Source organism: Macrotis lagotis, chromosome 6 (genome assembly GCF_037893015.1).
Source record: "Macrotis lagotis isolate mMagLag1 chromosome 6, bilby.v1.9.chrom.fasta, whole genome shotgun sequence".
In the NCBI taxonomy this organism is placed as follows: domain Eukaryota; kingdom Metazoa; phylum Chordata; class Mammalia; order Peramelemorphia; family Peramelidae; genus Macrotis; species Macrotis lagotis.
In genome coordinates this window covers 82,292,112-82,364,200 of record NC_133663.1, presented here as the reverse complement: position 1 = coordinate 82,364,200, position 72,089 = coordinate 82,292,112, and positions in this window count along the sequence as shown.

The following is a 72,089-nucleotide window of genomic DNA, read 5'->3' as shown; positions in this document are numbered from 1 at the left end:
GCTAGTTCTGAAAACATGAAAGCATTTTGCCAAAGTTAAAAGTGCCCTCAGAATTGGCGCTATCATCGGTGTTTGAGATGGAAGGAAACTGAAAAAAAATCTTAAAACAAAAGCTCCATCCATTCATGTTAAATGTTAGGAAATGGAAGTCTAAGAAGTTAATTTCAATCATCATGCATTTATTAAAAACAGCTAATAAGCAAGGCAAAAATAAGCACTCACTGTGGCAGACTTAGATTTATGGGAGAGACTCAGTTTTGGAATTGGTTGTTGAGTTCCCCTGTCCATCAGGGGACTCATTCAGCTCAGGAGAGAAAAAGAAACATGCATGCACTTGGGTGGGGGTGTTAGCAGGACAACTAGCAGTCATTTATTCGAAGTATCAAACAGTTCTTATAGCAGAAAGCCAAAAACTTAGCATACAGAATAAAAACAATGATGTAACTCTAATTTGGGCAGATTGTATCCTGGCAGTATGTAACCCAAGTCAAGAAGTTTGGAAACAGGGCTATCAACAAATGAGGCCACAAATGACACAGTTGTGTTATCAAATCAGAGTTCCATGGAAAGCCTTCAGCTCGAGGGTCACCAGAGCTTAGGTTTTTTAGTCATAACTGACCTTCTAACCCAAACTCGCTTGAGCAGCCATAAACAATTGGTAAGATTCAATCCTGCCTCTGACACTTACAGTCTATATGATCTTAGGTTACTTAAGTTCTCCTGGGTCATTCCCTAATAGTATAAGTTTCATTTACACTGATAGAGGGAGTTCTCTACTCTGCCTCCAAAAGGAATGAAGCACACCTAACGTGCATCATTTATTCATTCAGAACAACTCTAAATGTATCAGGTTATAGGAGAGAGAGAGGGAAAGAAGAGGTGAGGGATGAGAAATTGCTTAAGCTTTTTTTCCTTACCAATGTTTCTGAAGATTAAACCTGGAAAATAACCTTGCTGCTGTATCAAGTTCAGTTGCCACAATGATGGTAGATTCTTCAACTTGAAAAGGCTATAAGCCAAGACCCAAGTGAAGGGAGTATTGGTGCAAGATCTTCTGTTTGCAGATGAATGTGCACTCAATGCAGCCTTTGAAGCTGAGATGCAGCAAAATATGGATCAATTCTCTTCTTCTTGTGCTCATTTTAGTCTAACAATTGACATCAAGAAAACCCAAATGGGGGCGGCTAGGTGGTGTAGTGGATAAAACATTGGCCCTGGAGTCAGGAGTACCTGGGTTCAAATCCAGTCTCAGACACTTAATAATTACCTAGCTGTGTGGCCTTGGGCAAGCCACTTAACCCCGTTTGCCTTGCAAAAAAAAAAACTAAAAAACAAAACAAAAAAACCCCAAATGCTCCATCAGCCAGCACCACACTATCCATATGTGGAACCATTGGTTACAGCAAATGGAGAAGTTTTTTAATACTGTGGACAAGTTTACTTACCTTGGCAGTATCCTTTTCAGGGAGGGACATATTGATAATGAGGTTGACACTTGCATTGTCAGAGTTAGTTCAGTATTCAGCATTTCAGGCTTCTAAAGAAAGTGTGAAAGAGGAGAGGTATTAGACCGACTATCAAACTGAAGGTCTACACAGTTATTGTGCTGACCTTCTTACTGTATCTGTGAAACCTGAACAGTCTACCAGTGCCATGACAGAAAACTGAATCACTTCCATGTAAATTGTCTTAGGAAGATTCTGAAGATCACATGGCAGGAGAAGATACAAGACAATGAGGTCCTTTCTCAAGTTAAACTGCCTGGCATTCCAACATTACTACAGAGAGTGCAATTGCAATGGGCTAGGCACGTTGTTAGAATACCAGAGCTAAGCTTGCCAAAATGACTATTCTATGGAGAACTCACACAGGACAAGCACTCATAAAGAGGTCAGAAGCAATACCAGGACACCTTAAAGCTCTCTCTTGATTGATTACACAGCATGGAAGACATTGACACAGGACTGCCTAGCATAGTGTGCCCTCATTAGAGAGGGTGCTGCCCTCTATGAGGAAGGCAGAATGGAAACAGCTCAAAGGATACACGAGACATGTAAGTTTAGAGTAACCACCCCAGTGTTCACATGGACTATTTGTGTCTGATCTATGGTAGAACATTCTGAGCTCATATTCCATCCCTATTTTACAGAAGACAAAATTCAGCTTCTGAGAGATTGTGACATCATGTTGCCTCTCTGTTGCCTTGCTTCTTTCTAGTTTCCTTTCTATTGGTATTTCTTGGGACTTTGAAATGTGTGTGTGTGTGTATCAGACCCAGAGTCAAGAAAACTTATTTTCCTGAGTTTAAACTCAGCCTCGGACACTTACTGTTTGACCCTGAACAAACTTCTTTACCTCAATTCCTCATCTGAAAAATGAACTGGAGAACAAAATGGAAAAATCACTCCAATATTTTGACCAAGAAAACCCCAAATTGGGTCATAAAGAGTAGGACAAAAATAAGGGTATATCCATGTATACAAACACACATAAATTATTTAGCTATATATGCACATATTCATATTTTTCTCTGAGTTCATAGGGGAAAATTTTATATATATATATATATATATATATATGAGCTACTTCTAATATTGTCAGTGATGGGAAAGTATAGCAGCTTCATGAGTCCCATCTGTATGTGGATTTCAAGGGCGAGCATTATAACCTCTTTTTTACTTACTGTTTGCCTCTAGAAACCCAGGCTTCTCTCCTTTGAGCAGCATCTTTCCAAATACACATCTTTTAAAAATACTCCTTTGTCCCTTTTTTATAGCTTAGCTTTTCAGGGTCATCTAGCTTAGGAATTCTTTGGAGTTCAATAACACAGGAACTCAAGTAACAACTATGGTTCCAAATCACGTGAACTCTTTAGTTTAGTGTGGAAGAGATGGTTAAGGGAAGCAAAATGGGCTATAATGTCAAATAAGTATTCTCTTAGCAAATAAGGTTGTATTGTGTCCATCTTGTAAGCTAACCCATTTATTTCAGTTTATTGTTTGATTTTGGGGTTTCTGAGACTGACCTGCATGCTTTGGATTATTGCACTTCCTGGGAACAGATGGACTTTAAAAAAAATTATAATCTTACTACATCACAAATAATTATTTGAAAAGATCTTCCTATACTTTCCTTGGCATTTCTCTTCAGACCTTCAGACCCCTAAGGTCCCTAACTTCTAAGGAATAAAAATAGTGTGTGCCACCATCCCCCTAGACACCACACACACACACACACACACACACACACACACACACACACACACACACAGCCCTCCACCTTTCATCTCCTTGTCAGATTTAGTTTTCTGAATAAAAGGTCTTTATTATTACTGTACTGGTCCCCTCCCCCTTCTCTCCAGCCCCAGTCCCCTCATCTGACCTTTACCAGCTCAGAAAACATTTCATTGAATTGGAGAATAGATCAGTATGTCGTTTTCCTAAAGCATTTTTAAGACCATTTTTCTGATTTAAATGTCTTTACTGCAAAGCAAAATGAAGCCACGGGCACAGGGTAGGGCAACCAGCCTGGAATAGCAGGATCCTTTCACTCTCTGACTTGAGGGCTTAGAGGGAGGGAAGAGAAGGGAGATATCTTATTGTGAGCTTTCTTGTTTTGTTTTATTTTGTTTTATTAAGATAAGGAGAACTCTTGCTAGTCTGGACTTTTAACTTTCTGATTTTTAATTGAAGATATTTCTCCAGGGTAAATGCTTTTACATGACTGCTCTCTCAAAAGAAAAATACACACAGCTGAGCTGGCATAGGGAATTCTTCCCTAAAAGAAATGCTTCTTAGGAGAATGAAAAAACTTTTATGAACTGATGCTGAGTGAAATGATCAGAACCGGGAGAACATTGTACATGTTAATAACAGCATTGTGAACTCCTCTCATCAATCAGAAATCAAGGGCAACCCTAAGAGAACTGCTATGGACAATGCCATCTATATCCAGAGGGAAAAAACTAGGAGTCTGAATGCAGAGCAAAGCATATTATATGTTCATTGTTTTTAAAGCTTCTGTTATGTTTTCCCTTCTGTTCTCATAGTTATTTTCTTTCCCCTTAGTTCTAATTTCTTTTTCACAACATGACCAATATATAAATATGTTAGTTATGAATGTACATGTACAAGTTTTATCAGTCTGTTGGCCACCATGGGGAAGGGGGGGTGAGAAGGAAGAGTGATAGAAAAATGTGAAACTCATAAATTTGCAAATGGATGAATGTTGAAAAACTACCAGTGCATGTAATTGGAAAAATAAAATAAAATTTCAAATAAAAGAAAAAGAAACTGCTTCTACCAAAGAAGACTGGCACCTTCTCTGAAACTATATAACCCTAGAGAATTGCCTAGGCTTCAGAGAGGGTAAAGATGCCACACCTAATATTTATCAATGGCAAAACTTGAACCAGTCTTCCTGGACTTAAGTCCTGATCCCTATTTGTTTATTTGTTTGTCTGTCTACCTATCTCTCTCTCTCTATCCATCCATCCACCTCTTATCTATCATCAATCTATCTTATCTATCTATACATGCATCTATCTTTTTATATATATATTGGTATAAATGGATATGTACATATCTATATGTATGAGTATGCATGCACATATACATGTATACATTCATACATATTACATATAGCACATGTGTAGACATGTCTTTATACATACATGGATCATTGTGTATGGACATATGCAAATAAACACATGCAGGGGTGTGCTAGAATTTTCTGGGTGAATATTTATGCCTCAGAAATCAGCAAATGCTACAACTCAGAGCTGGATCTATTGTTTTGTTGATTCTCTAGACTTAAGAAAGTGATGAAGAATAATTTTAAAATGCAGATTAACTGAAAATGTGTCATACATACAATTTTTTGGGAGACCCAACTGTTAAACATTTATCAACACACCTCTGCATATACTATGTATTCATAAAATATGAAACCTATTCTTGTGGGCGTGTGTGTGTGTGTGTGTGTGTGTGTGTGTGTGTGTGTTTGTATGTGTATGCTTAGAGATATGAGCAGCTAGATGGTGCAGTAGATAAATGGACTGGGCCTGAACTCAGGAAGTTTTGAGTTCAAATTCTAGCCTCAGACACTTTCTAGTTCTGTCTTTGGGCAAGACACTCCCTGTAAGTTTGTCTTAGTTTCTTCATCTATAAAATGGGAACACTAACACCTACTTCCCAGGGTTGTTATGACGATCAAATAAGATAATAATTGTAAGATAATTACCCAGTGCCTGGATATAATAAGCCCTATATAAATTTTTTCTATTATATTAAAACCTGAGGGGAAAATATGATCAAATCAATAGGGAGAATATGAAAGCAAATGTAATCATTTCGAGACAGCCAGATAGAGTGGTGAATATAACCCCAGGCTTGGAATCAGAAAGATCTGGGTTTAAATCCTGTCTCAAATATTGATTAGCTGTTTAATCCTGAATGAGTTGATTAACTTCTAGGGGCCTCAGTATCTTCATCTGAAAAATGAAGAGATTGGACCTGATATCCTTTAAGGTGCTTTCCAAGTCTAAATTTTTGACCCTATTATCATGTGTATTTTTTATTTGGGTTAGTAACCAAAAAAAGCTATCAGACTTCCTGGATTGTTACAGACTTTGTGGCACAGTAGATGGAATATTGGACCTGGAGTCACAAAAACCTGAGTTCAAAGCTAGCACTTCCTAGTTGTGTGATCCTGGAAAAATCATTTAACCTTACATACCCTGGTCTCTTCATCTGTAAAAAAGAAGAGAGGAGGAAATGGCAAACCACTCCATTATTTTTGCCAAGAAAACCTCAAATGGGTTTTTTGAACAAAGAGTCAGTCCATCATGATCAACAACAACAAATTACAACCAGAAAGGATTTTAAAAGTCACTTGGTCAAGTTCCCTCATTTTCCATGTAGTATAAGGACACTGAGATCTAGAGTACTGAGGTGACTCAGGCAGACATTTATAACTAGGAAATAACAAAATTTAGATCAGAATTCAAGCCCTCTGGCTTTTAGTCTATGAACCCTTCCACTATATGGTTCCTCTTTTGAAAACATCCACTGAAAAATAAATGGAATAAAAATATCCTGCTGTGCCTCTGAAAACATGACTGTGTGTGTGATTATATGGATTTTTCATTATTAAACATTATTAAACACAAAAGATATTAGGACTAACAATCAAACTAAAGATTCTTTCTTTAGTTGAGACAAAAGACTGGTTTTAGGTAGCATGGTATAATTGATCAAAAAGCATTTATTAAGCTCTTACTGTCCTAGGCAGTGGGTCAAATACCAGGGTGACAAAGACAAGAATGGCATCCTACCCTTACTTAGGCTGAAATGTAGGATTTGGAATGGGGTGGGACAGGGAGGTGGACCAAGGGAGAGTAGTGTTTACCATTCTAGACAAAATGAATAATCTGTACAAAGATATAGAGATGGGAGAGTTTGACTGGATCATAGTGTATGTAAATGAGATTAATGTTAAAGGTGGGTAATGAAGAACTTTAAATGACAAAGGGATTGGTTTGTATTTGAGGCCAGAGGCAATATGGAGTCACCAAATATTGGGCAGGGAAGTGATATAGTCAAATCTGTGCTTCAGGAATATCTTTGGCAGCTGTCAAAGATACAATGGAACAGGACAAGACTAGAGGCAAGGAGAGAAATTAGAATATTGCAATAGGTCAGGTAAGAGGTATTGAAAACTTGGATCAAGAGGGTGGGTGTGTGAGTTGTTCTTTGGTGTTCAAAGACAATCAAAATGACTTCAAGATGTTACAGTCAAGAAATTGTATCCATCTATGACTGACCAGTTCAATATAAACTCCAAAAGCTCTACCACAGCTTGGGCACAAAAAGTCCATTTGAATATTTAGGATGAATCTCAAGATATATGCATCTCAAATGTCCTCTGTGCTACTGTGATTCTGCTTTGCTCATGGAGCATAGTGCCCTTTTTGATGTGCCTACCCATGGTGTTCTGCCTTAACTAGATTCCCATGTTTCACAAATGATACTAAAATTCCTCCAAGAGATATTGAGAGTGTCCTTATACCACATCTTCTGATCTCTGTGTGAATGTTTACCTTTTGTGAGTTCTCAATAAAATATTCCTTTATGTAAATGGAATTTGACCTGCATGGTCAGCCATCAGAAAAGTCCTCTCTATTGTAAAGTTTGAATACTTAGCAATTCAACTCAAGAAAGAACTCCAGTGTCATTACCTTATCTCTAGTGCATCTCAAATTCTCAGTGCTGATGGAACCCCATCAGTTCTAAGGACATGATCCTGGAAAGTTGGGCTCAACACTTCCAGAGTGTACTCAATAGACCATCATGAAACAATGCTGAAGTCTTTTTCTAAAAGTTCAGATTAAAGCCAATCCCTCCCTAGTCATACTTCCAACTGAAGTGGTATGATTCCACTCCAGCAGAGATTTTAGGGCAATGAATAGAGCATGGTTCTGGAGTTCAAATCTGTCCACAAGCATGTTATAACAGTATGAGCCTGGGCAAGTTACTTAACCCTGTTTGCCTCTGTTTTCTCATATATAAAATGAGATGGAGAAGGAAATGACAAATCACTCTAGTATCTTTGTCAAGAAAAGCTCAAATGAGGTCATAGGAAATTGGACATGTCTGAAATGACTCAACAATCACAAAAGAGATATACAAGTCTGGGAAGCCTCTGCATACCCAGAAGCAGATGGAAATCTGGGTTATATGGCAGAGGAGGCTATTCCCCCACCCAGGAAATCAAGTATGCCTCCATTATACAAAACAGGCTGTCTATAACAGTCACAGTAGGGTTCTCCTAGTCATTTTAGGCAAGATTCTTGCCAGAGTCCTTCTTAATCAAACTTGTGAGTAGAGAAAAGGAACAAATACATCTCTATGTTGGAAGAACTCTGGATTTTGAGTCAGAGGGAATGATTTGGGTCTGTTACCTGGAATAATCATTACTTCTCTGGACCTCAATATCCTCATCTGTGAGATGAGGGAGTTTGACTAGATGATTTTCAAGGTCCCTTCCAGATCTTAATCTATATTCTTATAGTTCACCACATATGTGTGAAAGAATGATGTGAAAATGAATTTCCAAAAATAGGTAAATTCACCCTAATTTCAGGTTTTGCTTTTGAACATCACCCTTTACCTAGCCCTAGAATAATTCATCCAAAAAAGCAAAAGCTCTATGAAGCAAAAATTCTTAATAGTTTTCCAGCAACAAACAAGAAACCAATAAGAGTACAGAAGGGAAGGATAATTTGCAAATGCCTCCACTCACCTTTTCTTCATTTGCATATTCCAACCCAAATTAGAAATCCCTCCCTTGCCCTAGGCTTCTCCTGTTCTTAGACTTATTACTTGGACTTCCATTATCAGTACTGATGATAAAGATGATACATTGGTTTATTTAACACCATTTCCCCCTCCTTACTCAATGTACTTTCACATACTCTATCTGTTTGTCTTCATTATATCCCTATAAATAGTAACACTTATTATTTCAGTTGTATAACTGTGGAAACCAGGACCCAAAAAGGCAAGGTGATTTTACCCAAGATCAACCAGTCCCTAGCAAAACTGGGCTATAGCTCTGTGACTCTAATAACCTAACAATCTTTGAAGTCAATGAAAAGATATTTAAGACTTAGTAAGACATCGAACAAGTTCTTGGCTGTGAGAGCATTTCTCTTCTAGAATAAGCTTCTGAAAGAGGCATCTCTATCTCGTTTCTTTTTTTAAAAAAAAAAGATTTTATTTATTTTGAGTTTTATAATTTTTTCCCCATTCTTGCTCCCCCCCACACAGAAGGCATTCTGTTGGTCTTTACATTGTTTCCATGGTATACATTGATCACAGTTGAATGTGATGAGAGAGAAATCGTATCCTTAAGGAAGAATAATAAAGTATAAGAGATAGTAAAATTACATAATAAGATAATGGGTTTTTTTCTAAATTGAAGGTAATTGGGGCAACTAGGTAGTGCAGTGGATAGAGCACTGGCCCTGGAGTCAGTTCAAATCCAGCCTCAGACTTAATAATTACCTAGCTGTGTGGCCTTGGGCAAGCTGCTTAACCCCATTGCCTTGCAAAAAAAACCTAAAAAAACTAAATTGAAGGTAATAGTCTTTGGTCTTTGTTCAAACTCCACAATTCTTTCTCTGGATACAGATAGTATTCTCCATTGCAGATAGCCCAAAATTGTCCCTGGTTGTTGCACTTTGTCAGATGGAATGAACAAGTCCATCAAGTTTGATCATCACTCCCATGTTGCTCTTAGGGTGTACAATGTTTTTCTGGTTCTGCTCATCTCACTCAGCATCAGTTCATGCAAATCCTTCTAGGCTTCCCTGAATTCCCATCCCTCCTTGTTTCTAATAGAACAATAGTGTTCCATGCCATACATATACCACAGTTTGTTAAGTCATTCCCCGAAGGAAGGACATTCACTTAATTTCCAATTCTTTGCCACCACAAATAGGAATGCTATGAATATTTTTGTACAAGTGGTATTTTCACCCTTTTTCATCATCTCTTCAGGGTATAAACCCAGTAATGGTATTGCTGGATCAAAGGGGATGCACATTTTTGTTGCCCTTTGGTCATAATTCCAAATTGCTCTCCAGAAAGGTTGGATGAGTTCATAGCTCCACCAAAAATGTATTAGTGTCCTAGATTTCCCACATTCCTTCCAACATTGATCATTGTCCTTTCTGGACATATTGGTCAGTCTGAAAGGTTGTGAGGTAATATCTCAGAGATGATTTAATTTGCATTTCTCTAATAAGTAATGAGTTAGAGCTATTTTTCATATGACTATGGAGTGCTTTGATTTCCTCATCTGTAAATTGCCTTTGCATATCCTTTGACCCATTGTCAATTGGAGAATAGCTTTTTTTCTTTGAAAATTTGATTCATTTCGCTGTATATTTTAGAAATGAGCCTTTGTCAGAAATACTAGCTGTAAAAATTCTTTCCCAATTTACTACATTTCTTTTGATCTTGGTTACAGTGGTTTTGTTTGTGCAAAAGCTTTTTAATTTAATGCAATCAAAATTATCTAGTTTGTTTTTAATGATGTTCTCCATCTCTTTCTTGGTGATAAACTACTTCCCTTTTCATAGATCTGACAGGTAAACTACTCCTTGATCTTCTAGTTTGCTTATAATATTGGTTTTTTATGTCTAAATCCTATATCCATTTGGATCTTATCTTGGTAAAGGCTGTGAGGTGTTGATCTAATCTAAGTTTCTTCCATATTACCTTCAATTTTTTTCCAACAGTTTTATTGAAGAGAGTTTTTTTCCCCAATAGCTGGACTCTTTGTGTTTATCAAACAGCAAATTACTATAATCATTTCTTGCTATTGCACCTAGTCTATTCCACTGATCCACAACTCTAATTCTTAGCCAATACCAGAGAGTTTTGATGACTGATGCTTTATAATATAATTTTAGATCTGGTAAGGCTAAGCCACCTTTGTTTGCAATTTTTTTTTCATTGAATCCTTGGAAATTCTTGACTTTTTATTTCTCCATAGAAATTTACTTATGTTTTCTAACTCATTAAAGCAATTTTTTGGAATTTTGATTAGTAGGGTACTAAACAAGTAGTTTTGGTAGAATTGTCATTTTTATTATATTATTTTGACCTTTCTATGAGCAGTTGATGTTTGCCCAGTTATCTAAATCTGATTTTATTTGTGTGAGAAGAGTTTTGTAATTGTTTTCAAAAAGTTTTTGAGTCTGCCTTGGCAGGTAGACTACCAGGTATTTTATTTTGTCTGCAGTTACTTTGAATGGGATTTCTCTTTCTAGTCATATATAGAAATTTCTCTTGCTAGTCATATATAGAAATGCTGAGAATTTATGAGGGTTTATTTTATATCCTGCTACTTTGCTAAAGTTGCTAATTATTTCTAGTAGTTTTTTAGATGATTTTTTGGGATTCTCTGGGTATATCATCATGTTATCTGTAAAGAGTGAAAGCTTTGTCTCTTCCCAATTCTAATTACTTCAATTGATTTTTCTTCTCTTATTGCTGAAGCTAACATTTCTATTTAAAATATTGAGTAGTGGTGGTGATAATTGACATCCTTGGTTCACCCTGATCTTATTGGAAATGCCTCTAGCCTATCCCCTTTGCATATAATGCTTGTTGATGGTTTCAGATAGATACTGCTTATTATTCTGAGGAACAATCCATCTATTCCTACACTCTCTAGTGTTTTTAGTAAGAATGGGTGCTGTATTTTGTCAAAAGATTTTTAGAATCTGTTGATATGTTGATATGATCATATGATTTCTGATAGGTATGTTATTGATATAATTATACTAACAGTTTTCCTAATATTGAACCAACCCTACATTCCTGGGATCAATCCTACTTGATCACAATGTATTATCTTAGTGATAACTTGTTGTAATCATTTTGTTAAGATTTTATTTAAGATTTTTGCATCTATGTTCATCAGGGAGATAGGTCTATAATTTTCTTCCTCTGTTTTAACTCTTCCTGGTTTGGGTATCAGCACCAGATTAGTGTCATAGAAAGAGTTAAGCAGAGTTCCATCTTCACCTATTTTTTTTTTTAGGTTTTTGCAAGGCAAATGGGGTTAAGTGGCTTGCCCAAGGCCACGTAGCTAGGTAATTATTAAGTATCTGAGACCGGATTTGAACCCAGGTACTCCTGACTCCAGGGCCAGTGTTTTATCCACTGCACCACCTAGCCACCCCCCATCTTCACCTATTTTTCCAAAGAGTTTATATAGAATTGGAGCCAATTGTTCCTTAAAGGTGTGATAGAATTCACTTGTGAATCCATCTGGCCCTGGAGATTTTTTTCTTAGGGAGTTCAATAATGGCTTGGTGAATTTCTTTTTCTCAGATAGGGTTATTTAGATTTTTAATTTCCTCTTCATTTAATCTGGGCAACTTAACATTTTTTTGTAAATATTCATTCATTTCACTTAGATTGTAAAATTTATTGGCATAGAATTGGGCAAAATAATTCTGAATTATTGCTTTAATTTCCTCCTCATTGGTGGTGAGTTCGCCTTTTTCATTTATGATACTAGCAATTTGGTTTTCTTCTTTCTCTTTTTAATAAAATTGATCAGAGGTCTATCAATTTTATTGGTTTTTTCATAAAACCAACTCTCGGTTTTATTTATTAGTTCAATAGTTTTCTTGCCTTCAATTTTATTAATTTCTCCTTTAATTTTTAGAATTTCTAATTTGGTATTTAATTGGGGGTTTTTAATTTGTTCTTTCTCTAATTTTTTTAGTTGCATATTTAGTTCATTGTTTTCTTCTTTCTCTAATTTATTCATGTAAGCATTTAAAGATATAATATATCCCCTTACAGTCACCTTGAGTGCATCCCATAAGTTTTGGTATGTTGTTTCATTATTGTCATTATCTAGGATGAAATAATTAATTCTTCTTATAATTTGTTGCTTGATTCACTCATTCTTTAAAATTAGGTTATTTAGTTTCCAATTAGTTCTGGGTCTATTATCTCCCTGGCCCAATATTGCATATGATTTTTATTGTATTATGATCTGAGAAAGATGTATTCACTATTTCTGCCTTTCTGCAGTTGATCATTTTTTTGGCTCCCCTTTTCACTGGTTTTTATGCCCTAGTACATGGTCTATTTTTCTGTAAGTGCCATGTATTACAGAAAAAAAAGCATATTCCTTTCTATCCCCTTTCAGTTTCCTCCATAAGTCTATCATATCTAGGTTTTCTAACAATCTATTTACCTCCTTAACTACCTTCTTGTTTATTTTGTGATGAGATTTATCTAAATCTGAGAGTGGGATGTTGAGGTCTCTGGCTAGTAGAGTTTTGCTTAATATTTCTTCCTGTAGCTCTTTCAACTTCTCCTCTAAGAATTTGGATGCTGTACAATTGGGTGCATACATATTTAGTACTGAAATTACTTTATTGTCTGTGGTACCTTTTAGGAGAATTTAGTTTCCTTCCTCATCTCTTTTAAAGCTATCTATTTTTGCAACTGCTCTGTCTGAGATAAGGATTGCTACCCTTGCTTTTTTTCACTTCAGCTGAAGCAAAATATATTTTTTTCCAACCTTTTACTTTTACTCTATATGTATCTCTCTTCTTCAAATGAGTTTCTTGTAAGCAGCATATTGTAGGATTCTGGTTTTTAATACACTCTGCTATTGGTTTACATTTTAAGGGAGAGTTCATCCCATTCACATTCAAGATTATAATTACTAAGTCTTTATTGCCCTCCATGTTGTCTTCCTTCTGTTTGTATTTTTCCCCTTTTTCCCCCCTTTATTTATATTCCCCAGTGTTTTGTTTCTGAATGCTGTCACCTTCAGTGTGTTTGCCCTCCTATATCGACCCTCTCCCCTTTCTTTCCCCTTTCCCTTTTCCTCTTCTTCCCTGCCTTCTGTTAGTTCCCCTTTTTCTCCCCCTCTCCATGCCCCCATCCCCCTTTCTCCTTTTAATGCTTGAAAGGTAAGATAAGTTTTTTAACTTGAGTGTGTCTAAGTTAACTTTAAACCAATTTGATGAGATGAAAATTCAGGTGATTCTCACCTCCCTTCTTCCCCTTTATTACAATAGGTCTTTTGTATCTCTTGATGTAATGATATTTACCCCATTCAGTCTCCTTCATCCTCCTTTCTCCTTACTGTTCCCCTTTTTAAGGAGTTATTATTTTTAAATCATTCTATCTGAGTTACAGAAAAGTTAAGTGTCAGGTTATGTTTATTCTCTCTAATAGGGTGACAAGTCTTCAGAATTATGAGATTCTTTTTCCCAAGTGGGTATATAGTCAGTTTCATCTTATTGGATAGCAGTTTTTTCTTTACCCTTTCTTTTTTTACCTTTTCATGTGTCTCTTGAGCCTCCTATTTGATGTCCAAATGTCCCTCTTTTCCCCTGGAAGAGAAGGCTCAGCTTTGCCAGGTAGTGGATTCTTGGCTGCATTCCAAGCTCCCTTGCTCTTCAGAATATCTCATTCCAATTCCTTCAATACCTTAATGTTCCTGTGGCCAGGTCCTGAGTAATCCTTACTGTGGCTCCTTGGTATTTAAATTATTTCTCTTTCTGGCTGCTTGCAGGATTTTTTCTTTTATTTTATAGTTCTGGAATTTGGCCACAACATTCCTTGGTGTTTCCATATTAGGATCTCTTTCCAAAGAAGGTAGATGTATTCTTTCAATAATTATTTTTGCCCTCTAGTTCCATGTTATCAGGGCAATTTTCTATCACTAAATCCTGTAATATTAAATCCAGGTCTTTTTTTTTCTCTTCAATGTTTTCAGGAAGACCTATAATTCTCAGATTGTCCCTTCTTGATCTGTTCTCAAGGTCAGTGGTCTTACTGATGAGGTATTTTACATTTTCTTCTATTTTTTCAATCTTTTGGTTTTGTTTAACAGAATCATGTTGTGTCATGAAATCATTAGTTTCCACTGATTCCATTGTTATTTTTTAGGAGTTTTCCATTCACCCAAGTATAGTTTTGAGAAAATCCTTTTCTTTTTTTGCATTTGCCCAATTAAAGATCTGAGAGAGTTATTCTCATTTGTCCAATTGCATTTTCCAAGGATTTATTTTCTTGTTGCAAGGTATTAATTTTCTCTTGAGTTTCTTTCCCCGATTTTTCCAATTGATTTTTAAATTCCTTCCTGATTTCTTCAAGGAAGTCTTTCTGGGCTGGAGACCAATTCGTATTCTGCTCAGAAGTGCTAGATCTCTCTGGGTTAGAATCTATTTCTTCTAAGTATTGCTCCATGGGCCCCCTTTTCACTGGCCTTTCTTCATATTTCTAGGATCTTGTTTTGGGGGGGGCTGGCTCTCAGAGGTTTGCTTTTGAAGATCCTAGAGGCTTTGTTCACTTGCTTTAGTAATTCCAAGGGCCAGCCAGTAGGGAGTGTTGGTTGCTTTTGCTGGAGTGTTTGGGGGCCTTAGCAGCAGGGTCTGAGTTGACCTTGAATAACATGCTGAGCCCTGGGGAAGGGAGTTAATCTCTTTCCCTTGATTGAACTCTGTTGCCCATGCCTTAGCCTAAGGGGATGGGGTTATTTATTGTTTATTCTGGGCAAAGGGCTCAAAGAAAATATGGAGCTCAGGTCCCCAGCCCAACTGGTTGTTCTCCAAGCATGCTCTGAAACTCTGTGTTGGAACTCACCCTCCCATAGCTCCTCTCCACTTGTCAAATACTCCTCAGCTAAAGTTGGATCTCTCACCTGCCACTCACCAAAGTCTCTACAGCTGAGGCTGGTCCTCTGGCCTCCTTCAGCTGCTGTCCCTGCACTGACCCTCTGCTTCTGTCTCCCAGTTCACCCATGTTCCCCTGAGATAGACCTTCTTTGTCAGTATTCTTCTCCTAGCTTCTCTTTCTGGGTTTTGTTGATTGACTCTCTGTTAAAAGGTTTCTTTCATGCTATTTTTGAGGGGAAAGAGGAGCACCTAACACAGTGCCTGTCTTCTCTCCACCATCTTGGTCAGAAGTTCTCAAGTATCTTTTCAAAAAGTATTGACTACCTTCTAATGTAAATGATTTTCAAAGCTAACCCAAGTGATGCAAAGGGCCCAGACATGGCTTTCTCATGTCTCTTCCTCTTGGATTCCATGAATGTTAATGTTTAATTGGGTTCTGTTTAATTTGAGGGACAATATTTCAGGAAGAGTAGTGATAAAATAGAGAAGATCCAGAGGAGTATAGCCACAATGATGAAGGACTTCAAAAATCATACCTTATGTGACTAAGTTGGAGGAAAGGGGATGCTAAAACTGGAGAAGAGAACTTTAGTGGGATCATGATGTGGCAACCTTCAAATATCTGAAAGGCTACAAAGTGAAAAATAAAATTAGACTTGAAATCCTAGAGCAAGGTTGGAAAGGATAATAAAGGCCATGTAGTCACAGAATCATAGGTATCAGAATTTCAAGGTACCTTTGAGCCTGTTTAGCACCAACTATACCTGAATAAGAATTCCCTCTGCCAAAAAAAAAAAAGATTCATTTGATAACTGGGTTGAATATTTGAAAGAAATAGTAATTGTACAAAGCAGATTTGCAGTTTCATGTGCAGTCATATTTTTTTATTATACTATGCTATAGAAATGTTGTTTCATTCCATAAATTCCATAAATTCAAAATAATTTCTTCAAAAAATTTTAGGAGTGGCTAGGTGGCGCAGTGGATGGAGCACTAGCCTTGGAGTCAGGAATACCTGGGTTCAAATACGACCTTATTCACTTAATAATTACCTAGTCATGTGGCCCTGGGCAAGCCACTTAACTCCATTACCTAGAAAAAAATTTTTTAAAAGATTTTTCTACATCTTAAGACAACCCAAACTTTGCTTAAAACATGGGTCCCCAGCCTCCTGAAGAAATCCATTCCATTTTTAGAAAACTCTAATTTTTAGGGAGAACCCTGGACTTGCTATGAGAAGATCTGGGTTTGAATCCTATTTTTTTCTTATTATTATTCAAGTTAACTTTAGTATATATAACTTCATTGTACTATTATTCATGGAATACATGCTTGCAGTCTTAGATTGCATTTCCTCATTTATAATGTAAAACATTTGGATTAGATGATTTTTAAAATTCCTTCCAACCTTAAAAATCCTATAATCCTGTCCCTTCTGCCAGAATCTTGACTAGAAATTTTTGGTCCCAGGGCAAAACCACAACAACTGGAGAATCTCATTTGAGGCCATGTGGGAGACAGGAATCCTGAAATATTAGCACCTTATCACATGAACATCCTGTTGCATTTAACTTCATTTTTATAACTTCCATGAAGTACATGCTTGCTTTCTCAAGGAAATATCTATGGATAGCAATCAAATGTTGGATGGCATAATGATTTCATTATAAATCCTCTGCAATGTTATCATGATTTTAATGATGATGATGATGATTATGATGATAAGAGCTAACATTTATATAGGACTTCAGATGTTCCAAGCACTTATTTATTTATTTAAGGAAATGGGGTTAAGTAACATAGCTAGGTAATTATTAAATGTCTGAGGCTAAATTTGAATTCAGGTCCTCCTGACTGGGCCACCTAGCTGCCCCCCCCGACTTTGTTAAGCACTGTACAAATGTCATTCCATTTGATCTTTGCAATAATCCATAAGGTAACTATTATCATCCCCATTTTACAAAAAAAGAAACTGGTACAAACAGATTAAGTGACTTGATCAAGGCCATATAGCTAGTTTACAATTTGAGGCCAGATGCCTATATCCAAAAGTTCTAAGAGTTAAACATTGGACTCAACAGTCATTAGACCCAGGGACCCTCAGGGAAAGAGGATGAGCTCATAGTCATAGTGAAGTAAATAAAGCTACTATTGTATCCAGAGGATGGAGTGTTATAGAAAGAGTCCTGAATTTGCATCATGAAATCTGGTTCTTCATCTTCTTGCCTTTTACTACTCAAAGTATTAAATTTTTCTAAGCTTCAATTTCCTAATTTATAACATAAGATATTAGGATCTTTAAGGTCTCGTACAATTCTAGAAATCTATCACCCTTTACACAATCCTAAAATCTTACCAAAAGCTGTAACTAAGAATTATTGTTCCCAGGCCAGGAGACTGAAACCAGATTTTAGACCAGAGACAATAATTGGGCTCTCAAAAGAGGTAATGTAGGAGTCATGAATCTTGGGACTCTAGCAGAAGTCGATTTCATAGGTAGGGGAAGTTAGAGAAGTGGGCAGCCTTGTAGAGTAAGGAAGGCATTCATTCCATTCTGACTTTAAAGTACCTTGAAATTTTACTTTCAAAAACTATTATTTCTTAGCAGCCATTTGAGTTAGAAAATTAGTCATCATTTTATGGAAACTCAACTTGTGGGTTGCTTTTCTTTATTTTAATTCCTTATCATGAGGGACAAGAGAGTTGTGATTTGTTTCCTATCATTATTTAATACATATAGTATGTCATTATAAAAGAAGAGTTAGGAAATACTCTTCTTGTTAAAATAAGAAAAGAGAGCATACTATGTGTGTGTGTGTGTGTGTGTGTGTGTGTGTGTGTGTGTATTTGTGTGTGTGTGTGTTTGTGTGCATGTCTATGTGTGTGAGTATGTGTCTGTCTGTGTAGGTCTGTCTGTATGTGTGTGTTTGTGTGTCTGGGGATGTGTATGGCATTCCCCCCACCCCCTTTCAAGACTTTACCGGTTTGGCTTGTGTATTTTTGTTTTGTTTGCTTTTTTGTTCAACTTTTATCCTATTCTGCACCTAACCAAATAGATATTCAGTGACCTCAAGCTTCAGCAGATGGTGGATGTTTACTTTTCAAGAAGAAAAGTGCCTGGTCGAAAAACAAAAGACAGGTCATTAGGACTGGAATGTGTGTGACAGTTGAGCAAACCAACTGTACACTGACCCTCTTCTCTATAGAATGAAAAGTTCAAGTCCCACCAGGGGCCTCAAATCAGTAAGAAAAAAACCCAGGAAACATTATGGAAAGATGAATAAAATAAGCTTCTTAGCAATTAAAATAAATAAATACATAACATGGATGAAACTTGGAGTGCCATGTTTTTTTTTCTTAATTGCTAATGTTGCTAATTGAAAATGATACAAGTCCTTATGTCTATCCCCAACAACAGTTATTATTATTATACTATTGGAAGAGAATTAAAAAAACTTTTTATTTGTTCCTGGGCTGGAGCCACTTCATCACTGGAGGCAACAAACTCCATTTTACAAACCCCATACAGTGATTTTGAAACAATGAGTGGAGATCACTGAGTCCAGAGATATTGCTGCCCAGTCAGAATTAAGGTGGAATTTTAATGGAATGTTGCTATCCTGACATGGACCTCTTGAACTCTGGGAAATGAATGCCCCAGAGTTTTTTCTTATTGGTTATTGCCCAGAGATAGAGATCTCTATAAGTTCTTCACTGTAGAATGTTCTCCATCTACTGCTCTTTATCAGACCAGTTTAGTCATCTACTCATGGTATAATGGGAATTAAAAGAAAACCAGACAGGGCAATGGAAAAGAGCATTGGACTTGCAGCTAGAAAGATTTGCATGCAAACCTGTCCTCGAGACATTTGCTAATCATGTGGTTCTATGTAGGTCTCAACCTCACAGTTTCCTCATTTGTAAAATTGGGGAGAGAGGAATTATACCACTTGTGTCACCTTCTGTCACAGAATGATTGTGAGGGAAACTTTTTGTTAACCAGAAATCACTATATAAGCAGGGGTTATTTCTGAATTTTCTCCAACAATCTCCAATCATCATGTGTTGAGTCCCCACTTCTGGATTCCTTCAATCCTCCCCAGGTGAGAGTTGGGAGGAGACAAGTACTCCATCAAGATCTCCAAGTGCTCGATTTATTCACCAAAACACAAGTGCCTAAATTTCTTTCCAGTCTCTAATCTACTCCCACTCCCATGGCACTTAGTAAGATAAGATTGTGGTGTTCAAGGACACCAGGTGAAGATAATTCACAGTACTCCCATATACAATGGTTCCCAAGAAACACAATGACAACTTTTTAAAAAAAACCTTGTGGGGCAATGAAATTGTCTAGTCCAAGGTCACACAGCTAGTATCAAGCCTTTAAGACTGGATGGAGCTCAGGTCCTCCTGACTTCAGGGCCATTGTTTTATCCACTGCACCACTAGCTGCAACTTTTGTTGTTAACCATTTGCCCACATGACTCTGGCATCTCTAGTAATTTCCTAAATTTGTGCTATTTGGTTCATCATTCATTCTAAGTCACAGCTCTGAGCTCACTTTCCAGAGAATCTCTTCACTAGATATTATTAGAGCAAATATTTTGTAAGTAAAAATATTTTTTTTTGCTTTTTTTGGAGGCATTTGGGGTTAATTGACTTGCCCAGGATCAAACAGCTAGTGTCTGAGGCTGAATTGGAACTCAAGTATCTACAGATCCACATTCCATTATTGGAAACTATTCTACTTGAACTTTTTCTTTCTTAATTTCAGTACTGTAGTCTAGGATGTGAGCACTGCTGAACTTTTGGAATGAGAGAGAAGCTTCTTTTTTCACTGGATTTGGTGCCCCATTGTGTGCTTCCATATCTTATGTCTCTTTCTGAGCACTCTTGACTTGCCAATCACAGTCCTGTATCTCACCACCCATATGAGCTACCCATTTAGTTTTCTGTGTTGAACACAAATAAATGTTTGAAGATTTCTAATGGCCAACTAGAAACAAATTCTTTGTAAGAGACCAAGAAATTTCTCGGGACTGAAATACATGGGAAAGATTAAAAGAGCTCAATTATTAGTTCATGCCTTTCAATTTTTTTGATTAAAGGGTTGAGAGAATTAACATGGCTCCTTCCTCCTTGATGGAAATACTTTCTTAGATTATTTCCTTCTTTCACTTCTTGAACTATAATTCTGGATAAACATTTCAAAACTGAAAGGTAAAATATACAATCAAACCTAATCTTGATGTGAATTAAATGTGGGGAAAGAAAAATTCAAGCATATTGTGAAGTAATATTAAAAAAAAACTTTAAAAATCTTTAACTATGGAATTTTCAGTCCTTGAGGGAATTTATAGACTGAGTCTTTCTTGAATTCCCCCAAGCCTCCTACAGTGGAAAGAGAAATATTGAGACAAGATTTTACAAATGATTTTACCTGAGGCAGAATGTGACTGACTTGTAGGAGCAAACCTTAAGTCCTAATAATAACTCACATTTACATGCTCTCATTTGAACCTCATAGCCATCTTATGAAGAAGGCACATTATTATTCCCTTTTAAGACATCAGGAGACTAAAATTCATTAAAGTTGAGATTTACCCTCGGTCACATACCTAGGCTAAGACAGAATTCAAACCTATTTTCCTGACTGTATAGGACAGGACATTCTAGCCATTTTACCATATTTCTTTTTTTCTGGTAGAGGACTAAAACACATGTCTTTAGAGTCTGCAGTACAGTTCTGTTAAAGTGTAATCCTTCCTTCAAGGCATTTTGATCACTAAGTGGCTGGGTGAATAGAATGCCAGACTTGGGCATAGGAAGACCTGAGTTCAAATCCTGCCTCAGACATTGGACAAATCACTTAATACTCTTTTTTCCTTGGCTGGAAAATAAAAGTAATAATAGCACCCGCCTTACAGGGTTGTTGTGAGGTTCAAATATAATAACATGTAAAACATTTCACAAAATACTGTTAGTTGTAATTAGATAAACAGACAGAATTCTACAATTCTTTTTCATTGTATCTGATGCACCATGCCATATAAAGTCTAATTCTTGAATTACAGCAAAGTCTCTCTATGAGGACTGGATTTAAAAAATGAGCATATTGATATTTTTGATGGAAATGACTAAAATCCATAGATGCAAATGATTCAGGCATTCACATTTAGTCAGAATTATACTCTGTAGTGTATTCCACCCTCTGTACTTAACTATTATAATGGAAGGGAATAGCTCTATGATTAAGAAAATTGAGACATTAAATTTGTTAGCCCTGATGCTTCCATGCCTGCCTTGGGTAGGCTAGAACCAATGCTCCCAACATTAAAGAGTATATGGCTCTCATGTGCACTGTTATTAGTTTCTAAATATATTTTCCACATTTGAAGATGAAGTCATCCATAATCACCTGTGAACTGTTTTTCCAGCAGCTGTGATGGGGTGATGATGAATGATTCCCATTCTCTTACATAGCCTTCATTTTGACCAGCACTATATATCTGTAAGTCAGCTCACTGGATTTTTTGGTATAGTCTTTAGCCCTAAAACTGAGTTCCTTCCATGCTCAGCCAAAAGATCTTGAGAGAAAACCACTCTCACTAGCTATGTATACTAACCTTCAGTGACTTGCTTAGCTACCATGTCCTTCCTCCTATAGGTCCCTTTTACTTCTGTTGCCTTCTCTTTATTTCCTTTTCAGTATAAAACCTCTTTGTACATAATGGTTTGCATGTTGTTCTATTGTGAACCCTTCAAGGGCAGGGACTGTCCTTTGTTTTTCTTGCATCCTCATTGCTTAGTGGAGTTCAAAGTTCAAAGTAGGTACTTGACTAATTGAAGTGCCAGGGATTTTTCTCCCTACTTAGTTCCTACTAATAGTAACTACTTCCATTACTGAATGATTGGTACCTTCTGTTCCTGTCTTTGAGATCAAGGAGAGTTTTCAAAGGATAAAAACATGAAACTTAGGATTTCTTTTTTGTAGGTTGAATTCTCTTCAAAGACTAAGTTAGTTGTCCATTTTAGTAAATAATCAAGAACTGCCAAGAACAACATTCACTAAGACAATCTGGCTCTCATTCATCAAGTTCCCAATTTATGAGCAAGGTATTTGAGGTGAGAATAAGTGTTTCCCTTTAATTCTTCTCATCAGAGTTTGGGGGTGAATCAGGGGAGGGGAAGGAAGCATGTAGAGTGGATTTATAGACTTTTAAATTCTAGGATTTATCCTGAAAATAGGGAGAGTTCTGTCACATGGGAAAAGGCAAGCAACTGAACAATTTGTGATGAATTTCAAAGACATTTCATGTTTTCTTCCCCATTTATTTCAAAAAGAATGGATACCTCAGAGGTCTTGCTTTTTATGTCACCTGTCTAGATATGACATATTGCAATTCATGAAACAGTTTCTCTTTAAATCAGTGGTCTCAAGTCAGCATTGTCAGACACTGCTGGAATCAGTAAAGGTGATTTTCTTGAAATGGAAGCACATTCATTACCATTCAGTCCAGGATAAAAGACCTCCACCTGAGAATGAGCCATTGTCTCCAGTCATCAGGAACAAAAACAGAACCTCATCCACTCTTATCTCCAGGGAACTAAATATTTATTTAGGAAATCAAATGTGGAAAGAATTAAGCTTTTTGTCCCTCATAAATTTATCTCTATTCATATTTAATTTTCTATTTCACATGTTGTTTTCCTACAATAGAATGGAAGTTGCACAAGGGCAGGGATTGTCGCATTTTTTTCTTTGCATCCCCAATGTTAAGCTTAATAAGTGCTTGTTGAATTGAATTATAAGACTTGTACTATTGAGGAGCTCAGAGCCAGTCCCTTTTCTTGATAGAAATAGGAGTTGCAAACATATCCTTCCCTGACATGGTATAGACACTTGGTGGAAAAAATAAATATACACCAGATGTGTAGGTTCATAGTAATGTTAACTTTATTCTCCTGCCAAAAATCAAGAGATCTAAAGTAAAAATAGCAATTAAGCAGGTATCTCACAATAACAGTGGGGTGGGGAGGAATCCAAGGTTCTTTTTATTTTTGTTTCTTCCAGTGTTTTCTAATAATAATAAGAGAACCCCAAGGAGCAGAAATGAAGAATTAGCTTACCGAAGAGCAATTATTTAGGAGACAGCTAATAAAATTACATTGACATTATGTGCACTTGTCTTCACAAAAAGGAGTACAATCAAGTCAAATAGAATTTTAAAGAACTGAATAATCCTCTTGCTACAGAAAAGCTGACAAAGAAGTAAGCTGCAGGGAATAGTTAGCTTTGCTCACAAAACTCCATATGTATTCCTTATCATTTCTGAGCTCATTTAGCCTCTTTTGTTCTATTTCTCTTTCTGTGTAGTTTGTTTAGTATTAGTACTGAGAAAGTAAACTTTTGTTTCATCATGCTGCTTGAGATTGTTGAAAGCACCATGCAACTTCCCACAACTATTCCACCTAGTTCCCTTCCTCTTAGTCATTTATGGACCCAATTCATTATCTTTTGCAGTCATTGATTGTCATCTGTGAAATAATGGATTAACTCAGTGAGCTTTCCTTAGAGCTTTAAATCATAATCAGATAAATAGACATGCTTCATCCATTTGAACTTTCCTGTGTGGATTGTTAAATTCCTCTTTTTGGTGTGACCATCAATCTCAGCAAGAAGCCCATGTAATATTTTGAAGCTTGATATAAAAAAAAATATGATCCAAAAACAGAAGCATCCAGAGGAAGCAAAATCATCTTCTTTTTCTTTTTTTGCACTAATATTCCTTCTGTGATGCTATAGGGTTGTGAATCATTAAACACTATAAACTCCGAAGAATCAGTTATAGGAGACTCAAAGGGCAATGGAAAGAAGTATGGTGGATAAAATAGGTTGAAGTACATTATCAATGATAACTATGTACAAGAAGTAGAATAAAAGTTGTCATCTAAGAACTATATTATCATAAAAGGAATTAGATAACTAAGAAACAGAACAAATGATAACAGAAAGCTTTAGTGGTATACTGACACTTATGGAATGTTAAAAGGCCCTTGAGAGGAAGTCTTCTAATATGGGTATATTCTCTTTGGAATTTTTCTGGGAGACCATGGACAAGACCCATAGGTCATGAGGAGTAAACAGATCATAATCTGTATCATAAGTGGGAGAATCATCAAAAATAAGACCATAGATTCAACAAAATAAAGAAATTTGCCTAATATAGATTGAATTACTCTTTTTTTTTTTTTTTTTTTTTTTTTAGTTTTTGCAAGGCAATGGGGTTAAGTGGCTTGCCCAGGGCCACACAGCTAGGTAATTATTAAGTGTCTGAGGCCGGATTTGAAATCTGGTACTCTTGACTCCAGGGCCTGTGCTCTATCCACTGTGCCACCTAGCCACCCCCCAATTGAATTACTCTTAAATTGAAAAGTACAAATTTTAGGGAATTATCAAAGTCCTGCATTAATACTATTATTTATCATTATTACTCACTCTAGTCCACGTTTGCTGCCATCTCCCTCTATTTGTAACTGATCCCAAGAGATCATTCTCTCTGATTAGTCAACCACAGCATCTATACCTATCCTTATATCTCTATCATGTTCCCTTAAGTCATTATCAACCCTAACCATCCCAGAACTCATCCTGGTCAAGCCAAGATGAATTTGGATTATTTTCAGAGAAATGGAAATTTGACAAAAGAATTGTATAGAGGGTAGGTATGATGAAGTCATTTTCTGGTTTGCTGATACCCAATTCCAACTCTGAATTATATAATTAAGTGATTCTTGAATGCTCATAGATGAAAAATGTTGAATCTTTAAGAAATAGAATAGGGCTATTATTTGTTCTGGAAAAAAAAGGAGAGAAAGTTCCCAAAGTCACTGTAATCCCTTTTCCCATAACTGCAGTTAGAAGGCAATGTTTTTCCTTCTTGCAATGAACTGAATAAGGGATGCAAGATTGAGCTTCCTTTCAAATTATTTTCTTGAAAAATTATTATTATTGTTATTATTCAATAGTAATTATTGAATATTGAAAATTGAACATTATCAATTTCAATAATATTATTAGCTAACATTTATGTAGTACTTGACAAACACATTGTATATGTAAACTCATTTGAACCTCACAACAACTCTGTGAGGTGGTTGTCATTATTATCCCCATTTTATAAATGAGGAAATTGAGGCACCAAATACATTAATGGGTCTATGACTAAGTCAGTAAAGATACTCCTTTCAAGTGGACTGAACCTCTTGACATGTGCCGAGACTAAACCTGAAACTGTGCCAAGACTAAAACAGAAATTTATGTTTTATAACGAGGGGAAACGGCTTGGAAGAAATGATGGAAACTAGACACATATTCCAGGTTCTCCCTACCCTGGGGTGTTCCCCAGTTTAGTATGGGCAAATCACAATACTTAAACCAATAACTACAGTTATAGTCCTGACACTGAAGAATAAATAGCAACAATGAGACAAGTTTGATTGTTAGCAGGACTTCAAGATTGGTGCTGTCCAAGCATAGGGAACACCTGGTACCAGTCAAAACAATACCATAACTATATAAACAATTCTGGTATTTTGCTGTAGGTGAGATCATCCAGAAGATGTGTGCAAAGGATTGTTGTTATACTATGCTAAGGGCACAAGCTCTAGAAAATAGGGCTTCTCCTCCTAATGGCAGCTTGACACCCTCAAAGTACAGATTGGAACTCACCCACCTCTTCTCAGCCTAGAAGAATCTTGGATTCACTGAGAATGCTCGGAACTTTCCTTTAGGGCTCCTGGCATTATGAGAATAGGAGAACAGAATAGGCTGTCCATCTGTTCTCTATTGCTCTTCTTGTCTGCCTGGGTCAGCTTCTTTTACAATAATTCATTTCTTTGGTGATAATTTTTATGCAATTTTTTTAGTATGCATTCATTATTGGTAATATACTACTGTCTTTTTATGCCCCACCATTTGTCTCTATATTGCTGTTTGGGTGACTTTCAATTTTCTTTCCTCGCAAATTGTAACATTCTATGATTCACAGCTAAATGGCATTGCTGTTAGAGTATCAGTGTTAAAACAATATGATTTTGTTTCTGGAAGACACTTGAGGGCTTTGAAGGCATCACACAGTTTCCTAAATAAAATCCAACTTAATCACTTCATCTTTTTCCACTCTGGATCCAGTCCATTTTCAGTCTATGGTGTCTGTCCAACACATGTCCTGATGGATCAGCTCAAAGGGATGGCTATACAAATGTATATCTAGGCACTAAGTTTTAATCTACTAGGTTTTTAGATTAATTTATTTATTTTGAATTTGACAATTTTTTTCCCTAATCTCACTTCCCTCCTCCCCACCCCACCCCCCACAGAAGGCAGTATACCATATTTCCACAGTATACATCGATCAAAGTTGAATGTGATGAGAGAGAAATCATAACCTTAAGGGGAAAAAATAAAGTATAAGATGGCAAAATTACATAAGATAATGTGTTGGGGTTTTTTTTTTAATTATAGGTAATAGTCTTTGTTCTTCGTTCAAACTGCACAATTATTTCTCTGGATACAGATAATATTCTTTGTTGCAGATAGCCCAAAATTGTGCCTGATTATTGCACTGACAGAATGAGCAAGTCCATTAAGGTTGATCATCACTCCCATGTTGCTCTTAGGGAATACAATGTTCTTCTGATTCTGCTCATCTCATTCAGCATCAGTTCTTGCATATCCTTCCAGGCTTCCCTGAATTCCCATCCCTCCTGGTCTCTAATAGAACAATAGTGTTCCATGACATACATATTAAACCATTCTCCAATTGATGGACATTCACTTAATTTCCAACTCTTTGCTACCACAAACAGGGCTGCTATGAATATTTTTGTACAAGTGATGTTTTTACCCCTTTTCATGATCTCTTCAGGGTATAGACCCATCTACTAGGTTCTTTCCCTTGGATGGTCAGATGAACTCTTTTCAGTGACTAGGAATCTCATTTAGGAAGCTGTACAAGGTTCCAGAACTTGATGCAGCTGGCAATATCAATTCTAAATAATAGCATTGGAAGACTTCATGAACAAAAAAAGAAAACCTCTTTCATTGGGTTCTGTTCTGGACTTCTTTTGTGACAATGGCAGACACTGGTGGCAAGCATATGTCCCCATGTTTTATTTCTTTTTTGATATTTATAATTCCCATAGAAATAATATCCTAACTCTAAATTGTAGCTAGTTTCTGAAGATGACCCAAAAAAAGCAATGCATAATGTTTCTGAACCATAGCTATTATGATTTTTGGTATTTTGATTATAATTTTTGGTATCAATGGTATTATTAGTAGGGATGATAGGGAAAGTTGAGGGAGGATAGAACTGGAAGAATCCTTAAAGATTATCTAGAGTAGAGGTGTTTGTCTAACTCATGGCTGGCAGAGTTTAACAAACTCAAATGACCATGACCAGATTAAAATATAATTAGGAAATGTTTATCAAAATCAATAAAAATATAATACTATTTTTATACCTATATATAATACTGTATTTATACCTACATATAAAATATAATATATTTATACATATATATATAAAATACCCATAACCTAGGTAATGTTAATTTGTGGTTTCTATGTCAATACTCAACCAGAAGGTATCATTTCTATTTGCATTCTTAAAAATCATTGAAAACTCTGAAAAGAGCTTTTTTATGTTGGTTATATATCTAATGGTATTTATCATGTTCAAATTTAAATATAACCTTCTGAAAATAGTTTTCACTTTATTGATTCCCTGAAAAGAAATTAGAGAACCTCAAGTATCTTCAGACAACACTTTAAGAATCATTGATGTAGTCAACCACTTCCTTTTGCAAATGAGCAAACTGAGAGGTTGCAGAGGTGAAATGACTTGTCCAAACTTAGAGCTGTGATTAGAACTGCAGTCTTCTACCTTTGAATATCAAGCTGCTCAGTTATTAGTAAGAATGTACTTCATTCAGTTTTCATTAATTCATTATAGCCAAATCTCCTTAATATTGGGATATCTCATTGTAATGCTGCATTGATTATTTTTTCCAAAGATCAGCACTGATTCCTCCATAATTTCTTTTTCTCCTCCCTCCAGTCCCATTCTTTACTTCTTTCCCCTATGCCTGAACCTGGCCCAGTTACTCTTTCCTCCATACCCCTTTAGTCAACTCTTTCATAGGAGTATTCAGTTTCATCTTTGAAAGTTAAAAGTCAATGAATACTAAACATAAATAATTATCTAGGCCAATAATGAATGGAGAAGGAACTGCCATATTTATCTATCTAAGCTCTAGGTGAATGTCATTTCTTATCCTTATACCCTCAAAATAGTTGTCTCAGTCCTCAAAAAATGCTCATATCACTAGAAGGGAAAATCTTAGTAGCCTGAGTTCTCTACCAGTAATAAGTATACTGTAACAAGTATAGGTTTTGTTTTCCTATAAACCACTTTTCTCTTTCTTTCTAGGATCAAGTCCCACTCCCAATGTTTGTAATGACCGTCTAATCTGGAATCTTATAGCACTAATGCTCAACTCCTTAAGAGGACTCCAACAGCAACTATAATTTTGATATGCCTTTTTTGATTCACTTTTTATCTGGCAGTCATTCTCCAAAAAGCTTTTTTATTTCTCTTCCACAGAAATCCCTGCCTAGTCTATCTGAATATCTGTCCTGAGTACTTAACCTTATAGAAAAGCAAATTCCTTTCTTGTCAGTGCATGTGCTTTCCTGACTTTCTTGCCCAACTCTCAAAAAAGGGAAGAGGAAAAAGAAAAAGTGGTAAGGCTCACTTGATTGCCTCTGATTCTCACATTTGCTACAAAAAGATGAAACAAAACTACCCATGTCCTCAGGGGTCCTTAAAGATGAAATAAAGCCTAGAGGGGAAGAAGTTAAAAATATGACCAGAGAAAAGAGAAGGTTATCAAGGAAGGTTGCGTTGTAAGGATGAATTTTGAGCCAAGTCTTGAAGAATTCAATCAGCATGAATGGAGTAGCAGAGAGAAATGAAGAGGGCTTTAAATAGCAAATGGTCTGAGCAAAGAAAAAGAAATGAGCTCTAGAATGGAATAGGTTATCGTAGAATTAAATGAATTTTGAACTGATCAGATAACCAGAACCGAAGAATAGTCATTAGTAGTGTGATTTCTATTTGGAAGCAAGTCTCAAGTTGAACATACCACGGATCTGAGATTGGTTCTATGCTGTTTAACAAATTTATCAATGATTTGGATAAAGGAATAAATAACACGCTTACCAAATTTGCTTTCACAAAAGTGAAAGGGATAACTAATTCGATGAAAATTCAAAAGGATATTTATTAGGTAAAATGTGGGACTAATTCTAATATGGTAAAATTGAACATAACTACACAAGTTTAAAAGGATGAATTTCACAAGTACAAGATAGGAGAGATATGACTAGATAGCAGGCTATCAGAAAAATCTGGTATGATTTAATATACTGTTTACGCTATAGGAGCCAACAGTGTAACAAATCAGGCAAAGAAGTTTAGACTTCATTAAAATAAGTATAACATTCAAGACTGGGAAGGCTATAGCTCCTTTGTACTGTGCTATAGTTGGGCTCTCTGGGTAGTAGCACTATCTTATAAAACTGTCTTCAGCTCTGGGCTCTACATTTGAGGAAGGATATTAATAAGTTGGATCCAGAGGAGGATAATTAGGTTGATGAAGGGTCTTGAGTTCACGCCATATGTGAATTAGATGAAAAACTGGGAATATTTAAAGTAAAAAAGAGAAAACTTAATGGAAACATTATTGCTGCCTTCCAGAATTTGAAAGCCTGTAATGCTTAGCATGTCATCTTAGAAAGGTCAGAACATTGATACTGCAATTAGATCTTTAAAAAAAAGTCTAGGCAGCCTTGGAAGACAATGAGTTTACTTTCACCAGAGATTTTCAAATGAAACACTGACTCCAGAGGTCAGAACTATGAGCAATGAGTAGAAATTGCAAAAAGGGAAATTCAGAGTTGATACAAGGTGGGGAAAATTATGTAATGGTAGTCTGGCATGGGTTCAGACTCTATCAGATAATGCATCCTTTTCATATGAGAAGAGTAAACAGTTTGCTTGGAATCATGATGAAGGATAATGGAGATGCTTTTGGAGAGACTGGAGTATCCATAGGCATTCTGTACCTGCTTCTGGTTAGCTAAAAATGTGTGGTTTGGGGATAAGAATTAATTATTTGTTAAGTGTTTGAGAAAATTGGAAAGCAGCATGGTGGATATTGGACATAGATCAATATCTTGCACAATTTACCAAAATAAGGTCAAAATGGTTATATGATCTAAATATAAAGAAAGATATTACAAGAAAATTAGAGAAGAGGAACCTTTTGAATTGATCAGCATTTGACTCCACACAGCGCCTCATGTCCTTCCTGATTTGACCTCCTTTTGCTTCATTTAGGGATTTCTTTATGGTATTCAATGACAGATTAAGTTTTTTTTTTGTTTCAGGTAGTTCTCTCCTCTGAGGCCATGGGATTTCAAGAAATAGATGTTAGGTTTCACCTTTTTTGTTTATTAATCTTTCCATTCTGAGTTAAAGGAGTAGGCTCTCCAACTTGAGAAAGATCAAGAGAAGAAATCACAGAAATTCAAGAATCAGAATATTTAGGGACCAAGGGACTCCTTGATTTGAGTATGATCTTCTAGAACTGTACAATTTAAAACTGAAGAGAGAACTCATTCAGCAAGCCAAATATCCATTTTAACTTTCTTTTGGCAAATGGTGTAAAATATTGGTCTATGTCTAATGCCTTTGTACATGAGTTTGGTGGAACTATGAAGTAACTAAGTTTGGAACCTACTACTCCAGAGACAAAGATGGTATAGGGAGAGTGTTCCCTGAAATACTGGGGGAAATATTTGTAGTTTCTTATAGATATGACTTTGAAGTGAATATCTCTTTGTAAAAAGGTAGATATTGTTAAAAGGTTAAGTGAGTGCTAGTTATAGGCTTGTAAAAACTGGAGTTGGGGAGGGAAGGGAAATAAATGGCTGATATTTATGCTAGATGAAGGAAAAGATATTCCAAATGTCTCTCAGTACTAAAGAATACTAAATGGAAGATGCAACCAGCCTGGCTCTAACAAAGAAAGGGCAGAACACTGATGGTTCAAAGAGATCTTAATTTTTAAAATGGACTGGGGGGGGGAGGTTTAGGTTTCCTTGGAAGGCATTGGAAGGCTCTTTCACTGGAGGTTTTCAAATTAGACACATATTTCCTGCTAAACAAGTAAGCAGTTTTCCCTGAAGGACAACCAGCCCTGTGACTCCTGATTGACCTTGACTCTTGAGTGACTTCTGAGTTACTTGATTGATATCTGACAGACCTTTGAGTTGATAATGCTTTGTACTTCTGTAAGAGAACAAGGAATTTAGAGATACTGGTGGGAATCATTTTGCGAAAGGAGTTTGAGAGAAACAAGAAGCAAGTTCAAACTTTTGAATGGCAGATTGCTGATCTTCATGAGCCCCAGATAGGTCTCATGATTCCTAGAATTTGCCATTTAGAGATGGCTAAAAGTAGACTTCTTACTCCCCTTGCCCTCAGTGTAAGATCACTTTCTTTTTGGGTAAGTTAGGGTTTTGTCTTGTTCCCAAGTTGATGAGTATATTTACCCTACTGTATTTTATTGTCTATATAATTTTCCAAATTTCTGTTCACTTTGGTAGAAGTTTATTAGCTATTCATAATGGTCTTTGATTTAGTAAACCAGCATTTGGTGGAAGGGAGCTAAACTGGCAAGAGTACATATGTTAGCTTCCCCTGGAGACTAATCAGGGAAAGTGTGTTCTTTTATTATTCTGAACTTTCCATTGTACCCTTAGACTAGAAATATTTGATGTATGGTAGATAGATATAATACTTGCTCAAATACTCCATTGAAGATAAGATAGCAAAGGAAAGATGAACCAATCATAGATGCCCTGCCTCCTTTCCCACTAGGATGCTGGTTGTACCCTCCTACTCTCAACAAAGGCAGTGATTTAAGTTCCCCTTAGCAGGGGTTGCAGCAGGAAGAAGTAAGTAATGGGACAGAACAGATCGATGATCTGTGTATCTATGCTGCATGCAGGACAGACATATTTTTATTAGACAGTCACCAACAATATACATTCAAAATATGCAAAGGTTAAATCACCCCCCCAAATCAGCAATAGGTTAGACTCTCCAGGGTCCCTTCTGATTCTGAGGTTCTGTTAAATTCTGAGCTCCTTGATGACAGGGATTGTCTTTTATTTCTTTTTTTGTTTCCCTCATTGCTCAGCACAATGTCTGTATAGGAGGTGCTTGATATGTATTGTTTGATTGATCAATTGTTTATCTTTGAAATTTTGAATAGAAAAAGAGCATACAAATTGGTTTGAGCAGCTTGGAAGGAAAATATCAATAATTAACTAAAAATGAGAATAGAGATATAAGGATCAGGGAAGAAGACACTGTTTGATGAGAAGCCTTGAATGTAGATGATAGGTTTGATATGGTAGCCTCTTAATCAAGGTAATAATGAAAAAATTAGTGTTAGATTCTCTCGGAAAGTATGTGATTTTGATTGGTGTCAGGAAAGACCAGAAGGAGAATCCTCATCAGAGAGGGTATCAGAATAACCCTGAAGGGAGAAGATGAGGGACTGAGTTAGGTGGCTATGGAAGTGGAAGAAATCACAAAAATTACAGAATGTGAAAAGATTAAGCAAGATTCCAGATATCTAGATCATCTCCTAACATCAAAGTGCAGAAATTTAGAGAAGCTGATTCATAAGGCCGTTGAGAATACTAAAATGAACCAAATCTGAGATCCATTCAGTCACTGTTGCCAAGTTTCCGAGACCACATTCCCAAGCAATGGTTTTCACTTTTGAGTATTCCTCAGAAACTTGATCATGGATTGGAAGCAGTGGACTTGACAGGCTTTAGGGTATATGCTCTACATTATTTTTGGATATCTGGATATTTGGTCCTTGAGAACTAAACTAAATGTAGATGCCATATAGTGATGACAATATGCCAGATGGAGATGAGTATCAATGTTTGGCAACAGGTCCCCTGTTTATTTCGCTTCCTCCCAGGGAAGAAATTTGAAAAACTCCAGGGACTGAAGGTGCTTCCTCTGTTTCTAAATTGGTTAACATGTTGTTCCCCACTGAGTTCTCCACTTTCTAAAACTAATCAACCTCTTATGGGAAGCCAAAAGTGGTTACCTTCACTTAGTGCTAAAAGATGTATGATACATTTTTAAGAACAACAAATAGTTAAAGATTACAAAGTATCAATTAGGAGGTGATTATTAGGATCCTCTAGGATCCTACTTAGGTAGATTTGAAGGTCATTATTTGCTTTATGAAAGGGTTCTTCTTTTGGGATCCTATTTTAAAAACTTCTACTGAATTTTGAATGATTCAAACCACCAACCTGTTATTCTTACTCCACTTTTAAGAAACATATTTTGCATTAAGACCAATACAATAATTTCATCTCTCTAAAATTATTCAGGGGTGGCTAGGTGGTGCAGTAGATAAAGCACCAGCCCTGGAGTCAGGAGTACCTGAGTTCAAATCCGGTCTCAGACACTTAATAATTACCTAGCTGTGTGTCCTTGGGCAAGCCACTTAACCCCATTTGCCTTGCAAAAAAAAATATTCAGCAAATGTAACTACATCGGTCTTTTCATAGCTGTAGTCCTCCTACCTAATTAGACTGAAAGCTCTCTGAGGACAAGGATGAAAGACTGGTGATTCCAATCCCTCATTCTCACCATACATATACACATATGACACAGTTTTCATTCAATTAATTCTCTTCCCATTGATTCAGGCTCTTATATCTGAAAACAAATGAGATTTAAAAATACAGTTAAGTCTCAATAAACTTAGGAGACCTTAAACAAGTAGGTATCAGTGTTTTAAAAATAGCATAGCAAGATCTTTTTCCATCGAGACTCTGAGCAGACAATATTGAATTTACCATGTAGCAGAGATCACAGAGGTACAATATGAAACTCAGATGACAGTATGAGTTGTATTTTGTGTATTCTCTAAATTCTACTGAATCAATCAATATCCCTCTGATGGAGCTAATATGGAGTCTAGTAGCAGTAACCCATAGACCTATAATAGAAGGCACTGATGTGATATAGTAACAGTTCCTGTGGAAGCATTACCATCTATCCTGACTGTGATCTATGGATGATGGGCTCCCAGAAAACACATTGACACAAAAGACTGTAATGGCTCAGAAGAGGCCTTTATGTGATATTGTGTCAGCCATCCGCAGACAATGTCTCATTGGGAGGTTTCTCAATTGCCTTTCCAGAGATATTTGTTCATGCTTCCAGGCTATGTCCAGGTGCTTCCTAGTATTTAGAAGCTCAGAGTTGTCTGACTCTTTTCTAAGTCCCATTGAAGCATGTCTAGCCCCATCTCCCATGCTTCCATCATCAACACGGTTCACATTTCCTTCAGCTGGCCAGGGCAAGTCAAATTATTCAATCATGGCTTCAGTAAAAAGGAGTCTTTTTCCAGCATCTAAATGTGTGGGTGGATATACAACTTCATTTGAAGACAAATTGAGTTCAAATACCAAATGCTAGACTGTTTTGGTACTAAGATCCTATTTTGCAGTTTTGAGAGGAGCTTTGTTCTTTAGATCTAAATATTCCCAAGTCACCCCTGACAAAAACTCACACTTGGTACTAAACTTTCTGCTATGGGAAAGTCAGAAATAGAATCTTTTTTTCCTGTGTCCAGTCAAGGACCTTAACAATAATAGCTAGCACTTACATAATTTAAAGTTTGCAAAACACTTTACACATGTTCTTTCAATTCATCCTCACAGCCCTATTTTACAGTTAAGGAATCTAAGGTGAACTTGCCAGCAGTAACAACTTACAAACTATCTAGGGAATCAAGACAAAATAAAAAATATTTAGCAAGATAAAGTAGTATTTAATTAACTGCTCATTCATTCAGTATAGGTAGTACCTGCTCTTTGTTCCTTTCTATTTCACCAGAGTTCCAATAAACAGCTTTGTTTTACTGTGCATTCCCTTTATTTGATAGTTGCTTTTTAATAGTTTTCAGTGTTGGATCTAGACATAATTCTGTTGATTGATATTAATGAAAAGTCCTAGATGTTTGTTCACTGTAGGTCAATTCAATTCAATTCAGTAGATAATCATTCAATTTCTACTATGTTAAAGTCATAGAGTGATACACAAGGGATGTGAAGGATCTCTTAAGTATCAGTTAAACTGTCTTCCAAGTGGTGTTTGGAATCATTAATCTATGGGACCCTGGGCAAGTCATTCAACCCTGTTTTCCTCAGTTTCCTTATCTGTAAACTGAATTAGAGAAGAAAATGGAAAAAGCACTCCAGAATCTCTGCCAAAAAACCCTAAAATGGCCACAAATAGTCAGATGTGATTAAATGACTATATAACAATAACAAGATATAGTATGAAACAGTAGAAGGCATGACAAGACTGGGGAACTACAATTAGTTCAATTTGATTTGCATATGGAGGACAACCATGAAATAATGCTAAAATGGGAGGCTACAGCTACATTGTAAAAGATTATGAAAGGCTGACTAAGAATTTTTTCCCCCAGTATATAATGAGAAGCCAGGGTAGTCTTTTGAGCAGGGAAGTGATGCAATCAGACCTGTGCATTAGGAAGATTACTTTGGCAATGGCGTATATGGTAAATCAGAGAAAGGAAAGACTAGAGGCAAGAAAATCATTTAGGAGGCTATTGTGATAGTCCAGGTGAAAGATAATGAAGCTTGAACTAATGTGGTGACAGCAAAAGTGGAAAGGGGATGATTGATTGGAGAGATGCTGTGGAGGCAGAATTGACAGTACTTGGCAACTGATTGGATGTAGGGAATAAAGGAAGAAGAGTCAGGAATGATAGGATGGTAGAATGGTTAGAGGCAGGTTTGGGGAGGGGGGAGAAGAAGTTGAATTCCATTAGGGATTTGTTGAATTTGAAATTTTGGCAAAATATCACATATCCCTGGGAGATGACCTAATATCTACTATAATATTGCAATACTTGTCTCTGAAATATAAACTAGTTTACTAATCTTTCTTGAGTCAGAAAATATTCAACGGGCAAGGTCAAGGTCTATCCAAGACTCATCTCCTCAAAGCTGAACTAGAACACTGATAGAATCCTCTTCACACTCAATTTTTCAGGGAGCATTCCAATACCAATGATGTTGGACAATATTGACCTCATATAAGAGGTCCAGGCTACCATGATATCCCTTACAGGATACTCTGGTTTATAGATTTGGGTCATGCTGAATAAAAAGAACTGTAACCTTAGAATGAAGATATACTTCCCCCACTTCAGAATCCACATTCTGAATCTGCTATTTAAAACCTCCAAAGCAACTTGGGAGAAATATCAAAATTGCCAAGGGAAAATCCTAACAAAGTTTTGTTTTTACCTATAGATGCAAAACCATTCTTAAATCCAACTTGAAGAACACCATGATAAAACAGCATGCTATGGGGAGAAGAATCATGAATTTAGAGTCAGAGAACCTGGGTGTGAATTCCTGCCCCCTCCCCTTCTCATTATCAGCTTTGTGACTCAGGCATATTGTCCTCCTACTTTGTTCCTTGGTTTCCTTATTTGTTTTTTTTATTAAATTTTAGAAAGGTTTTATTTATTTTGAGTTTTACAATTTTTCCCTCAATCTTTCTTCCCTCCCCCCATCCCCTCCAGAATGCAATTTGTTAGTCTTTATGTCATTCCTATAGTATACATTAAACTAAGTTGAATGTGATGAGAGAGAAATTATATCCTTAAGGAAGAAACATATAGTATGAGATATAGCAGAATTACATAATAAGACAACATTTTTTAAAAAATTAAAGGTAATAGTCTTTGGTCTTTGTTCAAACTCCATAATTCTTTCTCAGGATACAGATGGCATTCTCCATCATAGATATCCCAAAATTGTGCCCAATTGTTGCCCTGTTGGTATGAGCAAGTTCATTAAGGTTCATCATCACTCCCATGTTGCTGTTAGGGTGTACAATGTTCTTCTGGTTCTGCTCATCTCTCTTAGCATCAGTTCATGCAAATCCTTCCAGGCTTCCCTGAATTCCCATCTCTCCTTGTTTCTAATAGAACAATAGTGTTCCATCACATACATATACCACAGTTTGTTTAGCCATTCCTCAATTGATGGACATTTCCTCAGTTTCCATTTCTTTGCTACTACAAACAGAGCTTCTATAAATGTTTTTGTACAGGTGATGATTTTACCCTTTTTCGTTATCTCTTCAGGGTATAGACCCAGTAGTGGTATTGCTGGATCAAAAGGTATGTACATTTTTGTTGCCTTTTGGCCATAATTCCAAATTGCTCTTCAGAAAGGTTGGATGAGTTCACAGCTCCACCAAAAATGTATTAGAGTTCCAGATTTCCCACATCCCTTCTATTGTCCATTGATCATTGTCTTTTCTGGTTATATTGGCCAGTCTGAGAGGTGTAAGGTGGTACCTCAGAGATTTCTTAATTTGTATTTCTCTAATAATTAGTGATTTAGAGCACTTTTTCAGATGACTGTGGATTGCTTTGTTTTCCTCATCTGTAAATTGCCCTTACATAGCCTTTGACCATTTATCAATTGGGGAATGACTTGTCTTTTATTTAAAAAATTTGACTTAGTTCTCTGTATATTTTAGAGATAACTCTTTTGTCAGAAACAATAGTCATAAAAATTGTTTCCCAACTTACTACATTTCTTTTGATCTTGGTTACAGTGGTTTCATCTGTGCAAAAGATTTTTAATTTGATGTAATCAAAATTATCTAGTTTGTTTTTAATGCTATTCTCCATCTCTTTCTTGGTCATAAACTGCTTCTCTTTCCATAGATCTGACAGGTAAACTATTCTTTGTTCTCCTAGTTTGCTTATAATATTGTTTTTTATGTCTAGATCCTATATCTATTTGGATCTTATCTTGGTATAGGGTGTGAAGTGTTGGTCTAATCTAAGTTTCTTCCATACTAACTTCCAATTTTCCCAGCAGTTTTTATCAAAGAGAGAGTTTTTATCCCTAGCTGGACTCCTTGGGTTTATCAAACAGTAGATTACTATAATCAATTCCAGCTATTGCATCTGGTCTATTCCACTGGTCCATCACCCTGTTTCTTAGCTAATACCAGACAGTTTTGATGAATGATGCTTTCTAATATAATTTTAGATCTGGTAGGGCTAAGCCACCTTCTTTTGCACTTTTTTTCTCATTAAATCCCTGGAGATTCTCGACTTTTTATTTCTCCTTATGAATTTACTTACAATTTTTTCTAACCCATTAAAATATTTTTTTGGAATTTTGAATGGTAGGGCACTAAACAAGTAGTTTAGTTTTGGTAGAACTGTCATTTTTATTATATTTGCTCAGCCAATCCATGAGCAGTTGATATTTGCCCAGTTATTTAAGTCTGATTTTATTTGTGTGAGAAGAGCAGCTAGGTGGCACAGTGGATAGAGCACTGGCCCTGGAGTCAGGAGTGCCTGAGTTCAAATCCGGCCTCAGACACTTAATAATTACCTAGCTCTGTGGCCTTGGGCAAGCCCCTTAACCCCATTTGCCTTGCAAAAAAAAAAACAAACCACAAAAAATACCAAAAAAAACCCTAGGCAGATTTATTTGTGTGAGAAGTGTTTTGCAATTGTTTTCAAAAAGTTTCTGAGTCTGCCTTGACAGGTAGACTCCCAGGTATTTTAAATTGTCTGAAATTACTTTAAATGGGATTTCTCTTTCTAGCTCTTTCTGCTGCATGTTGCTAGTCATATATAGAAATGTTGAGGACTTATGAGAGTTTATTTTATATCCTGTGACTTTGCTAAAGTTGCTAATTATTTCTAGTAGTTTTTTAGATTATTTTGGGGGATTCTCCAGTGTACCAACATGTCATCTGCAAAGAGTGAGAGTTTTGTCTCTTTCTTCCCAATTCTAATTCCTTCAATTTCTTTTTCTTCTCTTATTGCTGAAGCTAACATTTCTAATACAATATTGAATAATAGTGGTGATAGTGGGCATCCTTCTTTCACTCCTGATCTTATTGGGAATGCCTCTAGCTTATGAAGGTCAGTCCTGATATTGCAAGAAGTCTCCTTGAGAAGCCCAGGGTTCTGGCTTGTCCTGGGCTTATTAACAGTTGTATAAACAACTGTTTATACAGTTGGATAAAGGCTTCAATAAAGAAATCATTGAATTTTTAGATAACTCAAGGCACAACAGGATAGTTAGCATGCTAAGTCAGGATCCAAATAGATCTTGACAAGCTAGAGCATTGGACTGAATCTAATAAGGTAAAATTAATTAAGCAAAAATGTAGAGTCTTATATTTGTGTATAAAAACAAACAAATGTCACAAGGAAAAAGATGGAGATTGTTAAAAAGCAATCCATCTGAAAAACTGTCTCAGTGAACTGTAGGCTTAATATGAAGCAGAAATGTGATATGGCAGCCAAAGAGCTAATAACCCCATAATCTTAGGTTGCATCGTTGTTTATCCTTCCATTTTGAAGAGGATGAATGACATCACAGAATGACCCCCAAGTGAAAGGATTTAAGTGAGGTAGAGGTGCACGAATTCATCAACTTACTCTCTTCAAGAGCCTGATGTCTTACCAAGCTCTAAGCCCTCCAACAGAGGCATCTGTTTCATCTGCCTTCATGACCATTGGAACAAATTATTCTCATTGACCTGTTCCTCCAGGGAGAGTTTACATTACGAAAGAGATGACTTCCATGAATCAGAAAGTGAAGAGTCCCATAGTGTTTTATTTTTGTCAGAACTCACCTGGGGTGTTGTGTCCCATTCTGGACACCATAATTTTCGAAAGGTCCATAGATAAACTAGAGAACACCCAGAAGCTGGCACTTAAAATGGCAAAGGGCCTTGAGTCTTTATCACATGAGGATAGTTGGAAGGAACAGGCTAAACATAGCCTGGGGAAAAGATGACTCAAGTGAGATAGGATAGCTGTCTTCAAGTATTTGAAGCATAGTCATATAGAATGAAAATCAGACTTTTTGCTCCCAGAGGGAAAAATCAAAAAGTAATGGAAACTGTAAAGAGACCAATTTGACCTTCCTATCAGGAAAAACTCCCTAACAATTAGAGGCATCCCAAAGTGGAATGAACTATCTAAAGTGCAAAGAGGTTCCCTTTCACAGAAGATCTACGAGTAGGGACTGGATAACCACCTGTTAGGTATGATATGGGGGGGGTGCTTTTTGTCAAAAAACAATTATTAAGTACTTAGTGACAGGCACCATGGGAAGTGCTAAGGATAAAAACAAGCCAGTCACTCACTGTCCTCAAGGAGTTATCAGTAAAATGATAAGGGTTTAGGGGGTTAGAGCTGGACCAGGTAGCTTCTGAGGTCTTTTCTCCCCTCTCACACTGTATGATTCTGTGACTCTAAGCCTTTGTCCATTTTGGTATCTATTATATAATCTTCAAGCTTTAGTATGTCTCTGACAACATAGACTTGAGAAACAAACAAGCAATCAAAACTTTTTACTATTTTTAACATGTTTATTTTTATTTATGTTTTTTTTTCCTGGAAAATTAAAGTGGCCTCATAAAGGAGTGCAGTAACTGAGTCAGTGTCTTCTAAAGAGCAACAGGAAATAAAGATTGGGAATTTATATTCAAACTTTCAAATTCTCACTATGAAAGACAAGATTCTTCTTTCTTGATATGATACTAATTGGAGGCCCTCTTCAGGCATCCTGATGTAGATGTTGCCACTAGACTCTGATGACTCTGGAAAAGAGAGTGAGGCTGATGACTTTGCACTTCTTTACCTCACTTAAATTCAATTCACTTGCATGTCAAGACATCACCTTCCTGATGTCATTGATCCTCTTGGAGAATGAAGGACAAATGTTTAATGAATTTTGCATTTTGTAGGTATTCAGGTATAAAATAACCTTCAATCAACACTTCATAATGAGTTGGCCCCAGAACAGCAGCATAAAGGAGATAGCAAGACTTGTTTTTTCATTCTTAATTGTCTCCTTGAAACATTTCATACTTTTATTCCCATTTTCCTAATAGATCAAAGGATCACACATTTAGAGCTGAAAAGACCCTAGAAGCCATCAAGTCCAAATCGCTTATTTTATAAGGAAATGGTGGCATAATGGAATTAAACATCTTGCCTAAGGCCACATAGTTAATAAATATTTTGGATAGAATTAGAACTCAGCTTTTCCTTCCAAGTCCAAGAGCTCTATCTACAACATAACAAGAGATAAGTCCATATAAGAGCAAAGATAATCTTACAGCTACTTCATTGCCTTAAATTTTAAATCACATTCTTTGCCTAGGATTTTATTCTATTTTATTAAACAAATTAAACATATGAGGCACTGTCTCAGGTACTGAAGATACAAACCCAAAACCAAAATACTCCCTGACTTCAAGGAGCTCCCATTCTTGGGATCATTTCTTGTCCACATTCACAGAGATAAGAAAATACAAGGTAATTTGAGAAGGTAAAAGCATAAATAATCAAGAACATCGATATCAATGAGAGACAGATGGATGAATATTCATAAGAATACATATACATATATAGATTCACATACATATGTGTATATATGTGTGGATATATATGTATGTGTGTGTGTATATATACACACACACACATATGTATATAAAACAGGCAAAGAAAAATTACTATTAGGAATTCAAGGTCCTGACAGGGATTAAAAAATTGAACCAGATTTATGAGAGGAATAAATATTCTACACATCATAGAATCCTTAGTTTCCCCTCAATCCAGACTCATGTCCTCCAGGTTATAAATACCTTACCCTCTTGAAACCACTTTATATTACTTTGTGAATAATTTGTACATACTTACTTGTGAATTTGTTATATCATTCCAATACAAAAATAAGCCTTTGGAGACAAGAAACTGATTTATCTCAGTGTCTAGGACTATTCCTGATCCTGAATAGGTCACATAGTCACATTTACCTCATCTATAAAATGAGGCTAATAATTGCACCCATTTCATGGTTCTCATGAGGGTTAGCTAAGATAATATATGTAAAGCATTTTTCAAACCTTAAAGTGCTGTATAAATTCTAGCTATTATTATTATGATTATTATTCATTTTCACTAAATGTTTGTTAAATTGAATTAGCCATAATGGACTTCCACTACAAAATTGGTTAGAGGAAGGTGGCATGTAGTCTTAGGCATTTCCCTGTAGGGACTCATGAAGGGAGGTATGGATCCTGGTGGCATGAAAATGTCTCAAAACACTCTCCCTTCCTGGGTATTCTCCCAGCCTGGCCTCCTGGGATAGCAATATAGTAAGGTTCTTGGGGGAGAGAGACACAGAGTAGTGGATATACAAATGTTTGTATAATGCCTTTCACCATAGCAACTAGACACTTTGACAAGCATATTTTAGCATGAAACAAGATAGTTTGCTTCCCAACCAAAAGAGAACAGAAGTCTCTTTTTTATTGGCCCATAACCCTGACAGTTATGTGAGTTTGGCATGATATGACAGCTGTTAACACAGCAGGCTACCTCTTGGCATTTCAGTGATGGCTGTATTAGTGCCACCATAGGGCCCAGGCCTGCCATAAGCCTTGAGCTACTGCAAATGCCATTAATTTCCCTTGTATAAAGACGACAAGATGGTGCCCAGGCTGCGCCTCTCAGTTTATATTGTTCTGCTGTATGGCAGTCAGATCGTGAATTTTAAGTGCCTACTGTGATTTGGTTCTATAAACGGCATTGTGGGCCAGCTGCCATTACTGGAGGGATGGTGCAAAGTAAGAATAATGAGATTTTCTGTGGTGTTTTTTTGTTTGTTTGTTTGTTTTTTTCAGGGAAATCCACTTATAATGAATCCCTAGGATAGAAGACAAATATATTTGTGGGATTATATCAAATGTTAATTCTTCTCTGTACCCAGCTCTTCCTCACATTATATCATTTTTCTCAGTTCTCTTGCAAAGTTGCCCTTCCATGTTGGTAAACAAGAGAATCACCTAGATGGAAAACATCAGATCAATCCCTTCTCACTGCCACTTCTTAGATGTCTTATCTTCCTTCTGGGCTCAATTTTCTAAAGGTACTACCTAATACAGAAATCCTTTCCTGCTTCCCTTAGTTGCTAGTACTCACTCATTGTCTTCTCAAAATCTATTGCATTCATTTCTCTATTGCATGTCTGTAGTAGAATAAAAGCTCCTTGAAGGGGTGAGGTTAGTTTTCCTTTTTTCTTTGTATATACAGTGTTTTACATGTTGCAGAGATTTAATAAATATTTGTTGAATTGAATTGAAATGGAACAGCAATGAAGGCTAATTAATAGCTCTATCATCGCTCCACCCCTTACCCAAACTTCTCTTACTGATTCTTCATTTCTGTTAATGCTTCTCCCATCTGCCCAGACTCAAAATACCAAAATGCTGGCAACTTCATTTACTCCATCCATCCCATCATCCCTCACATTTAATCAGTCATCATACCCTAGTGAGTCTTTCCTCACTGTGCCTCTCACATCCATTCCTGCCCCTCCATTCCCCCTGCTAATCAGGTTTTAAGGTTCAGAAGGACAACTCAATCTCTGGTCATTGTGAATTCTGGGCAGTTACTGTAGTAGCCTCCTATCTGATTTCCCCTATTACTCTCTTATCCTTCCATTCCATTGTGCTTGTGGCCCCCCCCCCATTAATCTTCCTAAAATGATTTAAATTGACATCCATATTCCTTACAATATAAAGTTCAAAACTCCTTATCTTGGCATTCAATAGCCCACAAAATGTTGCCTCAAGCTGACATTCTAGATGTATCTCCCACCTCCAAGCTCAAAGCAGATTGGTTAATTCACAATCCTTGTCCCCAAATATATCTTATATTCATAATTTTACATTGTTTTGCACATCTATGCCAATTTGCATGCCATCCTCTTTCATCTGGACTGTATTCTTTCTACCCCTACTACAATCCAAATCATTTTCATCCTTCAAAACCTAACTCAAATTAGATATTCACTCTGAGGACTTATCTAATAAGCCAGACAGATTTTCTCCATTTTCTAATATCCTATAGTATTTATTATTTGTACCACTCATTTAGTGCTTATCACATGCCACCTACAATTGTAATTATTTTTTCATGTGTTCAGGCTTCATTCCATGGGAATCCCTTTGGTGATTTAGTAGAAAAATCAATGACTCTGGAATATAAAGACATCAATAAAAATACTATCTTTGACACTTAATATTTGAATATCTTTAGGCAAATCCCTTAAATTCCCTGGTCCGCAGCTTACTTGCCTGTAATATGAGAGGACTAAACCAAATGATCTCCAAGTTCTATAGGTCTATATAATTTTATAAAAACTCCTTTTGATATAACAATAACTTATCTTAGATAAAGTTCAAGATCAATTCTCCTTATTCAATAATATACAAATGCTCTAGGAACTAAAATCCTCCTTTTAACAAAGTTGAAATTTGGTGTAATCACTGGTCTAATAATGCTGGATTAGTTGTAGCAATGATTGAGAAAAAGAAGGTAATGTTACTGTTGTCTTAAGAACAGGATGCTCAGGTTGCCTGGCTTGACTCGAGGGATTGCTTCACTCCCAGGGGCCATACAGTCATGCATCATTTAATGTATATCTGGGCAGAGATTCCTCTCCAAGCAGGTGGAAAGGATTTGAGATAGAGCTTGCCTGGAGCAGAGATAGAAACACTTTGCTGAAAGTCAGGAAGAAATAAACATTTTGGAACACAGCTCTATGTCTTCTATTCTCAAAATAAAGTTTTGATAACAAAGTATCATTGGGAAAGGGTAAGGAAATAAGAATTTATATGGTGCCTACTACGTTCTAGGCACCATGCTAAGTGGGTTTATTTGGCAAATATTGTCTCATTTGATAGCTCAACAACCCTGAGAGGTAGGTATTATTATTGTTGTTGTTGTTGTTATCTCCATTTTATAGTTGAGGAAACTGAGGCAACTTGCCCAGGGTCACATAGCTAGTAAGTGTCTGTGGCTGGATTTGAACTCAGGCAGGCCTAGTGCTCTATCCATTGTGCCACCTAGCAGCCTCATTGGAATATGTTATCTAGATATATATGTACTACTTTCTTCTCTATAGCAAATAGTGTTATTTCAAGGTATAGTGCGTGAACCAACTCTATTTTACAATGAAATGAACTTTCTATAGTCTCTACTTCCTTTTTTCATCAAGTTTTGTGAAAGGTTACCAATAGTCTAATAACAGCTAAATCTGATGTCCTTTTCAGAGTTCTCAATCCTTCTTTATTTCCCCTAAGATTTTATTCTCCACCCTTTTCTCATGGATAATGTTTACTGGTTTGGTTTCCACAAACTTGCTCTTTCCTCATTCCCCTCCTTCCTGTCTGACTGTTTCTCCTTATTTTTCTTTGCTAAATTATCAGCCTTCCCTTACTCCCTATAGATGTCCCCAAGGCTTGGTTACATCTATCTATGCCATCATTTGATGGACTCGTCTGCTCCCATGAATTTAACAATTATTTCCATACAAATGACCATTGAATCATTCCTAAGCTCTCCCTTGAACTCTATCCCCACATAGCCAACTAACTTATTGGACAGCTCCATCTGGATATCTTCTTGGTGTCACCAACTCAGCATATCTAAAGTCAGATTCATTTTTTCCCTACCCCAAATAGCTATTATTTGTTGTTTTCTACCCTAAATACCACCTTCCCAATCACCCTAATATAAGTATAAGTATCTCTCTCTCTCTCTTGCTCTTTCTCTCTCTTTCCATATATATATATATATATACATATATATATATATAGTATAAGTATCTATGTATATATTTATATTTTATTTACTTTCACATTTATATTTTATATACACGCATATGTGTGTGTATGTGTGTCTACCTCAATTCTATCCTTGCCCTCATCCTTCATAGCCAATCAGTTTACAAGTCTTGTTTATTTCTGCACAACATGCTATATGTCCATCTTTTCTCCACTCTCATGACCACCATTCTAGTTCAAACATATCATCTCTTGCCTGGACTGTTTTAAAATCCTCTTAATTGATCTCTGTATGTCTGTTATTCTTTCCTCTGAATTATACTCCACATGGTTGCTACATTATCTTTCCAAAGCACAGAAATAACTGAATCAACTCCCCTCCTCAAAAACTATTAGTGGCTCCCTATCTCAACTTAACCTGGTTAAGTGCTTCTTACTATAGAAGTACCAAGTACTTCTACAATCTGTCTCCAATTTTGTTTTTTCTTCCACATCCTAACCTTTATATCTTAGTCAAATGGTGCTAGTAGATGTTACTTTAGTTCAGCATTCTCTATTTTCTCCTCAGCTGTGGGATGGAATTCCTCTTTATCTCCATCTATCAAAATCCTTCTTCCAAATCATGGTTTAATTTCTACCCCCTGCAGAAAACCTTCTCTTATTTGATTTTCTGTAGCTCTCTTCCTTCTCGAAAGTTGTTTAAATATATGACTGGTGTGTTGTCCCCTGTGTAATATAAACACCATGAGGGTAAGGACTGTTAGTCTATATCTTCACAGAGCCAAGCATCAGGACCTTGCAATAGAATGGATGCTTACTAAAAGTTTATTGTTTCGATTTGCATTAATCACCTCTACTATTTACCTTCTCTATTCATCTCTAAAACCAAATTTTCTTCCTAAGATCACCAATAACCTTATTTTACTCAAATGCTACACTCTTTTCTTTGTCATTGGTTCTTATTAGGAACAGAATTCATTTCTTTTCCCCAGAAATGACTGAATAACTCTTCAACTTGGCTGGAAGTTTTTACCAAAACTCACTAGTTTGGGGGTTAACATATTACATTGCTTATTTAAATTTAGTTTAAGGTCCATCACAAACCTCCACATATATTTCAGATGAATTGATCTCTATCTCTCTGAAGTCAGGTTGAGGAGAAAGAGAATATGATAGTATTCCAGAAAAAAAATCATTGTTGTTTGTTTAGATTTTTTTAAAAAGCAAATAGTAGTGTTTTTCTTTAATTTCCTGTGATCCTTTGTTCCCTAAGGACTTCTTAACAGGGTCTTCTAGTTGGTCCAGCTATAGTATTTCAAATACCTATTTCAGGGGCAGCTCTAGGATCAGCGTTCATCAGACATTTACCTCACTCTGGCACTTAATGTTCAAGTCCACCCTGAGATTGACTCTCTTTCAGTCATGATGACTAAAACAACTGAACATTTTTGGTGGAGAAGCAAGTGAGCAGGAATAAAAACTAGCCTCCTCATTATTAATTGATTTTCATGGGATTGTAGCTATCATTGATGGTCTCATAATTCTGTAACTAGATATTGTCCAATACCCTGGAATTGGAAAAATCTCCATTAGGTATCATGAAACACAAGTTCTTCATAACATCTCTTCTCCACAGGAAAGAGATCTCTAAACTCACTGGTTTTCAGCACCTGAATGTAAGTTTTCAGCACCTGAATGTATTTGGCAATCTTTAACTCTCTCCTTCCCTTTTATCATAATAGGTACATTCTGCATCCCAAGTGTGATTCCTCTGGAATGCAGTTTAGGGATGAAAGAATTATCATTGAAGTAAGAAAGCAATGAAGAGTATTCTCACTGAATTGTGTGAGGATTTGCACTTGACTCCTATTAATACTAATGAGTCTTATCTGCCTGCACAGTGAGATGAAAATAAATGCTTTGGTATAGAAATTTCCTGTTACACTGTTGATAATTCATTGTATGATGTGATCAAATTACACCATTATAATGGCTCTTATACATCACACTTTGAAGATGCTTTTTATTGACTTAATGTGAATATTATTGCCATCGTTTATTATAGCGAAGTATCTTGTAGTAATTGAAATACAATATGGGGCCATTAATCATCCCGAATACAAAATGTTAACTTTAAACTGGTCACACTGTATTAAATGCTCCTCTAACCATAAAACAATTTGATTTGCAATTTGGGGTAGAGTTTATAAAAGGTGGATGCTTAGGATTGGCCATAACTAGTCTTTGGAACACACTTCCTATTCCTTTAGTAGTTTGCTTCTGAATGAGGGTCTAATTTTTCTTATTCCTCAGTATGGATATGATCAAATGGTAACATGTAGATGAAATCCCTCCTTGGCCAAGCATTTATTTTCCTTTTTATTTCCTGTTCTCATTTCCAAAGGGATTGGTTGAGGGGAATAACATTTTAGAACATAAGATGGGCCTGCAAAGGACAAATCTGATCAAGGATCTGTTCCATGAGCATATAAAAATTAGCCACTCAAGAAAATTCCACTCTAGAAACTACGTATTTAATAACCCACTTTGGATAGCAAACAATTTAAATCCAATTGAATGTTTTCAAAGTTGTAGTTTTATCATCATAATAATTGTTGGCATTTTTATAGTATTTTAATGTTTTGCCAGGTGCTTTACACACATTTTCTTTGGTGTTCTTTTATAGCAACATGATGATAAGGAGCTCTGACAATCCAGTTTTCCTTGGTTCTGACACTGAGCAGTATCAGACAATGCTTTGAACATTTTACATATGGGGACCCTGATTAAGCCTTGAGTGCTGATGTCAGACATAGAAAAAGGAGTGAGAATGAGCAGGAGGGGTGATGGTATGTCCCTGAATACATATGTCATTTCTGTTGTGTGGAGTTCCAGAAACCCTGTCAACTGTCATGTGGAGCCTGAGACTTGTGGAGTGAATGATTGGGATATCACACATTTCCTTCACCAAGATGCATGGATAGAATGACAAGTGCTGAGGCTAATTAAAGGAATCACATAAGACTTGTGCTGGTGTGAGAGCATTTGCCTTTGCTTAGGTCGCTCTATTGTAGTATGGAAGCATAGGTTTAGAGCTGGAAGGGACCACAGAGGTCATCTAACCCAATCCCCTCATTTTGCAGCAGATAAGGAAATTAAAAGTTAGGGAAATGAAGTCACTTCCCCAGAGTCATACAAGTAGAAAATATCAGAGATATAGGATTTGAACCTAGATCCCTGGATTCCAGAATAAATTTTCTATGATATAGTCACATATCTAAGCCTGAGAATTATACATCAGAAAATATGCTTGAAATTTGCATCTCCATACTTTGTCTTGTCAGTCATTTTTCAGTCATGTCTGGTTCTTTGTGACCCTATTTGGAGTTTTCTTGGCAAAGACAATGGAGTAGTTTGCCATTTCCTTCTCCAACTCATTTTACAGATGAAGAAACTGAGGCAAATGGGGTAAAGTGAATTACTCAGGAAGCTAGGAAGTGTCTGAGGCCAAATTTGGACTCAGAAAGATAAATCTTTCCGATTCTAAACCCAGCATCTATCCACTGTGCCCTAACTGCTCTTTGTTGTGATTTACAACTTCAATCACCAAATACAAATGGTTCAGATACATATTTTGAGGGGCTTCTTTATCATAATACTTTTCTGGTTGTATTTCAAAGCTCTATAACTATCTGAAATTTTCTAGAAAAATGGATGGATAGTTCATGATAGCCATCCATCTTTCTTTTTCTTGGGAATTAAGATTTGGGACTATTTAGGATATCACTGAATAGATACCAGAAAATGCTATCTCTTCTTTTTAAATTAGACTTCTCTTGGTAGTTTCTCAATGGAAAAATAGTATTCACTTGTTTTTCTGATTGGCAAGGAAATGAAAATAAGACCAAATGAAGAGTCCCAGAAGGCAGCTCAGCTCGAAGAAGCTTCCAGACCCTGTTTACTTGCTTTTGGCATCATATGAGAGGTCAGAGGTGAAGGATGAGTCATGATGAAGCCCTACAGGCTAGCCTCTCGTGCCCTACTCAATAGTCTTTCATCTCTCCCTGTTCCTGTTGACACCAGCTGTGTCTATCTTAATCCTCTCTGTAAGTTTACATTTCTTTCCCATTAATCTATAAGCAAACCCTAAACAGAAGTGTGGCAGGTGATAGCTAGAAAGAATCGGATGGGTCAGGAGAGAATTGCAAAGGAGAAAGGAGTGTTGACTAGCAGATTGTCTTTAGGTTTGTTTGTTTGGTTTTTAAAATATAGCACATTGAAAAGGAAAATTCTGCCATGCAACATCAACCAAGGCAAAAATACTTACCCTCTATGCCTGAAAAAAAAATATGAAATGTTAAATTTCTTCCAAGAAGCTCAAAGTGCTTTCCATAAATTATCTTTTTATTGAATAGGTGACAAATACTTTTCATGCTTTTGAAGGCTTAAAAGAGGGAAATCCATTAAATCTAAAAGCTGTAGTAAGTTAGGCATAATGTTTTTATTTTTACATTTATGTTACAATAGATCCTGCACACATCTAAGCAAGATGTTATACCTTACACAACCTCTTTTCCCCCCAGAAAAAGTTAAGTCAGGGATAAAAATAAATGAGATTTTAATGAATTACAGGATGCTCTGAGTGACGAGAAAGAGACAGCTGGTAAAATGAAAACCTAGGAGTCCTTGGCCAAAAGGAAGATATAAAAGCACTGATGGGCTTTTGGGGGAGTGGAAAAGGAAAGAAAAATAAAGACCATGAAATGTAGTTTTGTGTTTTGCTTTCTAAAGCATCTAAACAAGAAAGTAGAAATCTCCTGACTTGAGTCTCTATTCCCAACTCATTTATGCACAATATACTCTTGTCTTGTGGTTCCATTAGTGGGAAGCAACAACTTGGAGCCACACACTGAAGCTTAAGAAAAGGGGGGGGGTGTTTGTGTATGTGTATATATGTGTGTGTGTGTGTGTGTGTGTGTGTGTGTGTGTGTGTGTGTGTGAGAGAGAGAGAGAGAGAGAGAGAGAGAGAGAGAGAGAGAGAGGGAGAGAGAGACAGAGAGACAGAGAGAGACAGAGAGACAGAGACAGAGAGAGAGACAGAGACAGAGAGAGACAGAGAGAGAGACAGACAGACAGAGAGACAGACAGACAGAGACAAATAGAGACAGAGAGACAGAGAGAGATATTCGGAAACCAAGAGAAATGGACAGATAGGGAGAAATGAAAGAGGCAGAGACAGAGAGACAGAGAGAAACAAAGACACAGACATAGAGACAGACAGAGAGAGAGAGACAGACAGACAGACAGACAGAGAGACAGAGAAAGACAGAGACAGATAGGCAGAGATAGAGGAAAAAAGAGAAAGAGAGACAGATAAAGAAACAGAGACAAAGGAAGGAGAAACACAAAGACTAATAAACAGAGAGGAGAAAGACAAACAAATAAAGAGACAGGAAAAAGAGACAAAGAAAAACAGAGAAGAGCCAGAGAAGAGAAAGAGACAGATAAAGAGACAGAGGCAGAGAGAGCATGACCTACAAGATGAAATCAAAAGCAACTCAAGTATCAAAAACAGAGATACCATGAAAGCTCCCATCTACCATATGTTTGGCACATTATATTTCATGTCTCTCTCAAAGGAAAAAAAATACTTTAGCGTGTGCTACAAAAGGGGAAAAGAAAGGAAAGGTCATCTCTCTAGAGAGACAGCAGCTCAGTAGAGGATATGACGTAGAAGCCCATCGTTGCCATGTGTCCTGCGGTAACTCATGGCAACAGTCTTCCCCAGAGTATCTGTCAGGCAGTGATTTAAATGGATTTTCTAGGTACCAGACTTAGAATACACACGTATATACAAACATACACACACACACACACACACCAAATAATACATACATTCAGATTATTTCACACTTTAGAAGAGATGAATTTGCAAATATGTTATTTCCAATTTCAGGCCAGAATATTCCTTTTTCAATAGGAAAACCATTTCTGTTACAAGTCTTAATTACTTGTGGGTAAAAAACAATGTTACAAATTGATTAAATGTTTTTCCTTTAAAAACCTAAATCCCTCTCAAATAAACATATACATACCCTGAATGCAGAATATAACTCCCAGAATCTCTGGCAAGACCCCAGGTTTCTTTTTACTATATTTATGTTTATATTTATAGAACAAAGGCAGCTATGGGTCTCCTCCTATCTTTATCAACTCCTAAGCTTCCCTTGTGACCTAAAAACCTCCTGTCCATACTGCTAAGAGCAGAACCAATTGTGTGTTTAAACTATATTTAGAAATGGTGAGTTTTGGACCTAAGAATTCCCAAAAGAGTTTTACTTGGGAGATTCAGAACACTTGTTATTTAAAATCAAACTTTTAAAAAAAATTAGTTTATCGGTCAAATAATAAACATCTATTAAGTATTCACTATGTATGAGGTACTGTCCTAGACAGTAGGGAAAAAAGACAAAGGTAAAAAAAAAATAAATCCCTGCCTTTAGAAAAATTAATTCAATTCAAGGGGGATAACATGTGTGTATAAATATAGAATGAATATATGTAAAGTAAACACAGCATAATTTCACTGGGAAGTCATTTAAGCTAAATTTTGAAGAAGATTAATAATATTCAGAGTCAGAAATGAAAAAAAATGAATTCTTTGCCTGTTCTCAAGTATACACATCACCTGGTCCCTGAACATTTAAATAGCCTTTTGCTGCCCTTACTCAAAATGATAAACTTTTAGAATAGGAAGAGACCTTCAAATGTAACCCTTTTATTTTTACAGGTAAGGGAACTAAGGCCCAGAGAAGTAAATGACTTACCTAAAGTCACCTATTTTTATCAAGAATGCAGAGATATATCACATTCAACTGAGATCAATGTATACCATGGAAACAATGTAAATACTAACAGAATGGCTTCTGTGAGGGGTGGGGGGTAGGGAAGCAAGATGAGGGGAAAAATTGTAAAACTCAAAATAAAATCTTTCTTAAAAAAAGAATGCTGAGATAAATAATATACTCATTGAGCTAACAATAGCTTCATGCTTTTTCCTAATAATGAATGATGGAAGGGATAGATACCTATCCATTCCATCATTCATAATTAGGAAGAAACTGCACAGTAAAGTGGATAAAAGGATGACTAAGAGCTAGAATAGACCTGGATTCAAACTCCATCCCCTACATTTACTAGCTATATAACCATAGAGAAGTTATTTGAACCTTACTAGCAGTGTGACCTTAGGCAAATCACTTAACCCTGATTGCCTCACATCCAAGGCCATCTCCAGTCATCCTGATTCATATCTGACCAGGAAAAAGAAGCTGGTGACTTAGCACAGAACCTCCTCATTCAAATCCAATTCATGTGCTTGTCATGACATCACCTCCCTGATGTCGTGGTCTTCTTTGAGAACAGAGGACAAAGGACAGCTAAGTGCCACAGTGGAGAGAGCACTGGCCCTGGAATTAGGAGGACCTGAATTCATAACCAGCCTCAGACACTTAATAATTACCTAACTATATAACCTTGGGCAAATCACTTAACCCTATTGCCTTGCCAAAAAAAAAAAAAAAGAGCAAGCAAACAACATCATCATTTAATTTCCCTGAATAGCAGAATAGTAAATAAGTGCCTTAGATTAGATAATTTCTAAGGTTCCTTGCAGTTCTAAATCTATGATCCTATGCTAGTTAACTCAAATAATGGCTATAGAAGACTAATTCCTTTTTGCCCTTGCAAGCAACTGTATCTAGGATGAAAAGGACAAATACATGAAGAAAAATTGCATCTGGACACCTGTCACACAAGAAACATTTTTGATTCCACTGGTGGAGAATGAGTGGTTAATTACCATGTGCCACTGCTGTTAACCTCTGCAAATAAGTCTAATTATCACAGATTAATGAACAGAGCTCAGGCTCATCCAAAGAGACTTCGCAGAGGGTTTTTCATTTCTGCAATTCATTATCTTCCTAAGCACTGTTGTTCCCCATACACACTGTTATACTACTACTACTATTATTATTATTATCATTTATTGTTATTACTAGTATTATTATTTTAGCAGTGCTCTGTGAAATATTGACAGAAGAGTTGTGCAATTGTTCAGGGCAGGAAACTCCTTCCAGGAAATCTTTACTAAGCCCTCCAGTTGGGTAACTGTTGCCTGGCTGTTTCCTGATGAATCATGTTACACTGGTTCATAAAGAATCAAGTCTAGGTGGTCACCAAGGAAACAGCCTAAGATTTTGGAAATTCCCGCAACAACAGTGAAATTTCTAGGAAAAATCAATTTCTTATTCTACAGTCAGGTGGGGCAGCATCTGCATCAGGGTGAGTTACAGGGATGAACACACATTTTAATGTGATTTGTTCCTGTCTGTACTGAATCTGAAAAACCACTGCAGGATTCTGTGCTCACTGAAGAAACAGAGCTTGGGAGAGTCACCTTGAAAAACAGCCAGCTGAGCAGACATTGCAGAGTGGGGCTTGACGGCCATTTCTGAACACAGTAGCTAAGCTAAAGAGATGATTGTCCCATGTGGCCATGGAGAGCCTAATGACATCCTGTGGCTTCAGAGTCATTCAATACTCAGAGAAAGGCTCTGGTCATACAGATGACTTGCTTGAGAAGATCCTGAGTAGCACTCAAGATTGTTAAGGCAAGTTACATTAATAAATGATTAGATTTTCAAATCTTGTCAGTAGAGATTGCTGTCATAGAGTTTAATGAAATAAATAATGAAACCCCTTTTTGTCGTTTCCTGGTTTGTTCTCAGAACTGAGCATTTTCTTGTATTTGTTAGAATGTATTGGTGTCCTTTGATCAGAGGCTGCCACCTTCAAGAGATGATAATTATGTGCCCAATAACTATCTTCTGTTTGAAAAAATTAAGATCTCTGAAAATATGCTTTTTTTTTTTGCTAAGACTTTCTTGTTCAGTCAAAAACTTTTTTTCCCTCTTTTCTTTTTTGATTTTTGTGATGGGATTAAATTACCTGTCCAAGGTCACACAGCTAAGTATGTTTTGGTCACCTAACTTCCCCAAGAGACTGGTTTTTTTAAAAAAAGTTTTATTTATGGCCTATTGTTTTTTACAGGACATTTCCCATACTCCTCCTCTCCCTTGAACTGAACCCTCCCTTGAAACAAAGCAAAAATTACTGATATGATGGCCATCTCTAATAATGGATACAATGTTTTGCTTCTGTGGTCCCCAGCTCTCACCATGAGGAATGAATGTACCTGATTGTCTATTCTCCAAGATGAAGATATTCAAGAAAATAGCAAATGGGGAAACTTTAATGAGGAAATAATCTAAAGTCTAGCAATTTTGAATTATATTTTCAAATAAGAGATGATGAACATTGAATTAAGGAGACAACAACAAGAAAGTTTCTATCATATGTCAGGAAAACTCACAATTTTGTTCAAATGGCATCAAGGATTAGGGAGCAACTAGGTGGCACACTGGATAGAGCTGGAGTCCAAAAGACTCATCTTCATAAGTTGAAATCCAGCCTCAGACATTTACTAGCTATGTGACACTAAGAAAGTCACTTAACCTGGTTTGCCTCTATTTCCTTATCTGTAAAATGAGCTGGAGAAGGAAATGACAAACCACTCAGTATCTTTGCCAAGAAAACCCCAAATGGGAGACAAGAAGAATCAGATACAACTGCATATAAAAATAGGGTCTAATAATTTTTCATTTCCTATGAGTCTGATTTTCCGATTAGTCTTTTCTGATCAGACCCTTTAAAGCAAGGGATCAATCAACAAAATTTTGTCAAGTACCACACTCACTAGGCACTGAGGTTACAGTGATAAAAATGGAACAATCTCTTCCCCAATTAGTTGAATTGACAATATATTCACAGATCTGTAAATACAGGATATATCCAAAATAAACACAGAGGCATTATAGGGAGAGAACTGAGATGATTAATGAGGAAACTAACTACTAAAGACATCAGTAATGTATGCCTCATGAAGGAGATGGCACTAAGAATCAGAATGAGGAGAGAAAGAGCAGTCCAGACATAAGGGTCAGTCTGGGCAATGGAAATATAGTTTAGAGTCAAGCTGCAAAGGGCTTTAAATATCAGACAGAAGAGTATATATTGATCTAGAGACATGGGAAACTCCTTGGGCTTCTTGAGCAGGGCAGTGAAATGGACAGACTTCTACTGATGGAGAAAATGTGCTCTTGAGTTTTCTTTCTTCCAACTATAATATTTCTAGGAAATCTTAGTTACTGTTATATTGAATACATTGGGATCTAGGATCACAGGAATAGAACTGGGAGGGATCTTAGGGTTTATTCAGTTCAACTCATTTATTTTGCTGAAAAGGAAACTGAGGTCCAGAGAGAGAAAGTGATTGGGCCCACAGTCACATAGAAAATAGTGACTTCAAATCCTTTGTTATTTCTGCTACACAACTCCTGTGGTTATTCTTATGGTGAGGACATAAAGATTGTGAAGAGACAGACAGTGTTTATAAAGGAGAGGAGAATTATGTGGGGCAATTTTATTGTGAAATTTGCACTAAAGTTATGGAGACCATAATGTTAACTTCCATACATTCAAGTGTCTTGTTTATTTGATCTGAATACAATGAAATTCAATTCAACATAGTAAGTGACTACCACATGCAGTCACTGTCCAAGGTACTGATGATTTTTTTTTTTAAGAAACAGTACCTGCTCTCTAGGAGCTTTCTTTCAGTGAGGGTGGGAAGGCAGATGATACAACATGTACTCTAATATATAAAAGCAAAATAAATATTAAAATACTTTCAAAATGGTGAAAATATTAATATTTGGGTGAATTGAGGTCTCATATAGATGATGCTGTGTACAGAGTTTTGAATCTTGCTTTAGACTTGCTGAGCGACCCTGGCCAAGCTACTGTTTGCCTCACTTATAAAATGGACATAATAATAGCATCTATCTTACAAGATTATTGTGAGTACTAAAGAGATAATGTATAAAAAGTACTTCTTAAACTTTAATGCATTATATAATAGCTATTATCTTTATTGATATTATTAATGCTATTATTTCAATGGTAATATCTGAGCTGTACTTTGAAGAAAGAAAGGGATTTTGTCAGTTAAAAGGGTATAGTGGATAAGAATAGTATACTTAACATCAGAAAGACCTGAGTTCAAATCCTACCTCAGATATTTACTAGCTATGTGACTCTATGTAATTTCATTTATATATACTTGAGTTTTCCTATAAAAATATCTCTAAAAAATAATAATAGCTCCTCTTTAACAGGTTGTTGTGAGGATCAAATGAGACAACAGATGAACAACATTAAACTTCAAAATATTATACATAAAGGCTGGCTATCTATTGACACAGTGGATAGAGTGTCAAGCCTAGAATCAGGAAGGCTCATTTTTATGAGTTCAACTCCAGCTTTGGACATTTACTGGTTATATGTCTCTGGGAAAGTTACTTCACCTGTTTTTCACCTCAGTTTCCTCATCTGTAAAATGAGCTGGAGAAGAAAATGGCAAACGATTTCAATATTTTTGCCACAAGAACCCCAAGTGGGGTCACAAAATGCCAAAAATGACTGAACAACAATATGATTTTAAACTCCCTTGAGGCTTATTGAAGTAATATAATTTAGTTACTGTTTAGCTTTTCTCTGAATCCCTAGTACTTGGGTCAGTAACTGGCACATAACAGACACTGAGTAAATGCTTCTTGACAAGATGATGAGTGAACAGAATGATGAACTGAGAGTGAAGAGAAATATGGGATGTAGAATGCCAATTCTGCTATTGATTCACTGTGTGACCTTGGGAAAGTCATTCATTTCTCTGGGTTTCCTTTTCTTCATCTAAAAATTAATTAGGAAGTATGACCAGATGATTTCTAATTTGTTCTATAAGTAGAGAACCTGTAACTATACGATCAAAGTCCTACCCTGAAGTCTCATTGTCCTGGAGGTTGTCCTGGTCAACAAAATACAAGCTTTGGTTCATTCTACCAAACTAGAATGATTTTGAGTACAGAATCATTTGAATGGTGCCTAAATTAATGGAAAAGTTCATCACCAGGTTTTTGCCCACCAGGCAATAAATATATTTGGGTTCTGCAATTCATAAAGATCATGTACTGAGATAGTGGAAAAGAGAGAGAGAGGCACACAATGAAAGGCAGAAATAGAATCAGAGAAAAAATGACAGATAGAACCAGAAAAGAGAGACAAAGATACAGAGAGAAAAAAAAAAGAGACAGAGACAGACAGAAAGACAGCAACAGTCAGAGATATAGAAAAAGAGGGAGAAAGATAAAGACAGAAAAGACTCAGAAAATGAGAGACTTAAAGTGAGAGATAGAAAGAGAAAAAGAGTAAGAGAGAGAAAAGAAAAATACAGAGAAGAGAGAGAGAGATAAAGACAGAAACAGAGAGAGAGGAGAAAGACACAGAGAAGAGAGAGATCAAAAGATCAAAACAGAGAGAGTCCAAAAACATTGAAATCATAAATCTTTGATGTATTGAATTAGAATTTTATACCATATTTTTCACTTGGGTCAAGAAATAACTAAGCTTTCAGTTTGAAGGATATCCATGATGGAATTTTTAATTGTGTTAGATTGGAGAGAAAGAGAGAGAGAGGAGAGCTAGAGGGAGGGAGGGTGGAGATTCTGTCTTAGATTCAACATATTATCAAAGTTTGATCAGAAAGTAATGATGGAGTGCTTCTTCTGCTCTACCTCAGGCCCAGATCAAGGCTCAGTCAATATCCTCATGTAATCTCTGTTTTATGAGTCTTGCCATTGCTTGGAGTCATTGCTGAGGTAATATTGTACGTTTCTTGTTGGCAGTCTAGGATAAGGATCCAAGCAGAAAAATGAAAGCCCAGAGGCTGAGCTTGGCTGCTTTTCCATACACAGCTGGTACATTCATTAACAGCTCCTGACTCCTCTCTGCTACCTCCTTGTCGGCTACCAGAGTGTGAAAGTGGGCTGCACAGTGCTTGTTTTCACAATCTTCACCCCCTCCCTCCCATTTTCTGGTTTTTGAAAGACAAGCGTTGACATTTCCCAAAGAAAGAAAATTCCTTTGGGTACAAGAGAGAGAATTAAAGAATAACCTTCTATAGCTGGTATGAATTATCTTGAAGGGAGATAGAATCTCTCAGGCTCCCTCTCCCCCTCTCCCCCCGACCCCTTTCATGGGCACATTAACTCCACAGTTATTTACTATATCTGGTGAGAAAAGGAGGCAAACTCATTAATTTATTATTGATATTTCCTTGTCCCACTTCTTTCAGGTAAATTTCACTGATAAAAAAGCGGCCTAAAAAAAAAAAGAAATGAGAAGTCTGTTAAGCTGCATCTGGGTTGTACATAATGATAACAAGCACTAGAGATCACCATAAATCGGATTGATTTTACTTTATTTTCCTTTACAGATTTACTCCATGTTGGCAAACAAGACAAAAGACTGGCCCCACACCACTGTGGATATTTTTCTTTTATTCCCCTGAAAGATTGGGTAGAAGTTAGAGTTGAAAAGATATACTGAACTTAATCATTCTTGTAGAATGCTTAATCCTTTGATGCTGATTCCATTTTACTGGCTAATTCCAGTGTTAGTGAATCCTATGAAGATATTAACTATCTACTTTCATTTTTAAGTGTTTAGGACTTTTCAGATTCACTGTGTTTTTTTCTTACAAATAAAGAAAGAATGAAAATTTGTTTACTCATTTTCTCCCCCCACCAATATACAGGTATTATTCTTTTCTCAGTTAAAGGTATTCCTTTTTTCCTGTTTATGATTAAGTTTCATTTTTCCAACAAGAGTAAAAGATATTTTCACACTGTAGCTCATTGATCCTGATCTGGGTAATAGTCTTATATTAATTGTGGGTCCAGGGCTTGAATTAAGGGAAATTAAGCAGGGGAGATGGAGAGGAAAGAGCAGTTCCCCTTGTTAAAATAAATTAATTAGTTGGATATATAGGAGGAGACAGAAAGGAAGATGCCTTGAACGTGTCCTATATTAATAACTCATGTGGGAGTAGCCAGATTGGATTAAAAATGGAAGAAAAAAAAATACTGCAGAACTGCATCTCCAAAGAGTAGTTGACTTGATTTTTTTTCCCTCCAACTATTCCTTTACCCCTTCATACACAAACACACGCTCCCATTCCTGACATGAAAATGATGTCATCTTTCTTGTTGACTAGCTAGCCGGGCTACATTAATCCCCTGCAGTGTGATGGCCAGCAGGAGGCTGCTTAAGGGACTTTGGGCCCGTGAATAAATGATGACCTACTGGTTAGAGGGAGGCAGCCTAGATACATTCAGGATGCATTAAAGTAATTAGCTAGAAGCAAGAGAGAGAGAGCATAGTTATGATTCCCAAAGAAAGATCATGCCAGAACCAAGAACTCTAAGACCTTTCCAGAAACGCCATCAACCACCATTTAGGAGAGGGAGTGTATTTAAAATGATTGTGGAGATTGGCCATTGTTAACTCAAACCATTCTCATAGAATTCTTCTCTTACATATTGGAGCCAGGTAACTATAGAAGAAAGGAAAAAAGGTGGAAGTTGGGATTCTAGTTCAATCTCTATTTATAATTTGCCTATGTGGCCTTGATTAGGAAAATCAATTTAACCTCTCCAGTACTGTTTTCTCATACATGAAACCAAAAGGTGAAAAGAGATTAGTCTCAGCTTTGAATTCTGTGGTCCACGGTACTCTCCAAACATTCATGGACCACAAAGCCAGAGGCAAGATACCTGGATTTAAAAATAGATTCTGTTCAAATCCGGCCTCAGACACTTAATAATTGTCTACCTGCGTGACCTTGGGCAAGTAACTTAATCCCATTGCCTTAAAAAAAAAGTAAAAAAAATAGATTCAGACCTTGATCTGGTTTTGTTTCCCTTCTTGTCACAACTCAGATCTTGAATTAACCATGTTTTGTATAGATTTTTCATGTTCTGATGCTCTTAATTAATGAAATTTCAGTTAGAAACAACAATAAAAAACATGTATGAAATCCTAGTCACCCACCTCCTTTCTGTAATTTCCTCATCCTATCCTCCTCTAATTCTTAAGAAGCCCTCTTTCTTGTCTTCTTCCACTCCTTCAAATAGACAATCACTTAACATTAGTTAGATATTTAGGCTCTCTTTCCTCATCTATGTGATCTATACTAATAGATGTGTGTCAAAAGTTGCCCACTTTGATTTCAGAGAAAGCAGAGATTTTGTTAAGACTGCTTATAGTTCTGTATTATTGAAAAAGCATAGCTATCCTGATCGATATCTGACCATTGAACTGAGATGGCTCTAGAGGAGAAAGTAAGGCTGTGACTTTGCAGAGCATTCCCTCACTTAAATCCAACTCACTTACCTCCCTGATGTCATGGTCAAGGATATAAACAATAACAATAGCAACAACAAAGAATAAGCATGGTAACAGAGAATACAGAAGATGAGTTTCTCCCTCTCTTTAGTCCATAATACTATGTGCCAAGTACTTATAAAAGTACCACTGAGTGATCTGGCACGTAATAATTCTTAATAAATTCTATTGAAAAATCAAGTTGTCATAGTGGACAGTTTTGAACCTGAAGTCAGGAAGACCTAGGTTCAAATCATGCCTCAGACACACAACCAACAACTCAAGCTTTTAATTGAGTGTGTCTTCTCCTAAAAATACAATCCAGAAAATCGACCATATCTTGTCTCCAACTAACTCACATATGGAATGATAGTTCTCTTCACCATTGAGGAAAATAGTATAAATGTCAATTTTGAGCCCTGGGATACACTTACCAGCTGTATGGCCATGAATAAGTTATTTAACCTAAGACTCCATTTCTGTTTTTGTAAAAGCTAGTAATGGAGCTAGTAATACTTAGAGTGCCTACTTTGCAGAGTTGTGGTGAGGCTTATATGAGGAAATTATGTAAAGCGCTTTGCAAACGTTAAAGGGCTATATAAATGTCAGCTATTGATGCACAGGACAAAAGCAGGAAGTGAATAATTCATCTACTAAGGCAAGTTTGAATTAACCTTGACTTAAGGATTTCTTTCTTTTCCTTCCTTTGCTTTTCCCCAGTCTGGAATTGGTTGGATACATCCAGGTGTGCATTTTAATCCCTCCAGGAAACTTCTGCTCTGTTTGGATTGTGTGACTGAGAAAACCCAGTATAATCAATTGAATGTTCAGTTCTTTTCATCAAGGAGACCTTCAGGCTCTTCTCTTGATAAATCTAGGAGGGATGGTGTCTACTGGGCCAAAAGAACCAGTGTGAAATGACCACCAAATGCCCTTCCTTCTAAATCCACTCCCATAATCAGAGATTAATTGGAGTTGGGATTTGGGTGATGTCGATACTCTTACTTCCATTTCACTCATTATTCATCAGTAAATCCTCTGAGACTTTTTTTTCCAATGGTGAGATATGGAGACCAGACAAGAAGCAGATGCTTAACTATATATTTGTACATAGCCTCTCCCAATATGACATTATCTCCCCACTTATATCACAGACTCAGGGCCATAGACTAAGCAAAGCTCAGTTTACATAGAAATTGTTCTCACTCTCCACTTCCATCTGTGAGTCACTTGTCAGAAAGGGTAGAAACCAGTCAAATGACACATGGATATGTGTGCAATATAAACCAAAGGAAAGGATGTTAACAATTGATCCTATATAAATAGAGTCGTTTCCTTGGTTGTGGCAAGAAATAAATACTGCATAAATTAAAGGTGAGGTTTTGGAAAGGAGATGATGCATGTGCCCAACAATAAAACAAAATCTCTTTTTTTACCATGAGAAACATAATCTTGCAATCCTTGTAAGGATAGCTTCTATAGGAGTATACTTTTGTCCCTAAGCTTTGAATCTTTACTCCCTCAAAATCTCTTCTTCATTCCTTTTTTTCCCATCCTGGCCCTGGAAGTTAGTGATCGGTCATTTGATATGTATTTGTAAGATACTTAATAATTGAAAAAATGTAAGAGCATTTCTAACATCACACATTTTTGCCTTTATTAATGTAATACAATGTAATGTTTATCCTTCTTTCTCAAAGAAGACCATGGCATCAGGGAGGTGATGCCTTGATAAGCACATGAATTGGATTTGAGTGAAGGGATGCTGTGCTAAGTCACCAGCTTCATTTTCTCCTCCAGAGCCACATGGGTCCAGTGGCCAGATATGAATCAGAATGATTGTAAATGGCCCTGTTTGTGAGGTAATCAGGGTTAAGTGACTTGCCCATGGTCACACAGCTAGTAAGTGGCTAGTATCTGAGATCAGATTCAAACCCATCCTCTTGACTCCAAGGCCAGTGCTCTATCCACTGTACCACCTAGCTGCTTTTATTAAATGATATTCCAAAAGCATGAACTGAGTGACACCAAAATGTTTCCTTTATAAAATAAAAGAATTCCACTTAAAAAAAAAACAAAAAAGTGTTTATTCTGTCCCAGAGTTGTGTTAATCAATGCCAAGTTGACAAGCATTTATTAGGCACCTACTATGTTCCAATTACTATTCTAAATGTTTGGAATGAAGGAAAAAAAAACTCTCTGCCAAATGATCTCATCTCCATTTTCCAAAGAAGGGAAACAACTCACTATGTACAGAAAAAGAAAAACCTGAGTACCGGAGGTAAGTTGCCGAGGTTTATAGGCTTTGGGCCAAAACTTTCTCTTTGGATGACAAGCATAAGTTGGAAAGCTATTCAGTGAGGGAATAAAGTTGCTTTCTAATGAAGTTTCACTTGCTGATGCCAAGAGTGTGGACAAGCAAGTTTGAAATCACTTGTTACAAAGCCTCTCTTGTTCCCATGGGAAGAGATGATGGTGACCTAATGAACAAAAACAATGTCCAAGGAATCTTTGAGGAATTTGAAAAAATGGAACTGCAGATGCCCCAGAATGAAAGCTCCTGAGAAGAGAGAGTGGCCCTACTGTACTGGATGGGAAAAATTTTTAGACAACTGACCAGGGGAAGGGTAGGATGGGAAAATCCTTAGGTTTTCAATTGCCTCAAGGATCCAGAATTTTGTCATTCTGATTATTTTCTCTGGCAACACAGGCAACAGTTCCATAGCTGTCAGGTTCTCTTAGTTTGCTGAGGGCAAGTAGGGGATGAAATTTTCTGAATTTAACTAGATGGTACTCCAAATATTCATTGGACTATTTGTGTCTAACTTGTGGTAGAACTTTCTGAGCTCCTTTTGATCTGTTCAGCCACAGTTGGACATTCTGTACCTTGATTCCAACATAGTGCTGCAATTTTGGTCCTCTTCAAGAATTAAAGACAAGAACCAATAAGTCAAGTCTCAAGGCCCATTTGCAAAACAGTTTAATACTAAGGAAAGAAGATTGGGGAAATGGGGATGGAGAGGGAAGGGATGTTAAAGGATCTGGGTTTGAATCTTGACTGTGTCTTGCTGTCTTTTGGGCTTAAGTGGTGAAGTGGCTACAACACTGGGAATGGAATGAGGAAGACTGTTCTACCTGAGTTAAAATCTACCCCCCAGATACTTTGTTTCTTTTGTGACCCTGGGTAAGTCATTTAACTCTGTTTGCCTCAATTTCCTCATCTATAAAATGAGATAGAGAAGATGTCAAACCACTCCAATTCTTTGCCAAGAAAATCCTAGATGGGATCACAAAGAATCAGACACAAGGAACAACAAAACCTTTGTAAATTTACTCAAATCTTTCCTCTCTCTGGGTCTATTACCCCCCTCTACAAAATGAAAGGATAAGAATAGGTGATCCCTAATATTCCTTCTGGCCCTAAATCTATGATCTTTCAAGTTAGAAAGGGGGGTTGTTTGTTTTTGCAGGTGGATAGAGTAGTGGGAGAGAACTGTCTCTATGATTTCATTGGTCTTAGGGACAGCTTGGTGAGGAAATTCAGGAGCACACTCACTTTGTAATTTCGAATCTTACAGGGCTGCCTGGGAACTTTGGGATCTTAAGGGCTATAGCAAAGGATTATAGATTTAGAGCTAGAAGGGATCTCAGAGGTCATCCACTTCAATCTTCTCATTTTAAAAATGAGGAAACTGAGGTCTGAAGAGAGACACACTGCCCACATGCAAGGCCAGCTTTCTATCTTCTACCCTGTAGTTTTTGTTGAGAGTTCCTGAAGAACTAGGATGGCTTTTGCCTTTCTTTGTAACTTCAATGAAGTGTCTTGCATCTCTTAACTGCTTAATAAATATTTGGTATCGAACTGTGGTTCCCAAGGGTCAAATGATGATGATGTTTATCCTTCATTTTCAAAGAAGACTATGACATCAGGGGAGGTGATGTAATGACATGCACATGAATTAGATTTGAATGAACAGGGTGTTGTGTCAAATCATGGCCCTGGATGTGAGGCAATCAGGTTTAAGTGACTTGGCCAAGGTCATACAGCTAGTAAATGGCAAGTGTCTAAGGTCACATTTGAACTCAGGTCCTTCTGGCTTCAGGGCCAGTGCTCTGTCCACTCTCAGCTGCCCTCCAAGGGTCAAATAATTATGCTTTGAATCTAGGTCTCTCTGACTCCAGAGCCAGCTCTCTCTATACTACCTGAATATTTAATTTAGCCTCAATATATAATCCCTCCAATGCCAGACTGAGTAATCAAATTAAATTCTTGATGAATGAATAAATGAATGAATGAGGTTGCCAAGAGTCATACAGCAAGGACTTGAATCCAGGTCTTCCTGTCTTCAGCACACTTTTTTTTTTAGATCAAACTACCTTTTAAGATCCTCTCATGGCTTGAGTAAATCAATTAATCATGACTCAGTCAAATCATAATCAGGAGTCAACATCTATTTTTTTCTATACACATAGCTAAAATATATGGCTACTGTGCTAACAGAACATTCCAGTGAGGAGAAGCCTCTCCTGGCAGCCTTTCACCCTAGGCAGCTTCCTAGAAGTCAGTGTTTATTTGTAATTAGAGCCTTCTCTCCAGAGTTGGGGGGTTTGTTTCAATTCCCAATTATGCAAATGCAGCTGGTGACTGGGAAGCTGTAGCCTGGCACCCTCTCCAGAGAGAGGCTCAGCTGCTGTCACCACCTAAAAAATCATCACTTGGTTTGCTTTCCTAAGGTTTATTTGGAGGGGAGGGGGAGTATTAGAGAGATGGGAGAAGCACATGGGGAGAGAAATTAATAGTTCTCTCTACCTTATAGGTGTTCCCATTGTGCTTGCCAAAACCCAAGCCCCCATTCCCCTGTCCAGCTCTGGCCCACTGCTCACTTTTTACCCCAAAGGATTCCAAAGTGACAAGTTCACATGTCTCAGATGATAAAACTGCTGTTTTCTCCATGACCTACTTTTCCTCTCGGAAGCAGGGTTGGAACAATGCTTACCCTCTGTTCCCTGCTCAGACCTATCTTAGACTCATCACAGAAGATAAGTCATTGACTTCCATGGGCAACTAAATCCTCCAAGTGTCATCATAGAGTCCAAGTGATTACCCCCAAGAAGTACAAAGCCTACTCTTCTCCAGTTCCCCTCCTCCTAAAGCAGAGAAGCAGCTAAGCATGAGCCAAAAGACTTTTTATCAATCATCCGTATCCATCTGCAGTCACTAGTTATTTCTTAGTCTGGTGCCGTGAATTCTTTATATACTGGCAAGATCCCCATTCCCCAAGATCATGGCTTTGTGGAGACATAAGGTACATAAAAAAGCTGCTTTGCCAAGGAAGTTCTCTTACAGAGTCAGACTCATGTTCGTGATGCAATGCTTGGGGCTGTTGTTCAACTTGGACTCAACATGTCTGACTACCAAGGCCTGGTGGCTCCTCCTAACTTGATCCCCTAGGTTTAAGAAGCACCAATGTCATGACTTCTCTCTTTGACCCCTAGCCTACTTCTGACTTCTGGTAGCCATGATCACTTCTACCCCTTGAAACAGTGTTGTCTAGAAAGCATTGAATTTGAGAATTAGTTGGTTAGAGTTCAGGTCATGACTCTGCTAAAACTTAATCTGTGTGATCCTCAGTTTCCCCATGCATAAAACAGAGATTTTACTACCTGCCTCACAGGATTATTGTGAGACTTAAATGAGATAATGTATGCAAAGAACATATAAATAGTAAAGTGCTGTATAAATGTCAGCTATGGTTATGTTGGCCCCAGACCTTGCTAGTGTCTCTCCTTGGTTCTTTCTGTCCCTGCCAGACTATTGCTGCTTTTCTTCAATTTCAGTTCACACTCAGGAGCTCACCACCACCATCTTTGTCTTTGAATATGTGCCCTATTCAATAGTCATTCTTTGGGACTCTTGCATTTTCCAGTTTGTTAGATTCCAATGTGATCTTAGGTTTAATGGGCAGGAGAAAAAAGGTCTTCAATTGGATCTGTATTTTTTCCTATCATACATGATACCTTATGCACTTTTAATGACATCTAAAATCAATCTGCATGTTTTGCATACAGAAAATAGTGAATACATGTTTGATGAATGAAATAATTGACTAACAATTCCCCCATGATTCCCCAATCTCACTTTCTTATGTGTATAGAGCTATTGTTTATCTACCTTGGTCTATGCAAGATTAGCTGACATTTGTATAACATTTTTCCTTATGCAACAATATAGTTTCCAGATACTATTGTCTTCATTTTTTTAAAAAAAATTATTTTTTTCAATCAATGAAAATCCATGCTCTCTTGCTCTCATTTTTTTCCCCATTGAGGAAAAAAAAAGAATACAAACCCTTGTTATAAACATAAGTAGTCAAATTCCTGTATTGGCCATGTTATATACACAAATATAAAACACACACACACACACACACACACACACACATATATATATATATATATACAGAGAGACATATATACCCACAGATATGCATAGATACATATGTATTGACATATTTATGTCTCAGTTTGTGTTATGCAGTTTTTTTCCCTCACTTTACAGAATATAAAACCAGGAAAGGTAAAATTGCTTGTCTGTCTTTACACAGTTGGTCAACATGGGAGGCAGGATTACAATCCACACCTCTTTTATATGCATAGTTATAAAGCTATGTAAAGTTGGAAAGAAAAATGCTAAATTGCTAAATTTGAAATCAAGAGGTCAGGGTTCATATTCTGACTGTCTTTTCTTATCTATGTCATTTTAGGCAAATGATCAGCTGTGTGGCATAGCCATAGTCATAGCATAGCCATGGCAAACCAGGCCTGGAGTTAGAAACACTCATCTTCCTGAGTTCAAATCCATCCTCAAACACTTACTAGCTGGGTGACACTGGGCAAGTCACTTAATTCTATTTGCTTCTGTTTCCTCAATTGTAAAATGAGCTGGAGAAGGAAATGGCAAACCACTCCAGTATCTTTGCCAAGAAAACCCCAAATGGGGTCATGAAGAATCAACCATAGCAGACAACATTTTTGGCAAGGCATTTCATTTCCCTAAGTTTCAAGAGAGGGTTGGACTTAATGGCCAGCAAAGTCTCTGCCATCTCTTTAGCTTATTCAATGACAGTTCTTTCCACTATACCAATGATTAGTCTTCCAGGATCTGGTTTTCAGTAACAACAGAAAACACATTTCTACTTCTTCCTTTCCTATCACTACCTTATTACAGTTGTTAGTCTTTTGAGCCTTTTCATCTCCATTTAATTATGTCTCTTCCCAAAGGTTCCATAAAGCAAATGGCAATTTAAAAAAAAAACAAATAAATAAGGATACTCAAGGGGTTTGCTTGCACTCCATTGAATCTGACAGGCCTGTGTTCAAGTGTGGCTTTTTCTAGGCTAGCTGGCATCAATGGGATCTAGATTTCTGATCTTCCATCTACCTTCCCTTGGTTACTTTCTGTATGATTCTGGTAAGTCACTTAGCCTCCATGAACCTCAGTTTCCTCAACTTTAAAATAAAAAGATTGGACTAAATGGTCTTTGAAATACTTTCCAGCTCAACATATATAATTGGATTTGACAACAATGTAATATTGTGTTTCCTGAACATTTACTAGCTATACAATGACAAAACTTCAAACTGGGAGAAACAGTGCTTTTTTTTTCCCCTTCCCTCTGAATCCCTAGGACTCCCTCTGTTCCTGATGCTATGTAATCTGCCAAACCAGGCCCAATATCATTGTTTTTATCAATTCCATTACCAGCAGGAAGTATAACCACAATCAGCTCTCCTTCCTGAAGAAGGCTCTTATATTCATCCGACTGCCCCCCCTGGGTTTTCTGATGCCCAGAGAAGGAAAAAAGGATGTCTTACCATTTCATTGTGATCAAGAGAATTAGCATAAAGTCAAGACAGTCTCTGTCTTTTGGGGTCCAAGAACATGGGGAAAGGATCTTTTGTTTGGAAAAGGGACTGGTGATATCTGGCACCTTTGTTGACCTCATTGTGCCCCTTGCCCCTGGGTATAAACATTGTTCTCTACACTAGTGACCAGATCAGAATTTTCAGAGGACAGGATGATGCTAGAAATGAGGGGTCACCTCTATCTCTGGTCCATATCTTCATTCAATACCTTACCTACACACACCCCTCCCCAGCCCCCCCAAAATATCCCTAAGACTGAAAAAACAAAAGGAAAAATGTATAAAGGGGGAGGTGAGGAGGAAAGGTAGCCATCTCAAATGCTATGAATGAAGTATAGAAAATTGTTTACACAGCAGCACCTGACTCCCATGATATGATTACTGGAGGTCAGCTATCACAATGTAGATAGAAAGGAAATAATTGGCATAAGCTCCTTGAAATCTCTGGCTGCAGTTACCCCCAGGAGGCCTCCAGGAGATTCAAATAACATTTGAGCAGCTAGTATTCCGTAATAAGTACTGACATACGGGTATATGGTACAAGCGATGTCTCTCTCCCACAACCATGAAAAGTCCTTTAATCAGTTGGAAACTTGCTAGTGGAAAAACATAAGAAAGATAGGCTTATTTTTTTCCCCTTGAATTGTCTGTGACTGGTTTATCTTGAAGCTACTCAACTCAATGGCACCTTACAAAGGATAGCAATCTGACCTGTTGTTTGAAAGCTTTTTGCAAATTTCAAGAGCCAAGAACACAGTTTTAATGCCAAGAAATGGTGGACTAATGATCATGAGCCTCCAGTAAAGATTGCCTTTGTTTCCAGCCACTACAATTCACCTTTCCCTTGTAAGGAAGTGACCTTATTTTATTCAGTTCCCTTGGAGACCCAGGAGTCTTCTTCTTTGGAGAAAAAAAAAAAGCTTTGAATTGGTTCACTGTTTCATTATCAACCAATCACACCCCAGGGTACTTCTAAAAAATCTGATTTGTTATAAAGTCAAAACCACAATCTCAAAGGATAAAGGTTAAAGTCACAAAATGCTCAGAATGAAACTCCAGAAAGTTTAAAAGGAACAAGCTGGGAGATGCTGGTGCTCTTCTGGCTGAAATGAAAGATGAAACCAAACCTGTTTTCATGCCCCTGGCAAAAATATAAAATTAGACACCCCTCCCAGGTAAAAACTATAATTCGAGGTCACTCTTCTTTCTGCTCTGTCTCCTCAATCTCTGGTCATGGTCACACCTTCAATCTATTTTTCTTCTACTATTTTTCTAAGCTAAAGTGGGCCTTCCTTGCCTTAGGAGTGACAGAAAGGTAAGGTCACACATCAAAGAAATGTTTAGCATTGTGAATGCAAATGAGGAATCATAGAAACATAGATTTAGAGTAAGAAGAGACCTTGGAGGTCATTTACCCCAAACCCTGGTTGGTTTTTTGCTTTTGTTTTTCTTTTTTTATGAATGAAGTCCCGGAGATGTGTCATCATTTCCCAATGTCACAGAAATATTAAGTAAAAGAGTCAGAATATGAATATGGGTCTTTTAACTCCAAATTCAAAGTAACTGATGGAGTAGAATTTCAGAGAAATGACCCAAAGGGATTTTTAAAAATGGTTTGAGTTCTGAAATATGGTTATGTGTGCATGTGGTTATAAGTGGATTTTTTGAGATGGAACCCTGCAGGCAGGAAGGAATGTTCAGAAAGTGACTGGGCTTCTGGGAGATGAAATCCCAAGCAGATAAGAGCTGACTTCTCACCCTAGCAGGGACTAAGATCATCATGAACTCTGAGTCAGACATGACTATAGGAATACTAAATGATGGCCACAGAGGCGGTGGGGAATGGCAACAATCTTATCAATAGCTGGTGTTTCCCTCAACCGAGGAGATGCCTTAGTAGCTGAAGTGGGAGTCAGTTCGGTACTATAGATACCTTGATTTTCAATGAGATCAATTTTTGTTGACTTTCCATTTTGGAGAATAGTCATCAAGTTGTAAAGTATAGCCTCCATTCTGCCCAAGTAGGGAAGGAACTAATTCCAAAGCTTACTCTGTCTTGTAAAGTTACTTTTCTTAACTTAACATCTATTGTCATTTGAATTTCTTTTTCAAGTCAAATGAATCCAATTTATCAGCTTCCTTGCTAATCAGCCCATTGCATAGATTGTTGAGATGGAAGTATAGATGTATAGAAGACCTGAATTCAAATCCATTTTCAGATACCTAATATCTTCCACAATTCACTTACCCTCCCTTTGTTTAAGTTTTCTCAACTCTAAACTGGGAGTCATAAAAGAACTTATCTCCCCAGGTTGGTATAAAGGTCAAATGTTAAGAATGTACCATGGGGCTTGACACATGATAGGCACTCTATATAAATATTAATTGTTGCTGTTGTTTTTATTAGCTAATGTGAACAGGGACCAGGACTATGTGGGTATTTGGTTGAAGCATCCTAGCTTCCAAAAATGCTAGACTTTCTCCTGGCTAGGAGAAGAACCAAGAGGGGGGAGAAGATTTTATGATTTTTATCATTAATTCTTGGATTTTTCAAGGCAATGGGGTTAAGTGGCTTTCCCAAGGCCACACAGCTAGGTATATCATTAATTTATGACAAAATTCTTAGAA